The sequence below is a fragment of the Juglans regia genome, chromosome 1, assembly GCF_001411555.2.
Source record: "Juglans regia cultivar Chandler chromosome 1, Walnut 2.0, whole genome shotgun sequence".
NCBI lineage: Eukaryota > Viridiplantae > Streptophyta > Magnoliopsida > Fagales > Juglandaceae > Juglans > Juglans regia.
In genome coordinates, this window is record NC_049901.1 from 44,416,837 (window position 1) to 44,488,087 (window position 71,251).

Sequence of the window (71,251 nt, forward strand, 5' to 3'; positions counted from 1 at the left end):
TGATTAATCTCCAATGTCTTCAAAACAATGGCCAGATGATTTAAATGAGATGCCATATCTTTGCTGTAGACAAGAATGTCATCAAAAAATACTATGACAAACTGCCTAAGAAAAGGTTTAAAAACCTCATTCATCAATGCTTGAAATGTTGAAGGGGCATTTGTAAGGCCAAATGGCATGACAAGGAACTCATAGTGACCCTCATGAGTCCTAAATGCAGTCTTATGTACATCCTCATCTTTCATTCGAATCTGGTGATAACCAGATCTCAAGTCCAATTTAGAGAATACTGTTGAACCAAATAGCTCATCCAATAACTCATCAACAACAGGTATTGGATACTTATCCTTAACAGTAGCTTCATTTAGCACCTTATAATCGATGCACATCCTCCAAGACCCATCAGATTTCCTCACTAGCAATACAGGAGATGAAAATGGAGACTGACTTGGCCTAATCACACCAGACATGAGTAGTTCAGATACAATCTTCTCTATTTCTGTTTTTTGAAAGTAAGGATATCTGTATGGCCTCACACTAACAGGTATAGTGTCTTTCTTGAGGTTGATTTGGTGATCTCGAGCTCGATGAGGAGGTAAAGAAGTAGGTTCATCAAAAACCTTTCCAAACTTTTGTAATAACTGCAGTATTTCTGGACAAGGATCATTCTGAGGTTTCATGTTTTCCACAGACATAAGTTGTAACCATACTCCTTTAGAGCCTACTTTAGAGATCATAGAGATTTCCTTATCATCAACTAAAGTGCTAGCAGATGATGTAAGTCCTTTAAAACAAACATCTCTTCCATGATAAACAAACTGCATTTTTAAGTCTGTGAAATCCCACAATATTGGTCCCAGTGATGAAAGCCAACTTACTCCCAACACTACATCACACCCTCCGAGAGATAAGGAGAAAAAATCAACAATAAATCTGGTGCCTTGGATTTGAATACCAACACCAACAGCTTTGCCAATACTAGACAAAACATCACCATTAGCCACTTTGACTTGCAAAGCTTGCCCTTTCTGCAATAACAAGCCACACCTGCCTACCAGAGCAGTATCCACGAAATTGTGGGTGCTGCCAGAATCAATCAATATGACTACCTTTTTGTTATGAATATGACCAACGATTCTCATGGTTGTAGTACTGGGAGAACCTACCATAGCTTGCAATGAAATGGAAGCTATGTCAGCAGATTCAGGCTCCTCATGGATTTCTTCCACAAGCAATTCCTTCTCAGTCGTATGCACACTAGTTTCTCCCATTTCCATTCCATCTAACACATAAACTTTTGGCCTACTGCACTTATGGCCTGGTTGCCATTTCTCATCACAAAAATAGCATAAGCCTTTCTTTCTTCTCTCTTGCATCTGAGACTCACTTATTTTTTGATAAGGCAACTTAACAACAGGTGGCTTAGGGTTTCCCAAAACAGAAGGTCCCATATTAGACTGAGGAGAATCACTAGAACTAGGTCTCCACGACCTCTTTGTACTCCAAACATACTGTTCTTGAATTTTTGCTAAACCAAAGGCATCATTTAATGAAGAAGGATTCAACATACGTATTGGCAGCCTAATCTCATCTTTCAAACCACTCAAAAAACAACTTAATTTGTTTCTTTCAGAAATGCCTTTAATACGATTGGAAAGCAGTTCAAATTCAGTTTTATAAGCAGTAACTGAATTAACCTGTTTCAATCGTGTTAATGCCTCCATAAGATCATCATAAGCAGATGAACCAAAGCGTACCTGCACTGCTTGAATGAATTCCTCCCAAGAATGAAAAACTTCCGACTCACTTGCATCCTGGAACCATACCAAGGCATCATTGTCCATGTGGAATGAAGCTATAAAGATCCTCTGGCCAGGAGGAACTTGATGATACAGAAAATATTGATTAGCGCGATAAATCCAAGCAGCAGGATCCTTTCCACCAAATCTTGGAAAATCCAGCTTAATTTGTCTCATATTAGATCTGTCAGGTACATTTGTGCAATAGACTCCCCCCGAACCATCATCAGTTTCACCTTCTCGCGAGTGATGAAAACCTTGTCCATTCCTTGTATTATGAGCATTACTTTCTAGCTGAGGATTAAAAGGAAGCTTCGAAAGATGCTGCAATAATTCAGTAAATTTCCTATCCTGTGCCTCCCTTTCCAATCTTGCTGTTTCTTGCTGCTGAGCCAGGATCGTAATTGCATCCTCGATCTGTTTTTGTTGTCTTTCTTGCCGCTCCCTTAACTGATTGACAGAATCAAGGATCTGTGCATATGATCTCGTGCCTTCCGCCATTACTGACAACTGATACCAATTGTAATGAGCCTTGAAGATTCTAAGAGAAAATGTCGTGAACTGAGGTTACTAGCCTCAAAAGGTTCAATGGAGTTACGCTAGGAAAGAGGAGATATAGGGAGAAAGAGATAGAGTGATAGAAACAGAGAGAGAGGTCGAGTTCCCTTGAATGCCGAAGTTGGCCTCTTTCCCAACTTACGGCTACTATTTATAGAGAAAAGGGTTTCGGTTACATGAGCAGTTAGGAAAACTGCACCATTTAATCCAAACGACAGTACAAGAACGACATCGTTCTAATTATTCCACCTTAACACTAAACGACATGCTTACAGACAGTTAAACAAACCAACTGACAATTAAACAAAACTCTGCGTTTTGATCATTTCTTCACTGCGAATCGGGACTTCAATCTCAGCAAGACTTCAACCCTTGTTCATGCAAAGCTTAAACATCACTTTTCATATTAACTGACCCATCTAGAAATTCAATTTTATAAACATGACCCATCTCACTTTTCATGTATTTGCTTAAGGTATCCTAACAATCTCCATATTAACTGTAGTTGCCCTACGCAAAAACCTTCTTTTTTTTTTCAAATCTACCCAAGCTCCACTTTATCCCTTAATTTACAACCTGAGTCAGGCCCAAAAAGCAATAATCACCATTAATGGATTAGTAGTCTAACCAAACGGTTATGACTACGTACGTTCAGTGTCATAGACTAGCAATTTCGACTCAATATCCAAAACTGCAGTCTCCTATCATATTACATTTGCATTATCAACTTTGTTATAAAATTAAGTTCCATTGTGGTGCGTATGCAATGCAGAGGTTATAGCACTGATTACTTTAACTATCACTATAACTTGGCATGCCCTTCATATCTACAATTTAAGGGAAAAAATGCTGTAGGGAGATAGTGGTAACAGTAAACAGTAATTGAGTAAAATGAAAGAGAAAAGCACCTCTGTTTCGTTAACAGGAATTTGTTAACTGCTTTAGCCAACACAAAATGAGTAAAATGTTAAGCATACACCCTCGTTCTACTTGACCTAAAAGGTTTTATATAATTGGAAAAAAAAGAGGTTCTTACCACAGAACAATCATCGCAACCGAGTGGAGAAAAGGACGGGGAAGAGGTGATACCCAAAACCCTTTGCCACCAGGAAAAGGGTCGTGCTGCAACAATAAAATAGCGGATTAGGAAAATGAAAAAGGAGAGATTTTTGTCGAATAAATCGCAGAAGAACAGGAAAATCATTCTGACTGGTATTTACTATGCTAAGAGGAAATGTAGCAAATTCCTTGCACGGGCGCCAAATGGGTGGAGGTAGCGAGTTAGTGGTCGTTTTCGGTGGAGGAACACAACCGTGAAGCAACAGGGGTGCGTGGGAGCATTCGATGGTTTGCAGGTTGAAGAGACCATTGTCGAAGCTGTTGAAGAGTCGCTGGGGGGAAGAAGGCGTGGGAGCATTCGATGGTTTGCAGGTTGTGCGTGGTGGCGTGGGTTGAGGGAGAAGAGGGATTGGGAAGGCAGAGCGGGAGAGGGAAAGAAATGAGGGGAAATGGTAACGCGGGTCGTTTAAATTTAATTTCAAAGTTTCGGCGATTTGGATTTGCCACTAATAGTATATAATTTACTAGATATGCTCTTGCGGTGAAAATACGGCGAATATTTTCACCGCAAATATTATTTGTTGTTCAATTTGCGACGATATTAAAATCGTTGCAAAAAGTAAAAGTAATTTCTTTTTCATTAGCTCAAAAATTCGAGAAGGAAAGCAAGTGGCGACTTAGAAATCGTTAGAAATAATGTTTATTAGTGGTATTTTTGTTGCAACGATATTAAATTCGTTGGGAAATGCCTAAATTTTCTAGAAGACTATTTCCAGCATTTTTTATTCGCTGCTAAACTAGCTATTATGGCGATTTTCCCATTTGCCACAATTAAAATATGGCTACAATTTCTAATATTATTTGCTGCGATAAAAAGTCACCGCAAAAGGTCAAATAGTCGCCGCAAATGAGTGAACAGTAATTGCAACACCAGATTTTCGTATACATTGTTTTAGATTTCAGCGACGATAAGAAAATCGCCTCAAATAAGAGTTAATTGCAGCAATTTTTTTGGCGGCAATAGTAAAATCGCTGGAAAAGACGTTATTTCTTGTAGTGGTGGATCGGTTGGGGTTAATGGCAAATTTGCCCTGATCGCTACTGCATGAAGCTTGTTGTGCATGCATGTGGACGTGGGTTGTGAGGAAGAATTCGAATGAGGGAGAAGGAGAAGGAGTGAAGGAGATCCGTGTGGCTGCGGTTTCACATTGGTGGTGCATTGTCCTCAACAGTCTAAAAAAATGATGATGCATTGAAAGAGAAATGAAAATAAAATAATTAGGAGGTGGAAAGTGGAAATGGAGGAAATGAACAGCATGCGTATGAAAAAATAATAGTGCATGTGGGGTGTTGGTGCTTGTCATGATGAAAAATCTTAGTGGGTGGAACAGGGTATTACAATTAGGTCGAAGGCTATTCCACCCCTCCTACGATGGAGACCGGGCCATGCCCCCCCTCCACTGGCGACCCAAATAACTTACCTCGACTCCTATCAAAGTGAAGAGCAGCCAGCTATATCGCTGTCCAAAATTACCTCCCCGTGGGATACCATTGAGAAATGTAGGCCTTAAGGTTGCTTTCTCCCTCCTGCGATGGAGTGCGGGTTAGTCCTTAGCTATTGGAAAATCAGAAACTTTACCTTCCTCATAAGCGTCAACCTACGAGAGCGGGTTCAGTAACAGACTGCTCGAATGACTTATCTCCCCATGGGATACTATGGAGAAGGTAGGCCTAAAGGTTACCTTATCCATACCGTAGAAGAGAGTGGGTTTAGCCCTTGCAGTGACCTGAATACTTACTCCGACCTCTGCTGCGAACGAATAGTAGGTTTAGCGTCAGCCTAGCTCAAAATGTTACATTTTCCTGTGATGTCAAGGAGCGGGAGCGGATTCAGTAATAGACGTTGCCTTATTCTTCCCGCGGAGGAGAGCAAGTTTAGCCCTTGGGGCAGCCCAGATATTGACCCCGACTCTAATCATAGCGAAAGAGCAAACTAGCCCTGCAGTCGTCCGAAGAAGTTAACTCCTTGGAGAACCAAATGGGACAGGCTGACTTAAGGCATCCCAACCTCTCCCCAATGTAGTGCAGGCTTAGTCTTTCGGCTACCCGAAGTAAAATGAATCTCCAGAAAGGAAATGGAGTCACACAGAAAGCTACACAGTGACAACAAGCAGAAGTAGACTGACTTTATGAACCTTCTGAATACTGGATAAAAGGCTCTAGCATTAACAAGCAGGGACAACAGAACAACGAGCATGACGCAATACAGGCCAAAAAACTGGGGTTTGCAATATTAACTACTGTCCCCAAAAGAGTAATGATAACGCCCCTATTTGATAAGTAGGAGGAATACGAAAAGCCAAACAAAGAAGGGCGGATATGGCTCAAATTGACCTAGCGACTCCCCATTAATGCAGACGAAGGAGGCGGATCTAGCCCAAGGTCGTCTTGCCTCACCGGAAGATTGTACAACTAAGGAAGGATGAAGCGGGATAATAAAGCTACAAGGCGGGATAAAACGTGACTGAAAGACGAAGGAAGGAAACCAGAACAAAGAGAATCTTGAGAACTCGACTTCACAAGACAAAGTCATTAGGGCCCCAAGAGACCGGCCATGCAACAAAGGCCGGTGAAAATAGCACGAATAAGAAAACTATCGACTAGCAGGGCCGACAGGTTTAAGCCGGGTGCTAGCAGGGTGGGTCACAAAATCCTCAAACCCAGCCCCAATTTGTGGTCACACTAGAAGAAAGAATGAAATAACGGAAAATACATGGTTGGGTAGGGTCATCAAAACAACAAAGTGCAGCCGACTAAGTAACGAGTAACGTGGAGCACGACTAAAGCTAGCGAATACATCTAAATTGGGAAGGCATCAAAATCAAGAGCCGTGTCGCCAGGATAACTATCCAATAAAAACAAACAAGCGTAGTACGGGCAGAACAATGGCTAGTTGGCGGGGTGGGTAGGAGCCCTACGGACTCCTACGCAAAAATTCCCCCGAGCCAGTTGCAAAATTCCCCTGGGCTGATCACAAAAAGGAAGAAAGGAAAATATTCGAAGAATTAAAGACATAAAAAACAAGGTATTTTTACTAATTAATATATACAAGTCGTTGGGCGAAAAATTGCAAGTACATGCATACAACCAAAAGAAAAAGAAAAATGAAGAACAAAACAATGAAGCCGTCAAGTCTCAGCACTGGGAGCACCAGTCTCGGCAGCATCAGGACCAGGATCATCCAGCTCTGCAGCGGCCGGTGCAGGAAGAACTGGATTTAGGAAAGCATCGGGCATCTCTTTCTTTCATAGGCCGCGGCTGACTTTGAAGGGTGTTGTGCAAGTGGGAATCTTGGCAAGCGCAAGGCCCTGCATGTATTTGGTGAAAAATCTTGAGTGTAGCAATGGACACCCAAAGAGGAATTCCTGCATCGACCTACAGCCCTTGACAACCTCGCGTCCCCATGCTTCATCACGAACTCCCAGGAACAACTTTAGCTACCTGTCCAAGGTGAGGGCAACATCCCGCACTTGGGTTAAGTTGTCCCAAAGACTTTGGTTAAGTCGCTCCAATTGTTAATTCTCCTCCTTCACCTTCCTCTTGTGCTTTGTGGCGCCCCCGACTCCCATGTAAGGAAACACGGGAATCGAGACACCGGGATGATGACAACACGGTCACACATCCCAATGAAAGTGTCAAGTGTGTGTACATGCGACAGTGTACAATAACAAAGCAGCGGATAATTAAGTCTACTAAGTACCAGAATTTAAATACAATTTAAATATCAATAAAAAGGGTTTAAAAAGTAGTTATATAGCCATCCAAAATAAAGTTTAACACATGCTCCAAAATACAAATGAGTAAAATAAAATAACAAAGCCAGTGATCCCAGATCACTCCTCGGGCGGAGCCGTCTCCTCAAGCTCGCCCTCCTCCTCCTCATCTGCATCAAAATCTGCGTTACCACAGAATGGTACCGCAGGTAAGTATAACCCAAATAATCCTCAGGAATAAAATGCATTTAATGTAGCCAACATGTATGCATATGAAGAAATATGCATTTTCCTCAAAACATCATTTTCCCCGAAAATGATTATTTTCCAACACACGCCAAAATCCCATTTGGCCTAAATATAATCCGTAAAACATTTTCTCAAAAAATGGTTTACACAAAATCCAACACACGCTATTTTCCCAGAAAATAGTCCATTTATCCATTATTATCATATGCACCATGGCCTCCCCTAGGGACCATCCGCACGTCCTGGCTTCGTAGCGGTGCTCAGTTCCGCGCCCAGCGCGTTCGTAGCCAAGCACCCACTACGCAACGAACGATGCCCGGTTCAGCGCCCAGCGCGTACGTGGCCAGACATCCTCTAAGTCTCCGCCAACAGAAGGACCACGGAGTCGGCACGAATCTCTCGTCCGATCCCATTGTCGCCCGGCTACAATCCAGGGGACGTTACTCAGTATATTCCGCTCCCGAGTAACCAGAGGAGCTCCATCGAGATAATGCCCCATCTCGGATTGGGGTCGTGATACGCACGCACCCAAATTCCATTCTCACATGAAAACCAAGTTTTCATAAACACATGAACATGAATGCAATACACGAAAACCCAGTTTCCTTTACAAACATGATCATGCATGATATCATGAAATGTACATGTACCGACACTAATCAACAACCATCAATAACCAATCCAATCAAATCCAACCAAACAACTCCAATCACCAATCCATCCGACCCCCGTACTCCTCGGACTCAGTCCGGCAAAACCAATCAACAATTCAAATACAGTGAAATGTGTTAGTGGAAAAATACATTAAATTCACAAGAATTATTTGAAAAATACTTACAGTGCTATATAATAATTTCCAGAGGATCACAAAGCTGCAAGAGGTGGAAAAACAGCTACAGAACAGTGTAAAATACACTATGGCCGTGGGTCACAGATACCCACTTTTCAACGGAGACAAACGAAGATCCAAAATTGATAGAGTAGGGTCTAGGGAAGTTGGTGAAGCTAGTGGTGGTGAAGGTTGGCCGTGGGTGGTTTAAGGCCAAAAATACCCAAAACAGAAATGTGGTTGGTTGTGCTTCACCGGTGACGGATCGGAGGTGGGGTTGGGTCCAATGGGTTGCCAAGAGGTCGAGGATGATGTGGTGAGAAGATGATGGCCAATGGTGGTGCGACGGCGGCGCAGCGGCTGAAAGAGTGCCTCGGCTTCAAGCCGTGCGTGGAGGCTCACGGCGGCTCAAGGGAGGCTGGAATTGATGGGGGGTGGTCGCCGACCAATGGGGGAGCTACTGGGCTGGGCGGTGTAGGCCACGGCGGCGCGACGGCGGTGGGTTGAGGGTGGACGACGGAACGCACGGGAGAGAGGGAAAAGCAGTTCGCGCGGAGAGAAGGAGAAATAAGGAGGAGAAAGAAAAGAAAATGAGGAAAAGAAAAATAGAGAGAAAAGAAATGAGGTTCAATCCTCATAACTTGGGTCACAAAAATGATCCAACGGAAACGATTTCAAAACCATAAGTTAAATAAAATAATTTAAACGTAATGGTAAAGTGAAATTGAAATAATTAAATTTCACAGTAATTAATTAAATATAAAAAGTAATTTAAATGCTCAACAATAAATAAATATTAAGAAAGCACATAAAAAATTAATTTTCACCAAATTAAAAATCCTAAAAATAATCCAATTAAAAATACAATAATTTTAAAATAAGAGAATAAATTTTTAAATCCATAAAAATAATTCCTTCAGTAAAAATACACTAAAATACGGGGTGTTACATGCTTCTTCCAGCGGCGCTCCAGCTTCCTCACCCTCTTGTGCTCATCCGCTAGGTCAAGCCGCGTCCTCTCCAGCTCGTGCTCCAACAACTCCCTCTCTTCCCTTTCGCCGCGAGCACAATTAAGGGAAGTTTTAGTCATCGAGCGAACGCCTAGCTTCTATTGCACAACGGCCTTTTGACAATCCACGATAAAATATGCTAGCTGAGAAGTACCCTGGTGACAAAAAAGATCAACATACAACAATCAGTAAGGAAAGAATCAAAAGCAAGAAGGAAAAAAAAAAGATCGAACCTCGTGGAAGAAGCCAGACAAGCACTTGACGACCTGACTAATGGCCTCCTCATGACTCCCTTCCATAGCCAACTGGGACAAAGGAGGGAGGACTTCTACAGAGCCCTCAGCTTCAGGCAATCCCACGACCACATCTGGAGGAGCCATTTGACTTTCGCGCGACCCTTCGAACTAGGACCGATTACAACATTCAGAAGGGATCATCCTTCACTGGGTGCTTAGCCTGGGGGGCCAGTTTGTCATACAGACCCTCACGGCTATAACATCTAGAGGGGAATATCACCCCTCTCTAGATGCTCGGTCTGGACGAGCGAGTCGACGTCCGGACTCCTCGAACCCTTGCAAACTATAACACCCAAAAGGGATTTGCCTCCTACGCAATCCCCTATCTCTACACGATTACTGGAAGTAGTAGCTGTCGCCCCCTCATCAGCGGCCTCATCCCCTAGGGAGTGACTACCAACGGCAAAGCAAGACGAATGAGGGAGATCCATCAGGAAGAATGCTGCTACTCATTGAGTTGCTCAGGAATAGCAGTCGTAAAGAGATTCTGGAGTACGGCGTCCATCTCAACCTTGTCCACGAACACCTCAGTGGTGACAGCCGGTAATGACGTCACAGAAGGATCACCAACCAATCCACTCGCAGGCACCTTCGTCAGAGTCGCCACTACAGTAGGACGGTTAGCCTCCGGGATAGCTGACTCTCACGAAGGAGGATTCAAAGCTCCAGAAAAGGGCCTACTCAAGCACCCTCCAGGCGAGGTTTCTTCCCCTTATCCGATGGGGAGAGGTCTGAGGAGCGCTTCCGAGGAAGAATAACCTAAGGCCGGGCCGCAGTCGCCTTATCATCAGAAGGAAGGTGACTAAGGGGAGGCAGAGAAGCTCTTAAGCTCTCCTCGGAAAGGACTTCAAGAAGATGCTTTCGGGGTTATTCTGCACCCATTCTTGCACAACTGCAATACGCCTTGTTTCATAAGAAGTAGCTGACGAACGCACAACCTTGTCCTTCGAGACCGTCCCCCAGTTCATCCGTATTGGGAACTCGCGACGATTCACTTGGCCTACCTGGAATTCCCATCCTCGGTTGGACACAAAGAACTTCGGAGACCATTATTTCACCTTGCGGTATCTCGACTCCAAGGTGACTAGGGCATGTGTTGCCCTGAAACTGCAGACATTCCTCTTTTGTCGTAACACCTTGTGGGTAAGAAGGAAATCATGGCCGGTAAGATCCGCATCATCCGGGTACGATTCCAATAGAGCATGCCGCCAGATGATGATGTAGCATATCAAAAGTCTCCAAGCATTCAGATGCAATTGGGAGGGAGCCAAACCCAGGCAGTCTAGAAGGTTGAGAACAGGGCGAGGGAAAGGCAGCCTTAGGCCACATGAAAACACAGAAGGAAATAGGGTCACAAGTGTGGAATGACCCTTTGCATCGATGGCACCCTCGTTGGGACCAGGAACCTCGAGAAACACTGACTCCGATACCTGGTAAGTAAGGGCCAGGGAAGCCAGCATTGACGTCATGGCACTTGAACTCCAACCACTGACCCCGAACAATGGCCTAGCATCACTAGAACTCTCACCGGAAACATTAGGTTGAGTAGATTTTTCGGAGGACAACACCACCAGTGTATGAGATAGTGAAGATGGTAAAGGAGAGAGAGCAAAGGAAAGAAAAAAAAATGAGAAACTGAAATAACAAGAAGGTTGCATTGTAATAAGAGGAAACCACACCTCACTCCAACTTTATATAGGAAGAGGGAGACGGTTAATCTCCCACACCCCATGGCAGAAGGGAGAATTATGTGCCCCTTCGAGTTTTTGGAGTGTAATCTATGAAGCAACGTGAACACAAAGTGTTGCCTGACACCCTCACATTAATGAACTTAAAAAGACGTCATCAAAATCATCAAAAGACAAGCCAATCAAGAATGATGGGGAAACGTTGCCAATACAATCAAACGATTGGAGCCTCCCCGAAAACTGAAGCTATGCACACATCAATAAAGGGATCCCGGCTTCAATGGCAAGGCGGGTTAGAATAGTGATAAAATTCTCATCATACTCATCCGGTGAGAATTAGCAGGGTAACTGTAAGGGGATTCTCCCCCCCCCCGGCCCCCTCCCCAACTAAGTCCAAGAAGCCTGTGAATGAAAGGGGGTTGAGACCAAAGGCCCAGCCCAGGGCAAATAGTCTCCAACCCAGCCCATAGAAAAAGTCCTCTGGACACAACCTGCAAGAGAGATGGTGTTGCAGAGGATGAGACTCATCGATTTGAAGGCTTCTCGAGTAGTGTCCAGCTCTCAAGTGCCAGCCCGCATAGCAGATGTAATATGTGGGGAACCCTTGATCTACTGAAATGAAAGACATCAACGAACCATTAAGAAGACAGTCTGGGAGAAAGAGGTTGGAGAACCACGTTACATTAATGGCTTCATTACCTAGGCTACACTCCACATTAATGACACCATTGCAAAGCCATAGGGGCAGAAACGATCTGTCCCTCAGACTTATAGTATAAATAGCGGATCCTAGATACGAGAATATGTCTCTCTTATCCCTAGACTCCTTTACTTCTTAATAAACTTCTAAGAATATTTACTAACTTTGGTATCGAAGGTTCCCGGGCCCTAAGGCTGCACTTTTCTAGTTTCACTATTCTCCATCTTTTGCAGGCCCATTTCCGAAGACCTAAGTTGTCGAAACTTGACCCAAAAGTATGCAAAACATGACGTTAACACCGGCCATTCAAGGCGGCCCTCCAACTTGTTTTGTCCAATTTTAGAAAGGATGAGTAGTGGAGATAGATCACCAATTTATTAGTCTTAAGTCTATTTTATATATATATATATATATATATATATATATATATATATATATAAAGAACAATATTTCGCCTAGTAGTCTTTCAAAGTGTAGCAAATTCGGGTCTTGTGGATTGATCCTTTGATTCCTCAAAAAATTTCAGATTTTGGCTGGAAGCTAGCTAGCTGCTACATATATATATATATATATATATATATATATTAATTTTGATTATTAACCTCCCAATTGACTGCTTCATTCTCAATTGAAAGAAAGCTAGGCTAACAAACTGGCTGAGGTTGGCTACTATTGTCTGCTGTCAATTATATTATATCTAATAATTGGCTTATTGAATTGAATGGTTTCATTTATATAGCTTATTGCCAGGGCAATATAATTATTATTATAACATTTCATTCCAACGTACAAGTGTACTAGCTAGAGATATTGGCCGGGCACTTAATTAATTTGTAGCTTATAATTGTTTAGTAGCTAAGTTAGACTAATTGATTTGGAATTTTGATCGAGGTTTTGAATTTTGTATCGTACCTGCAACATCCGGACTCAATGAAGATCAATTTGTCTTTTTATTTATTTATTTATTTATTTATTTATTTTAGTTTAGTTTATTCTATTTTATTTTATTTTTTTCACACGTTTACTTCCGCACATTTCATTCTTTCCGTCTATTTTATTTTTCCCCTTAAGTTTCCCTCTTGTCCACGTCATGCGTATCTTGCACATCTCTTGCCTATTTTTTTCTCTAGGGCTTTGTCAATCAAAGATTTCTAAAAACTTTTGGCATGACTCTCTGATTTTGAATTTGATTATGTTTCTGCTCTATTCAGTTACGGCCCTGCCACATGTGATAATAGTGGCATACGACCCAACCACGGGTTACAATAGTGGATACGGCCCAACCACAGGTTATAATAGTGGATACGGCCCAACCACGGGTAATAATAGTGGATACGGCCCAACCACGAGTAATAATAGTGGATACGGCCCTGTCACGAGTTATAGTAGTGGTCTCTATTTTGAGTGCACACCTTGGTGATAGAGTGATTTATGTTCTGCTTGGCTATCCGCAAATGCACAACCCTACCACAGGGGTTATATATGGCCTCTGTTCTAATATGATGTTCTGATGATGATGATGATCATTTATACTATGCAAAGAATATTTTTGAATGAAATTATTTCTAAATCTTCGCTCTGATATTTTGATAACATGTTTTACTTCCGCACTCTGAAAATGAAAATGTTTTGTTCTGCATTCTGATTTCTGTAAATGCTCATGTTTACACACTAGTATATGTCCTCTGCTTACTAAGTTGTTAATAACTCACCCCTTATCTCCATATATTTTTCAGATAATTTTGATGGTTCAGCTGGAGAAAAAGAATAGAAAGTTTAGCAAGGTGTGATGATCGTAATAGAATAAGTGTCTGATGGTACAAATGCTTATTTGAGGGTCGTAGTTACTAAACTGATTTATTTTTTGGGTATTTGATTTGATGAGTTGAGGATGTTTTCGAGTTTTAGAGAATTTCTAATTTATGTTATTGGGGATTTCTTTATTGTCACCATGGAGGAACTTAGATTTTTAGATTGATAGGGTGAGTTTGGTTACCAAACTCATCTCAACTCATCTCAACTCATCATTACAATTTTTTCAAATCCCAATACAAAATATAATAAACAATTCAACTTTTTCAAATCTTAAAATAATAATAATATTAAAAAATAATATTATAACAATATTTTATCATCTCAACTCAACTCAACTCAACTCACTTCAACATCCAAACTCATCATTATGGTTTTGTTATTGAAGTTGATATTAGGTATTAAGGGTTAACTCTCCAGACCTCTAGGAACGGGGCGTTACAGTACCGGCTGATACGGTCGAAATATTTCGTTTATGTGGCATAGCTAGTATAGATAAAGTTATAGTTTCGTACAGATCAGAATTTCGGTCGTTTCAGCCCCTACCGGCCTATATTCGGCCTTTATTTTTTTCTTCTTTTTTTTTCTTTTCTTCAAACAACAAGCTCATTTTCTAACCCTCCAATTCAGACTAAACAATTTATAATTTATATATATAATTTATTCATACATAGATTATTTTGAAATATAGTTTATATATATTTTATATATAATCGATTTATATATGGACTATTCTAAAACGGTATTTGAAACGGTACTGGTATCAAAATATCTCGTTTCAATGCCTCAAATTAAACGGTTCCTTGTACGATATTCAAAACATTAATTTTGATACCTCAAAGCCCATTTTTGTAACCACGGTATTACTTCCTACACCACTTTTTAATAAATAGTCATTTATTGATACTTCAAAGCCCTTCTTTGTAACCATGGCCATATTACTTTCTCCACTATTTTTAGAAGATAGGTTCACAAATAAAATATAATAAATAATATCACATTATTTAATATCATATCAAGAGATGATGAGTAGTATTACTCTTCAGAATATTCACAATGATAGACTGCATGAAACATTAATTAACAATTAATACTATTAAACAAAATTCTCAAAATTAAGAAATATTTATTATTATTATTATTATTATTGAAAAAGGCGAATGGGATACAACCAGTGGCAAAGTATTGTGGAATAGATTACATGAAGGGTAGTGATAGAGGTACTATACATTTACTACTTATATTATAATTGAAATTTTTTATGTTTTTATCATTTTTTTTTAAGTATTTTTTTAATATTCTTAAGCATTAAAAAAATTAAAATTTTTATTAATAATCACTTTCTTAATCATTAAATAAAATTAAAAATTAAAAAAATAAAAATACAAGAAAAATAATAAATAGATAGTAAAGAGTAGTAACCTTATCATTATGGATGGGGACTCTACTAAATCTTATTTCTGCTAGTTGCCGACTGCATGCATTACTTTAAAGGGATGCATGGACATGATCATGAGGATCGGGGTATAAGTTGTTTTAACCACCACAGGACAGAAGTTTACTACGTAGATAATTTGACTGCTACGTTAATTTTATTTAAGCTCGATCAAGGATTAATATTGCGCATTTAGTTTTGAGAAGCATTCTGTTTAAGCTGGTTGATCTGTTGCCCCCGCTCATGCTGGCACCTTTGCAGCAGGTGCCCCCGTGCAACCCGGAGGGTTGTGAGTGCCAGAAATTGTGGGATTGACATTCTCACATATTGTTTTAGCCTCTCCAGACCCTGTGAATTTAAGGTCGATGTCCTGAAGCTTCACTTTCTCGCACGGTATGCTCTTGCTACAAGCTAGCTTGACAGCCTCTATATTACTAGTACTGCCTCGAATGTTCTTGAAGCTAACGTCGCTGATCTTGATCGTAGAGGGAGCCTAGAACCAGGAAGATCGACCCAAGAAAAAAAAAAGATCTTTAGTTTTTACTTCACATTGAAGTTGATTGAAGCTGATAACATAAAATTCCACGTGATATTCTTACCTGAGCTTTGCACTGACCGTGTGGGCAGTATCCTTGATCTATGAGGATAGGATTATCCACATTAGTCATGGTAATATCCTCGAAATGCATACCGCTTGCAGAACCAGCACTAGGGCTACCAGGCCATGTCTTGATCCTCACGCCATTTTGGGCATTGGTAATGGTGCAACCGGTGACTGTGATTCCACTTACAGGTTCCTCGTTCTTGTATCTTCCAAGGCTTCCAATGCTGATACCATGGCCAGGTCCGCATGCTACTTTTGTGATAGTAATGTCTTGGCTTCCATCACCAAGGGAGATACAATCATCACCAGTTCCAATCTTAATATCGGTAATTGTAATCCCAGATGAACGTCCAATGTGGATTCCATCTGTGTTGGCGCTGTCTGCAGGTGCAGTGATGGTTAGTTTTTCCATCTGCATGCCTTTGCAGCCCAACAAGATTATGTGGAAATATTTGCTGTTTAGTGATGTTATGTCCGTGACTACTGCATTTGTGACGAAGCTGAACTTCAAATTCTGCGTACGTTCATTTTGAAACATTAAGAACCACATATTAATAAATAATAATAAGTGATTAGTGTCATATATATATATATAGAGAGTGATGGAAAATCTATTGCATGCCGATCAATTCTTACAGCGGCAAGTACTCCGCATGAGTTGAGGTTATTGGGACAGACATTTGATTTCCAAGCAGTTTGTCCTTGCCCATCGAAAGTTCCACCCCCAGACAGAGTGAACCCATCAACATGAAGGAATTGGATCCAGAAATCCTGGAATTTACTGGGGTCTGCTGGAGCCTGGATGGTGCCCTGATTGTGGAATTCAATAGGGCCCTTGCAAGGTCCTGCTAAAGTCACTGGACCTAATTTGAATATCCCTTTTGGAACCACAACTTGGTTTTTACCTGCTGCTGCGCATGCGTCTTTCCAAGCACTGGTCAAAGCCTGATGATTACAGAAACCGAAAACGGAAAAAAGAGTAAATTAAGCCTTAATTCTTCTTTTTAGATCATAAGTGGTACTACTGATGAAGATCAATATTTTTGATAAGTATAGCATCTAAACATTTATGGTGATCAACAAAATGGAATTGCAGTAGTACTGCATGCATATTGCATCATATATATATATATATATATATATGTATGTGTGTGTATAGGTGTATATACCGCGGTCATATCTGCACCAGGCTTTGCTCCATGTGTCGTCACATCAAAAACTGCGGCTTGAGCATGATTAATGGCATTAAATGCCACCAGAAACGCCAAGGACATCAACGCGAGCTTTAAATTCACAGCCATCTTGATCTTTTACCTATCAGTCTATCGCTCCCCAGCTTTCTTTGTCTGATCTAGATGTGTTTGCAACAATGATCGATGAAAAGATCCTTTGGTTTACCCAGCTATTTATACTGCATGGGTCTTGAATCTAAACCGTGCGTCCAAACTTGTTGAAACTGTCAATCGATCGTTTCCTAATCTTATGCAACACCTTTAATAAGTTTTATGGTATTTAGTTTATTCAACTAATTCAATGACTTCCTATTCTTAGCTTGGCTTCGTACCCTGGAGCTCTCACTCAACTGCAGTAACACCCGGACCATTTATTTGTTTATTTTTATTTTATTTTCTTTTCTTTTCTTTACACGTTATTTTTTTTTTCATTCTACACGTTTTATTCTTTCCGTCTATATTTCTTTTTCACCCGTAAGTTCTTTCGTCCACTCCATGCACACACACGGCACATCCGCGCACACGTCTCTCTCGACTCTCTAGGGTTTTTTTTTTTTTTTTTTTGTCATCATTTCAGCTATATATTTGCACGTTCTTCATCCTCAACGAAAACCTAGAGTTGCCTCTCTGCGTTCTCGATTTATCGTTCATCAACCTTGCCAGATCCACCGCTAACCCACCAACATCGAAAGACAGCCACTGCCTCCACGTTCAGAAACGCCCAACAATAGCAGTGCACCGCAACAACGCCTCACGCAAGACTCTGTTCTGCACCACCATACCCCACACTAAGCCGCCCAACGTAGAAGTTTTGTCGCACACAGACCCGTAGCCATCCTCCACCTAAAGCTAGAGCTGCCGCTTCAGTTTTCTTCCTTTTCTCCCAGTTTCCCCACCACCAATTGACGAGAACAACCACCTACTTAGTAGACCGAAACTCCCCTGTTTTAGCCACCGAAAACAGAGCAACCCAACCCGGTGCACTTGTCGTTCAAAGCCACCACACACGGTGCCAGCACTTCCACGTCGTTACCACCGGCACAAAGAACTCCAACGGTCACTCCACGCCACTCCTTTTCGGTAAGCCACTGACAGCACCTGTGTCACTCTCTCGGCTTACTCTATGTCTTTCATTTTTTTTTCTTTTCCTCATTCGTTGGTCTCTCTCTCTCTCTCTCTCTCTCTCTCTCTTGTTTAGTGCTCCGCCGAGATCACCATCGTCTGCCTCGCCCCTTGCCTACGTCGCACGCTGCCGCTTGATTTCCTCCATAAGTAAGCCCTGTCGTACATGTTATGTTGATTTAAGTAGGTTTTTTTTTTTGTTAGTTTTCAAAGAATTAAATGAAATTACCGTAATACCCTTTACCACATGTTATATTAATGGGCTTTTAGACTTTTATTATGTACTAGTACACTCTTATATAATTAGGATTACAGAAAATCACTTAAGTATTTTAACATATTATTTAAGTAAAGATTTATTTTTAAGAGCAAATAATATTAGTGTAATGTTGTTTTTTTTTTTACACTTTAGATATGATTTAGTCTATTTAAAAATAGTTACGGTTTAATTCTAAAATATTCTGGGATAATTATATTATCTAGTATTAAACCTTCTAAATTGTTTTCAATAATAAATAGGATGTTTATTTTGTACTATTGGTAGCAAATTATTTTTATAGTAAGTGTGTAATTTTATTTTTGAACATTTAAATTATGATTAAAGCTATTTTTTTATGAAATTTTTACTAGTACTTATCTTAAATGTTGATTGATATCAACGAAATTTAGAGAATGAGGTTATTTTGGGAATTATGAGAATTTTAAGTTTTGTGGAATTAAATAGGTTATTTTAAAAGTTTAGGATTAAATATCAAAATATGAGATTAATTTAAAATTTACGAGAATTATGTGATTATTTTATAGGTGACGATTAATTATTATTCGACATTTTGAATGAATTTTTGAAAAAGCTAAGAAGTCCAAGTAAGTGGGGTTCCTATACTAGACTTTGCATTAAAATAAAATGAGGTGAGGTTATTTTTTGGAAAATATACATATTTGATTTTGAAAAGAAACTTGAACTACCTCAGTTATTTGTTCTACATTACTCACGAGATTCTGTTTAAGAAGAAATTATTTTCTGTCATGACTGGTGTAGACATGAGTTTATTTTAGACATTCTATTTCTGAACTTTGAAAAAGAGAGAGAATATGAAATTTTGTGCATAAATTATGTTGTGATATGATTTTGTTCTATTCTAAACACATTAATTTTATATCATGTAATTGATTTTTTTGTATTTACTTTTACTTTGATTGTCATCATTTTTCACAATAGATAAATCTCTCATGCATGCATGTGTCGACCCAATTAAACCCAAAAGATTTTCAAATTGGGTAGAAAAGAAAGACTATATATAGAATTAGGAAGTGTTCTATATGAACCACTTCATAGCTCGTAAAGCATAGCCCCTAATGAGGGAGATAACGTGATCTAGCTGTCACCAATTGTACGTACGTCATCGGTATTTAAATAAGTTGATAGGAAAGAGAAATTTAATCCACCTTTTTAATTATGTACATTCTCAAACACATCTGCGTCACGCTCCACTTGACCCCACATAATAAGCGGGTCAAAATGTAAAATATTTATTTAAAATAATAGATGAATTTGAGGACTGTTCATCTAGATTTCGAACTGAATACTTGAGTGTATACTTGACCCAAAGCTCGAGTATCAAATTTGAGCCGAGTTTTGATCCAAATATACTTGAGCTATGACCAGAACCGAAATCTGGATGAATCTAGATTTTTAAAATCCAGAAACTTGGATTTTTTTTTTTTTTTTAACAAAAGCCTATATTATTCAATTTTTTCAAGAAAAAGATAATGTTGAAAAGCATAATTTTTTCTTTTTAATCTAAAAGCCTATATTCTATCACAAACTTTTAAAGAAAAAATGTTGAAAAGTATATTTTTTTATATATAAAACAACTAATTACCTTTTTAACTAAATGCATCTAGAAAAAAAAGAAATTCAATATTTATCATGTAAAATGCATGCAACACATAATATAATTCACTACATAATACATTATTTAGTATTTATACATTATATTACAAAGCACAAAATTACAATATATGAAAATTACATATCAAAAATGGATTACAGAGAGCCAATACATGATACTGTGTCTGCCTCATGCAATCAATGCATTCCTCCACAGCTGATACATGTGTATTGAGAACCTTCATCTGCGTCTCCTTTCTCAAATTTCGCACCAGGCAAAGCTACATCCCCTGTTTGTCACATGAAAACATACATCTCAATTCATGCACTCCTTTAATTATTTCATGTCTAGTCGTGCAATCACAAATTCATAAATCTCAAATTCAAGGTCATCATGTCTAGTCCTGCAATCTGAATATAAGAAGCATATATCTCTGCACGTACGTATGTTGTTAAGTGTTGAACCCAAAGTCATCCATTAATATTACAGGCCATTTTCTATTTATTATCAAGTATAATCTATGATGGATGTAAGGCCCAGTCTCTTCATCAAAGTGGCCCGGATCAGTGCGTGAAAATGGCCCAGCCATTTTAGTGTCTAGTGAGAGTCCCGAACGACGTCGTTTTTGAGGTGAGTGTTTTCTTCTTCAACTTCCGTTTATTTCTCCCTTCTCTTTCCGCATTTTCTGTTTCAGTTTCAATTTCTTCCGCAACTCTCCCTCTCCCACGTCTCTCTATTCTCTTTTCGGTTTCATTTGTATTCCTTGTTGTTGGCGTTACTTTGTGGTTTCCGAATCTCATACCCATAGCTCCCCATTTCCGTTTTCACTTAAAATCAATTCCTCCATTGCAGCAGTTCACACAGTGCTCCCTCGCGTTCCTCCAGTCGGCGGCTGTTTCTCTTCCTCTTGTTCAGGTTTTCATCTTCAAGTATAACCTCTTCTCCTTCCATTTTTTTTGTTTTGCAACAAGACTCTGTTTTAATGCATCCTCTCAGCCGATCCTCTCTTCATTTCTTTTCTGCAGTTTTTGGTCCTTGCCGTTAGGTTGAGTGGCATTTTGTGAATTTCTGGTTGTTGTGCGTCGTGAGTATTTCGAGTTGGTGTGTTTCGGGTAGGTATTGAAGCCTTTGTTGGAATTTCTTATTGCTGTAGCATACTCATATAGTTTCTTCTTCGAATTTATTTTGATTTACCCTCATTTCTGCAATTTTGTCTTTGCCGTGAGGTTTGAGTTTTCGTTTTGTGGGTTTCTGAGTTTGTCTTTCGTGTAATCGTTGAAGCCTTTGCTGGAGTTCTAGTTGCCATAGGTAAGTTTTCTTGCCTCTGTTTCCCGCGCACACACACACAGTTACACTTCCTCTCATTGAATTTTTGTGGGTAATGTTTTCAGTTTTAGATTAGTTTAGTGGGCGGCTCTTTGGGCTTTTCTTGGTATAATAAATTTCTTGTGGTGAATTGTCCTAGGTTTGGATTATTTGAAGTTACATTGTAGTGGAATTGTTGGATTGGTGGTTGAGAAAATATTTAGAAGTATTGGTTTATACTTTCTGTTATGGAGTTGTGAATGGAAAGAAGTGTGCTTTGTGAAGTGTTGTTTGGTTAAGTTGGTGGTAATTGTTTGAAATTGTGAATTGCTGGAAAAAGTGTGAGTTATTGGGATTTGAGTTGACATTAGTTTTGACGCTTGTATAGGACAATACTGAGTTTGGTATAGAATATTTTGGGTCGAAGTGTGGGCTGTCCAGATTGTTATTTGGCTGTTTGAGTTTGATTAAACTCGCTGAGTTATGGTCTAGAATTTGGGTCTTGAGTTGTTTAAGCCTAATTTTTGTATTGTTGGACTTTAATATTTAGTTTATATTATTTTATGAATAGGTGACGAGACGGATAGAGACCGTATTCAAGTCATAGATAATACGCTGCAAGAGTCAGGTAAGCGGGGTTCTTATGCTATGCTTTACACGAATTATCGAGACTGAGGTTGATTTTCTGAAAACTTTGCATATTTTTGTGATGAAATGAGAACTTGGGAAAAACAAAACCAACATCGGTCGTTTATTTGCATACTCATGAAATCTGTGTGGAAAATGAAAAATATGTTCTGACATGCATTGTGTAGACATGAGCTAATTTCTGTCATATGATTTCTGCTTACTGAATTGTTGATAACTCACCCCCTATCATTATAATATTTTTCAGATGATGTGGTGAGTTCAAATGAGGACCTGAATTAGAATGCTGTTTGTGTTTAAGCTGAGGAGATGTTGGTAGAAGAAGGACTTCTGGTGTTTTTAGTTTTAATGCCTTTGAGTTTTATTTATGTCTTGAGTTTAGTAAGATTTATAAAATATTTAGTTGGTTTGTTATGACTACCGGGAGGTTATGGACCCCTTTGATTTATTATTTTTGCATTAAAGATTGTGTGGAGTTTGTAATGAGATTATTGAGAAGATATGAGATTGATTTCATTTATGAAGTTTTTGGAGATTATTCTTTGGATGTGTTGGGAGACATGTTTATGAGTTACAGGTAGTAATTCTCCAAGCCACCCGGATTTGGGGTGTTACAATGTACGTTAGACAACTTGAAAAACACAAGCAAAGGCTTAGGACCTTAGGTGCAGCACAAACGAGCATAAATTAATTGTAGACAACTTGAAAAACACAAGCATCAGTAGAGCATAAATTACCTAGTACTCTTATTACTCAACAGATTGGGATAGGTACAGGAGAACTATAGTTGGGGAAGCTCATGTCAAATCCAAGCCATTGCCATCACAACCTCACAACCCTTGTCCATATTCACCTGAGAGGTACTCCAAAAACCATGAAAAGGACACTTTCAGACTCACAAACAACAAAGGGTAAAAAGGGCACTATATATGAAGCAGCAAGAGCAACTGACATGTTTATAAGCACTGTATCTAAAACAGGAAGAGCAAGATATCTAAAACTTGATTAAATTAGAACAAAAACTAACTAAAAATAATTTATTATGTCATTCATTGCCATTTTCTCTTTAAAAGATTCTGCAATAGTTTAACTTATCGTAAACAAATAAAAACATTCTGCAATAGTTAAGAAAGCACAATCTGACTTTATGTCCAAACCAAGTACTCCTTAGCTCTATTTTATAGTAAAATGCAGGATCCTTTTTTTGATAAGCAATAAATCTTCATCAATATGTGCAACCCAAACACACAAGAAGTATACAAGAGACACACCTATCTAGAAGGTGAAAAGGATACTAAAAATTCATGTAGTTTAAATCCATTTAGTCTAGAGACACAGTCCAAAGGAAACGAGTGTGGATAAATAAATTCTTAAGCTCCTCCAACCTTGTACGATGTATTATTTCTCACATTCTAAATATGTCAAATGTGGCAAATAGGGACCATCACAGTAAGATGAAATAATATAAATGAGATCCATGTTAGAAAGCATTTAATTTGTCTCACACAATCAGTCATACCATTGTAGCTTACACAGTATTATGGAAGGGTTTTCTCTCTTGTAAAGCTTTCAGGATTACATGTAATAACATCTTTACAATTCTACAACATAATCTATCTACCCTAATAAAGGTTGAGACATTGTTTTTTCCACCAAAAAGAGCTCCTACTGTTTCCCCACAGTCAATCCCTGCACTAACCCTCTCCCGCCAAAACCCATCACTTTCACTCCCTCTTCAAACCTTACCCACCGAATCCAAAATTAATCCCAAGATTCGACTTTCACCTCAAAGTCTAAAACCCATCACAATCGAATACATAGTAGCACTGGGTATAAAAGATAAAATAATAAGATAGCAGAAAATAAAACCTCTAATCATTGAACCCACAATCCATATAACTAAAAGATACAATATACCTCAACCACGCCCCATAATACAAACCCAAATAAAAGACAACCCACAAATCTATGCATCAAGAGGGAACAAGTGTAAGAATTGCAAGAAGAACATGAAAACAGGATTGAGAATAGAGAATAAAAGGAATGCACGAAAATCTTCTGATTCATTGTATCATTTCACTTACGCAGTGCCATTGCTTTATGCTAAAATGGACAGACACTACTAACAAACAAGGAATATTCGTACTGCCTCTATTCTGTACAGCCACAAATAACTACCTCTAAATTTACATAAAAATACATTACAACTCATCTATAAGAGGGACCATTTAGTAAATTCACTGAAGGATTATTACAAGGGGCAGATTCACTCGATGGAGAGTGTGGCTGCATATCAGGATCTTTGATGCTGTCATGAGCAGCTGCATCCACATGATCTGGACTAATGGAAGGACTGATGCCATGCTGCCCTAATACCCCCCACAAGATGGAGAATAGATGTTTTCTATTCCCATCTTGGAGAGATGTGAGTAAAGAACATAAGAAGGTAGGGACTTAGTGAAAATGTTTGCAAGCAGTGAAGTTGTGTGAACATGATCAGTCTTGATGCTTCCTTCTTGAATTTTGTCTCGAACAAGATGACAATCTACTTCAATGTGTTTTGTCCTCTCATGAAAAACTGGATTGGCTGCTATATGTAAAGTAGCTTGGTTGTCACAAAAAAGTGCAGTTTGTGGGTGAGAGATGGAAAGATCCTTGAACAGCCACTATGTCATCGACATAAACAAGTAATGCAGTAAAATTGGTAGTAGTAATGAGAGTAAAGAGGTTGTAATGAGCCTTGGATTGAGTGAAACCAAATTGAACCAAGGAAGTAGAGAATTTATCATACCATTGTCGTGAGGCCTGTTTAAGCCCATAGAAACTTTGTGTAGCTGGCAGACCTGGCCAGGTTGTCCTTTGGTGTATCCAAGTGGCATTTTCATGTATATTTCTTCATTTAGCTCTCCATTAAAGAAAGCATTGTTAACATCGAATAGGTGGAGATTTTTTTTTTTTTTTTTAAATTGAGGTCACAACCTCTTATTATAAAAACCCTCACTACAGCGGAGAAACAACCATAGAAAAAATTACATCAAGAACGAGTATAAGGAATCCCCAATTTGTCTAAGCAAACTAAATCTCGAAGTTTACTGTTCACATAGTTTTCCCCATAAAATCTTCTATCCTTCCTTTTGCCCCTTCCTTAGCCAGAAAATCCGCAACCATATTCTCTTCTCTGAAATTGTGTCAAATCCGAGGTTGGAGCAACCTGACCAACATCTTTACTTCCTCCAAAAAATTCCATAAATACCAATATTTACAATTCCCCGTAACCAACCATCCAACCACTATCGTAGAGTCAGACTCTACAAAGAAGTCCCTCAACCCAAGAGCATGACACAGTCGTAATCCATCCAGTAACGCATGATACCCTGCAATTATGTTCGTCACTTGGCCATAAAAATGAGCAAATCCAGCCAAAACTCTCCCATGTGAATCCCGAATAACACCTCCACCACTTGACATCCCTGGATTACCACAAGATCCACCATCCACATTTAGTTTTAACTTACCTATATCTGGCGCTGTCCATGTTATCCATTTCGGCACTTTCAAATGCACTAGCACAATGGGGCAATTTAAATCCTACAGCACATATAAACCTTAGGCTTCCATTTTCTGAACTGACGTAATCTGCTAATAACCTCCATTAACGTGAGTTTCACCATCCGGATCATACTCCTCAAGTCATAACTTGTAACTTCCATCCTCGCTTTGCATCTAAATTTCCAAAGAGTCCAAGAAATAATAATTGGAAGTACCCCTTTAATCCATCCAACCTGAAAGGAGCCCCTCACACGACCCCACCAGAAATTCATCACGCATTCCCAGTTTCGAAATTGTGGCCTCCTCACTCCACATCTAGTTGCAAAAAACCTCCAATTTTCAGTCGGCCCCTCCCCTTCCCAAAGTACATGATTTAATGTCTCCACTTTGGGTTCAATACATCAACAACATTTGGAACACATAGGAATCCCAAGTTGTTTGATCACTGCATCAACAGGCAATGCTTTACTTCTCGCCCTCCAGTACATAAAAGACATCTTTGCCGGCACATAATCCTTCCACAACCACCTCCTCCATGGGCAAACAATCCCCTGCTTTCGAGTGCATGATTTTCTCTACCATCGGTGCTGCAACAAGAGTTCTCAACAAATCCAAAGTACACCCGTTTGTATCCATCACCTCACACACCTTCAAGTTTCTATTCCCAACCACCGGATGCTCCTCCGCCAAAGGCCCATCTCCCACCCAATTTTCATACCAGAAATTCACCTCCCCATTCCCGATCTGCCATCTTGAATTACATAAAACGGTTGGTATTAATTGCATAACCCCTTTCCAAAATCGATTTCCTCTTCCCAAGGACATGATCGAAGAAATGTGTAAATTACCCACATATTTGGCAGAGAAAAAATCCAACCACAGTGAACCTCCCATAATTAATTTCCAATCGAACTTCATAAGTAAAGAATTTTGAACCTCATCCAAATCACTTATCCCAAGACCACCTTCCTCGACCAGCAAACAAATATTCTTCCAATATATCTACTTCCTCTTTTTGTTTTCCATAGAAGAATCCCATAGAAAATTTGAGAAAGATTTTTTAATCACCGACATTACCCCCTTTGGAAAATTCAATACTGAAAGCATATGAATTGGCATACTGTTCAGAACATGTTTTATCAAAATAATTTTACCTCCAAAAGAAAGCAATTTGCTTTTCCAACCCGCTAATTTCTTTTGAATTTTTCCCAACAGCGGATCAAACATATTTATTCGCATTTGCCCCACATGTAATAGGATTCCCGAATATGTACACAGCCAAGCTCCTTCTTCAAATCCAAATATTTGTTTTAAAGCCTGTTTCCGATCAACCGAGATATGCTTGGAGAAAAACAAAGAAGACTTATGAGGGCTAACCAACTAACCAGACATATTCTCATATTTGTGCAGCACTTCCATTACCTTCCAATCACAAAAATCAAGAGATCATCCACATACAACAAGTGACTTATCAAAGTTCCTCCATTGGGATTAAAATCCTTTATCCTTCCTAACTGAAACTCCTTACGTAGTATTCGCGACAACACTTCCTCTGATAAGATAAACAAATAAGGTGATAAAATGTCACATTGCCGAAGACCACGAGAAGACTTAAAAAAGCCCTAGTACATCCATTCAACATAACCGAATAAAATGGAGAAGAAATACAATTAAAAATCAAGTCTCTCCATTTATCTGAAAAACCCAATAGTCTCAAAACCTCTAGTAAAAAATGTCAATTCACCCGGTCATACACCTTGGCCATATCAATTTTCAACATAACATTGCCGCCATATCAATTTTCAACATAACATTGCCACTCCTGACCTTCCTATTAATCATGAACAATCTCTTGTGCAATAGCCATGTTATCAAAGATACTTCTTCCTAGAATGAATGCGGATTGTTCGGAAGAAATAAGCCGGTGAAGAATAGGTGCCATACGAATTACCATAATTTTCGCTATGATTTTGTAAGCCACTAAACATAGGCTAATTGGTCGAAATTGTCCAAACCCCATAGGTTCGTCAACCTTAGGAATGAGTAATAAATTTGTCAACCCAAAAAAAGTCTTGAACGACTTCCCCTCAAAAAATTCTCGAGCCATATCCAGAAAATCCTGCTTAACCTATCCCATGCAAGGGTAAAGAAATTTGCAGAGAACCCATATGGCCCCGAGCTACTATCCGATGGGATGGACCAAAGCGCCATCTTAACCTCCTCCATAGAAGGTACGACACACAGTTTCATTCTCCTATACTGAAATTGCCAGCAAAAGTAAAGAGAGCGATTCCTCATCAAAATGTGCATCTTCCGTCGTTAGTAGCTCCTGAAAAACTCCACCGCACCATTATGTACTTCCTCCACAAATTGTAATACATGTCTAGTCTCCATCCTCATTTGATCAACCTTATTATTTTTCTTCTTTACTCTCATCATCGCATGGACAAAAACTATATTAAAGTCACCCTCCGCAATCCATTTCACGCGAGATTTTTGGCATCTTAACATTTCCTCACAGTGCACCCATTGTAAATGCAATTGTTTACACTGCAATAATTCATTTTCTTCCTGTTGACTATAGCTTCCAATAACAACTTGCTCCAGCCCAGAAATGTGGTCTTCAAGCTTCAGTAAATCCACTTTAGATCTCCCCCAAAGACATCTAAATTCCACTTCCTCAAAGCTCCTTTCAACAACTTCAGTTTTTTGCTCATGTGCACCATTGGACTTCCATCAATTCTCCCATCCCATACCGCCTTTACTAATGGCAAGAATTTCTCATGAGTACCCCACATGCGCTGAAAGCAAAAAGGCCTCACCACAATGCTCATTTCACAAACTAAAGAAACCATCATTGGAGAATGATCCAAAGATGTTCTTGGCATATATTCTACACGAGCATCACCAAATAAATTTAAAAATTCCATATTCTCCAGCACACGATCCAACCTTGCCCAAATTTGTCTCCCCCCTAACCTTCCATTGCACCATGACAAGCGCTGCCCCTCATAAGCAAGATCTAACAACCCATAATTGTGAATACAAAGATTAGGAGACGTTTGGATTTGAAGTTCACTCAGCTCATCTCAACTCATCTCACTACTATTCATTACTATTCAGCAACTTTAACTCACAAATCTTACTACTATGCACAACTCATCTCACTACTATTCATAATTCATCTCAACTCATCTCAAGTCATCTTCGAATCCAAACGTCTCCTAAATTCGGTCCTCGTACAATGCGCCTGCAAAATACCACCCCTTTTTTTGTCATCGTTTCGAATAACATTAAAATCCCCTCCAATTAACCATGGTCTGCTACCTGGGTCTTGTCCCTTTAAAAAATCCCAATGCTCCATATGCTTCCATCAGAAACAACTCGCATAAACAAAAGTCGAGAGCAGTCGCTTATTTCCTTGCACAAACCACCCACTCAACGCCTGATCCAACTTTGACACCAATTCAAATTCAAATTCAAAATTCTCATTCCAAAAAATCTAAATGTTTCCCCCAACCTTGGCATTCTCACAAAAATTAGGCAATTTCATCCACCTTGCCCACCTACCACATTTATTCACCCTAAGAAAAGGTTCTAAAAGAGCCACCACAAATGGACAGCTGTTATTTAAAATGCGTCAAAGTTTACTTTTCAACAAAAGAATTTCCCTAATATTCCACGTAAGTATGTTCCATGGTTTAAAGAAATTTTTTGGAACAAGTTCGTCGCTCCAGAACAACTATTGATTTTTCTTTCCTTACCCCTCATAATTTCCTCAATGGCACATTCATATCCAAGTCCGAATCAAAACATTTTGCTGTCAATTCGTTCAATTCCTCATCAAGCTCCACATCTGAGATAGATTGACAATGAGAAAATAGAGCATCATTACCAAACATGTCCACCCCCAGAGGTCCCCTATCAACCATACATCCCACTTCGAATTCCAGAGCCTCATCTATCAACCTCAATGCACTTCTAGGCAAGCTTCGACCAGTAACCCTCAATCCTAGATTCTTTTCCGGGTCTTCTTCAGTTAATTCAAACCAATTCTCACACCTTCCGAACATATCTTTTATCTATGTAGACTCCCCTTTATAAGCCTCATCTTGCCCTATACTACTATCCTAACCAAGATAACCTTCCAACTGACTATTAACGCCATCAGCACTCACAAGATCAAATTGGTTTTTATCATAGACCAGGCCATTCAATGAGACAAACAACACCCTTGTCTGCCTTCTTTCTAACACTTCCTTTCGTTCACGAATGGCATCCAGAATTGCCACTCTTCTCAGATTAGAAGAGGACCCTGCCATAAGCCCCTGCTCTGTTTCTGACTTTTCCTTCTCCCGAACTCCCACTACCTTCCAAATCAATTTCATCCGCTCTATTTTATCCTCTACCTTCTTTTCCAATCCCTGTTTTTTCTAGACTTGATCTCGACACAAGCACTTGTTTTCCAAATGATCTTGTTTCCTACAAAGCAAACAAAACGCTAGAAGCGTTTCAAAAATCGCCTCTTGGTAATGACTAGTTTCCAGCCTTGTATTTCCCAACCAGAATGAATGTCGCATGGCTTAGAAACATCCATTTCCACACAAATACGCGCTACCTCCGGACGAGTCACACAAGCAGTCACATTATCCCTATTCAAGAAACATCCAAACCCCCTCCAATATTTCGTAAAATCGATTGATGAAAATAATTTGGAGGCAAACCTGTTAAGGTTAACCAAACCGGAACCCAAGGGGAGTCTTCTTCCTCAATGAAATCTGGCGTCCAATGAAACACCCTATACAGTACCCCTTCCACCTCAAAATTCTCTCAAGCCATCACACTAATGAAGTCCTCCTCATTCGAAATTCTTATGAGAACATTCCGAGGATTTTTCAATTGACCCACCACTAGCACCGAACGTAGCCCCATCTATTCTTAATAAATCCACGGACATGGTCAAGAGACGGCCGACGACGTAAAAATTTTAAAACCACAGAGAGTTTGGACAATTCCGCCAACTGTTTGATCTCTGCCTTTGAGAATAGAAAGAACATATCCCCATCATTGAATCTTGGATCCCAAAAGGGAATATCCACCTCTGGAAGCATTTTGGGCTTAGAAATGACAACATCAACAAACGCCAACCCCTCCGACGTCCCAACACTCCCTTTTGACATTACTATCTGCTTACGCGCACCAATCTAATCAGGATCCTCCCTAGCAATGCCATGACCTACCATCAAAGATGTAGGCCCAGCGGCCAGTGCCATGCAAAAAGAGAAAAACCTACTTCACCAAAAAATTGCCTTGCATAAATTACAAAATAGTTTTTTCAAAATTCAAACTACCCTTGCTACCGTTATATCTTTGGTACTGATCGAATTGGTGGAGATGCCACCCTTTGATTGCAGCCAAAGAAAATATAGTTCTAACAGTTACAATCTTTACTACTGGGGAAAAGGTTTCATGGTAATCCACCCCTTCTTGTTGAGTAAAACCCTTAGCAACTAACCTTGCTTTCTTCCTTTCAATGGTACCATTAGAATGGCACTTAGTTTTGTATACATATTTGCAGTCAATGGCAATTTTGCTAGGGGGTAAGTCTGTGAGGGTCCATGTATGGTTAAGCTCTAAAGCTTCAATTTTTTATCCATTGCCTTACACCAGTCAAGGTCCTTGGAAGCATGTGTGTAAGTGTGTGGATCATGATTAGAGGAGATAGTAGCAAAGAACATAGAGAAGGCAAGAGATAAGTTGTGATAAGAAATGGAAGAAGCTAGAGGAAAAGGTATACTTGTTGGAACTGATTCCATGCTCACTGATTGAGGGGATGAGATTGAAGTTGCATGCTGGCAATGGAAATCCTGGAGGTATTGAGTGGCTTTTCTGGTTCGAGTGGATCTTCTAAGAGGGGGAGGGGATTGGGAATTTGATATTAATGGAATGGGGGAAGTGGGAGGGGAAATGATAAGCAGGGCTGGTGATATGGGTGATGGTGGTTGTGGTTCTGAAATGATTGGCAAGGTAAAGCTAAATAATTTGAAGAAGTTGAACTAGAAGAATAGGGAGACTGAGTTGAAGCAGGAGGAGTTGGCAATGAAGAAAGTGGAATGAAGTTGGGTTGATGGAAGGAAAACACATGTTCATGGAAGGTAAAATCTCAAGAAATAAAAACTGATTGGGTGTTTAGATCAAGGAGCATATATCCTTTTACTCCAAAGGGGTAACCAAGAAAGACACAATATCTACCTCGAGGGTCAAATTTATGTCTATGTTGAGATATGGTAGATGCAAAACAAAGACATCCTAAGATTCTCATGTGAGAATATATACCCAGGTTATACTTGGGTTTGTGACGCGGTCACCAGCTCGGATAAAATCCGGGCCGAAACCAGCAACCGGAATCCAGTTAAAAAAAATCCGCGTTTTCAACTAGGCCGGAAAAAAATCCGACCTAGATAAACAGTCCTAAGATGAAGTGTGAAATTGAGATTCATGCCCAAAACTTCTACTTTAATACTATATTAAATTAATAATTGTTCCAAAAGATTAAGTATTTGAATTATACTCTCTAGATAATGAAGAAACGCGCGGACCGAGAGAAATGGGATTGATTTAACTTCAACATAAGGAGAAAAAGATCTATGTTTGATCTTTCGAGAAATGGGAAAGACCTATGTTTCTAGCTATTAAAAAAAATGGGATTTATAGCTAGAAAGACAAATTTTTCAAAAAAATTTAAAAATGTGATTAGAATTGAAAGTACAAGGAGTTTTTTCTAATAATATTGTACATTTATAAAGCGAGTCTCAATCGGGAAAGTTATTGACCAAATTTTCCTAAAACTAAACATGGTTCGAATGTAACACGCCATGCATGCGAATGTAAAATTGCAAGTTACTTGGCGTCCGAATGTAAATTAAGACAAATATTAACGTCAGAATGTACTAATGATCACTTCGTGTTCAATTGGATTTCATTTTTAAAAAAAATGACTACCCATGCATGTAATGATATTTAATGTCCAAATGTTATGTGTATATTAATTAATTCGAGCATAAATTAACTACTTTATAATAACGTCCGAACATAATTACTTTGTGTTCGAACGTTATAATTTCATTAAAAACAAGGGACGCCATACAAATAAATTAGATTATTGCCCTACCATATACCGTCTGAACAGCTTTATGAGACAGTATTTAATCAGACGTTATAAATTATATACGTACGTTCACATGAAAACTAAACGCTCGGACATATAGAGTGGTTTAAATTTAGAGATGAGTTGAGATGGATTGTGAATAATATAATAAAAGTTGAATTATTTATTATATTTTGTACAGGAATTTAGGAAAATTATTTTTGAATTTGAAAAAGTTGAATTGTTTATTATATTTTGTGTGGAAATTTGATAAAGTTGTAATGATGAGATGAGATGAGTTGAAGTGGATTTTGAATGCAAACAAGGTTAAAAAACGTTATTTCATTTACAAAATGATTACATGCATACAAATTATAACAACCATTGTAACATTTAATTACTTTCGAATATATGTTATATAACATTAATTTACATACATTTGAATGTTTATCTATGCATGTTCAACCGTAACGTTTAGATCATGTCCGAATAATGTAAATATCATATTTCAACCCAATCCGGCCGTTTAATTTGTGACTGTTTTTTTTAATTTACATATATTTGTTTTTAGCAAATCCAAAATATATATAAAAAAAAAAAAAAAAGAAAAAAAAAAGAAGAAGAAGAAAGGAAAGACAGAATACCTTATTATATATATATATATGGCTAGTATAGCTTACAATTATATTGGTTCACCACTCAGGTCATCACGCATGCAAGCATGACGACGGGGGTGCAACGTCTAACTGTTTTCTAAACCTATGAATGAACTTATTCCATGCTGCATGCATATTTGAGATTTTGCATTTAATTAAGCATATTCAAAAGGAAGCTGGTTAATTAATTATAATTAGCACAAGCAGGAGGGTTCAATTTGCCAGAAGCTGAAGGCTTCAACACGTTCTTGCACTCGGATGTAATAGGGCCATCCTTTCCATTGTATTGCAAGCTAATGTCGCTCATCTGCACATTCTTGCAGGGAATGCGTCTGCTACATGTAAGCTTCACAGCCAGCTTAGTTGCGGATGTTCCCCGAATGTTCTTGAAGCTGACATTGCTAATCTTGACACGTGATGGAACCTATTTATGCATGCATGCAAATTAACGAAGTCATTAATCACAAATACCAAAATTAGTACTAATCTTAACTATTAGTTTCAGAAAATATTGTTTTTTTAAGTAATTAATTAATTATGTACCTCTGCTTTGCAGTGATCATAAGGGCAATACTCTTGGTCTATAAGAAGAGGAGTGCTGACATTGTTCATCACAATATCCTCAAAAAGCAAATGTGAAGCAACACCGCTAGGAGAATCTGGCCATGTTTTTACCCTAACACCGAACATTGTGCTGGTGAGGGTACAGTTCCTCACTGTAACTCCCCTAACAGGTTGTTCGTTATGGTACTTTCCTAAGCTTCCAACGCTAATGCCATGTCCAGGTCCACATGTCACCTTTTCAATGTTAATTTGTTGGCTTCCATCACCAAGAGAGACACAGTCATCCCCTGTTTTGATGTCTGCGCCAGTAACATTGATCCCGGATGACAAGCCAATATGAATTCCGTCTGTGTTTAGGCTTTCTTGAGGCGCTCTGATTATAATATGTTGGAGGGTCACGTTCTTGCACTGCAATATGTTCATGTGAAACAACTTGCTGTTCAGCGAACTTATGTCCTGAATCTTCGAGTTGGTGATCGAAGTGAATGCCAAATTCTGCGCATAAAACCAAAGAATTATAATATTTAGGCTTATTATACGCATTATGTGCCATATTGAAAAAAAAAAAAACAACATTAACATATATATATATATATGTATGTATGTATGCATGTGAGATGGTACGTACAATGGGCATTGAATTGCATGTCCCAGTTTTTGAACAGTTATTTTGGGACCAAGCAAGTGATCCTTGGCCATCGAAAGTTCCTGCTCCTGAGACCATCAATCTGTCGATGTTTTGGAAACTGATCCAGCCGTTAGGGGAGTTGAAAATGTTGAGGTCTATTGGAGAAAGAAGGTTTCCTTGAACCTGAAGACTGACTGGTGCCTTGCACGGTCCTTGGAACGTTAATGAACCAACCATGTATTTCCCGTTTGGTATCAAAACAGTGCTAGGATCTGTCGACACGCATGCCGCCTTCCAAGCAGTACTGATTGCCTAATCAAAGACCACCATTAATCCCAGAAATTAATTAAAAGAAGAGAAATAAGAGAGATATTTATATATATATATATATATATATATATATATGTCACGTTAATATCTTCGAAATCCAAATGACATGAAGAACAATCGAGTTACATGCATGCAATTGCTTTTACCTGGCTATCATCTGACTTGCCATCCGCCTTTGCTCCAAAGTTTTTTATGTTGAAATCTGCACCATGGGCTATTCTGATAACTGAAAGCAAGATTAATATTAGGAGACATGTTGCTCCGGCCATGAGATGATCAGTATTTTTTGAAACCATGTTTGGATTTCTTTTTTTTCTTTTTTTTCTATGGTAAAAGTCTTTGCTTCTTTTTAGCTTGAATTGTTAGGACGGAGATGCGAGTTTCCCAACGATCGATAGGGGGTTTCATTTATATATAATATGTAGCAGAGTAATAGATCATGATATTGCTCAACGCCACAAGAACTTCAAAAACCTAATATTAGGTTGGCTTATCTACAACCATTCAAACGTACGGTCAAATTATACCTTCCATTTTATCAGAAACCACTTGTGTGGTTGAAGACGATGATTATGGATCTCCAGCCAACGTAAAGACCTTATAAACTATGACTTTCGCATATAGTTGAACTGCAGGCCTAGGCCAGGAACCAACATAACTTGGTCTTTATTTAAGTTTGACTAAATTAGTTGACAATATTATAATTATTACACAATCTCTTCAGTCTATATATACCTGAGCTGTCTATATATGGTAGGTTTTTCTTCGTTGTTCAGGGACCAACAAAAGAAAATAATGGCCCTAACCATATATTTAGAGAAAGAATAATTATTCTCCTCAGTCACTATTTACTACCCCACACCCTATAAGAAAAAAAAAAAACTGTCAGATGTAAAGTGTGAAGGTGAATAGTGATTGATGTATAGTAAAACCAGCATGGCGCAATTGCTGTGGCAATGTTGGCAATGCTGTCTTTTATAAACCTTATAAGTAGTTAGTCAGGTGCTGGTCTTGTTGCCATATATGTAATGTGCTACGTTAAGCTTGATGTAGTAACAGCATGGGTGTCAGTACACGTTCAAAATTGAATGAAAGAAATGGTATGTACATTGTATTGTTTACAGTGCCCTTCAGAAACATTGTATCCTCGGGAACTCTCCTACACATTTTCCCCAGCAAACGATTACTAAAGAACGCATGGACACGTACAATGTTTTGGCAGTCAACTACATCCATGTAGTTTCTATGTATCCATGTATTAGTTCCAGGTGTGTGTTTTATCTATTGGCACAGACGAACACAAAAATAGGTAGATGGCATCATTTCCCAGCTACAGGTACTTCAAAATGAGGTTCTGTTCTCGGTGGCAGACTTGATCCGGCCTATGAAATCATCAATCGTCAATGTCCCAAGCTCTCCACCAAACCTAGATCTAATAGTTACAGTTTGCATCTCAACTTCCTTGGGGCCCACAACAGCCATTAATGGGATTCTCTGCTTCTCTGCATTTCTAATGAGTTTTGGCAAACGCTCTCCATGGCAAACTTCAGCTCGAATACCGTTTGTTTTCAATTTCTTCGTCACCTCATTGCAGAATTCAAGCTGTGTAAAGACATGGAACTATTTATTTAGTACTATCTTCAAACCTTCTTGGTTGCGCATGAAATTAAGATGGCCTTTTTGTAAAAATGTATACTATCTATCGGGAGCAGAATTGTTTCTTAGAATTTCGTGAAATATTCCCATTTCGAAATTTATGGTGATGGCTGCCGTACTTGAGCGGCCCCATTTACTATGAGGAAATTACGCCTCAGATTATGCAATATACAAAAAGGGCAATTCAAATTGCATAGGCAACCAAAAATGATCAAGAAATCTACCCAATAGATTCTGAAATTCAGAAGCATGTGTAATATATACCTGGATGTCTGTAACTGGTAAAACTCGAGCTTGGACAGGAGAAAGCCATAATGGAAAATCCCCTGCATAATGTTCTATGAGAACTCCAAAGAATCGCTCCAAGGATCCAAGAACTGCTCTGTGGATCATGATAGGCCGCTTCTTTTCTGAGTTCGAATCAACATATGTGATGTCAAACCGCTGCGGTAAATTAAAATCAACCTGTAAAGTTTGTCAAAAAAAGATATATTAATAACCATAAGAGGTCATTTATAAAATTCAAAACAGTTTTTTAACCTAAACCAATCAATCCATACACATTAAATTCTGCAAATTTTGAGTTCAGAAATTGCCTGTATGGTTGAGCACTGCCACTTCCTTCCTAGAGCATCTTCAATCTTAAGATCTATCTTTGGACCATAAAAAGCACCACCACCTTCATCAAGTTCATAGCTCCACCCTTTATCATCCAAAGCATCTCTAAGGGCAGATGTTGCTTTCTCCCATATATCATCACCTCCAACAGCTTTCTCTGGCCTCGTAGAGAGATTTACTTCATACTTGCTAAAACCAAATTGCAGTAATATTTCTTCTGTAAGATCTAGGACACCCCTGATTTCATCTTTGATTTGATCCTCTAAGCAAAAGATGTGTGCATCATCCTGCAAAAGAGATCCCAAGGTTGAACCAAAAACTATATAGATTGTGCGATTTTGAGACAACAGAGTGCAAAAGTCTATCCAACTGTTGTGCTATATTACAGTCACTATAAACCATAGAACAAGCAGACTTTGAATAATACTGCACCTGGGTGAAACCTCTTACACGGAAGAGGCCATGTAAACTCCCAGATAATTCATATCTATATACCGTTCCCAACTCAGCAACCCTAATAGGAAAATCCCGATAAGAGTTGAGCTTTCTTTTGTAAACCAGAATATGGTAAGGGCAATTCATTGGTCGAAGTTGATAAAGTTCGTCCTCGATGTTCATCTGATCATACATATTCTCCCTGTAGAAGTCCAAATGACCACTAATCTTCCAAAGATCTGCTTTGGCTACATGTGGAGTATACAACAGATCATAGCCACGTTCAATGTGTATTTTTTTCCATGAATCTTCTATCATGTGCCTCACAGTAGCACCCTTTGGATGCCAGAACACTAAACCACCACCAGCTTCATCCTGCGCAGTTGTAGCAAATAAGATGATGTATTGAATACAAGATTTAAATTTTGAATCAACAGCAATCTAACAACAAAATCCAATCAGGTAGAATAGTACATAATCAATCTGTACAAGCAGCATAGAACAATTTTGATATAATTCAAAATTAGTACCTGTATAGAGAACAGATCAAGATCTTGACCAAGACGTCTGTGATCCCGGCGCTTAGCCTCCTCTTTGAAGTGAAGGTATGCTTTCAACTGTTTTTCATCCTCCCATGCAGTGCCATAGATCCTCTGCAACATCGGTTTCTTTTCATCTCCTCTCCAGTAAGCACCAGCAACAGATTCAAGTTCAACAGCCTTCCTGTCAATATTTCCAGTAGATTCAACATGAGGCCCAGCACAAAGATCCCACCATTCATTGCCTGAAAAGAACATTATATAACACAATGAGGTAAGAAATTAGAAATGTTCAAATCTTCAAGAAAACTTCGCACAAGGAAAGAAGGTTACTTTCCCTCATCCTTTTACAAAACTAAGCAACGTTATACTTTGACAAGACTATCCCTAAAGCTAAAAATGAGAGAAAATGATTAATATATTAATATTCTAAAAGTCTCTCTCACGTGTTGCGTGTGGACCGAGACTTAAGGTCTAACACGTGAAATTTTTTACTTTAAATGGGAAATTGAGCAGAATCGGGATTTGAACACTGGACTATCTCATTCAATACCATGATAAATTATCACTAATCCCAAAAGCTCACGTTATTACAAAAAAAAAAAATTCAATCATTTAATCAATAAATAAAAACGATGGAAGGGAAGTTGTAGAATCATGAAAACATGAAGACATCGTTTACTTGTATATGATGTCAACGGAAGAAAACAAAAAGATTGAATTATAAAACTAAAAACATAGTCAAGGATTCAATCTCCAGTTCCCTTAGGCAAGAAGATTGAGATCTGGAGTCCATCCAACTATCTGCACACAACTATGTTAAATCAAGAAGATAATAACTTGAACAGCAATGCCAGACTAATAACTCAAGTTTTCAGTGTGAACAACAGCAACTAACAAAATCATTTTCCATGGCACACCCCTGCTCCCTCCCATTTACATTCCCCATATTCATCTTCCCATATCTATCTCCACTATAATTTAACCCTTGAACACTGAAAAGCCGATGCTACACAAGTCCATCAGCCAAATAAAAAAATTCTGCCTAGTTTAGCTCTCTAATACTGTAGTGGATGCAGCGTACAGATGATCTGCATCAATAGCTGACTTTATCAGACCCTTCAAAATCTCTCCACCAACAAATGAAAAGAGCAAAAGTGCCATGGCCTCACAAATTTTACATCCAGTGGCACAAATCACTACCAGATCAAGAAATTCTTCCGACATGTAAAACAGGGAACAGGCATAATTCATTAAAATCTATTGCACCAAGCATAAATCATATTTTGAAGACAGTTCACTTGAACTTGAAGGAACAAAAAAATGGACTGATGAGGCATCTGCAATAATTCAAGGGCAGAGAGACAGTGACTTGAAAATGCACAGCACAATGCAGCACCCATTCAAGTTGCACTTGATTGTTTAGCCTTTCACAACTTGATATTTTGAAAGAACCCCACAAAATTTAGAAGATCCTTAGCATGCCATTACTTGTCAATGACAATAGAATAGCATATGAAGGTAGAAAATTACTATCAAGGGAAAATGATTTGAAAACAGTGAGAAGTCATACCAATATGATAGATGGTAATGGGATCCTCCTTGATACTGTCCAAAATCTCTATTTTGTAAGGTTCATTGATAGCTGCTATTCTTCTCTGGGCTTCATCTCTTGAGACTTCCTCTCTTATAAGAGGTAAATTTCTAGCAATGATCCGGTCCTACAGATGATGTAAGAAATAAATTCTGTACCCTGAAACCATGGACTAATGAATGAAGAGTTTCCAAAGCTCATAAGCTTCCATTCTAAAAGTTCAAAAAAAACAAAAAAACTAAACAAGAAAACGGAACACGTGGATTGAGTATCTAATATGCTTACCATCTCCTTCTTGATTCTCTTCAAGTCTTTATCAGTCAATGGCTCAACATCAAAATCATAATAAAAACCACTGTCTATCCATGGCCCAATTGTCACTTTCGCATCTGGGTAGAGCTTTTGAACAGCCATGGCCATCACATGTGCACACTGTATTGATGAATATCAGTTTATTAGTCCAAAGAAAGAAATAAAAAGCATACGATAAAAACAGAAAACTTGAGTGGTAGTCCAATTTGATGATACTGCATAAATCATTACTAAAGGATGCAAAATAGTATTGAAACGTACACTCACGGGTAAGTAATACTAGAGTCTTCAAATCCGGCTTACAAATGTTTAGCTCAAATTTAGATAAAAGATTGCATTTATCAATTTAACCATCCACTTTTTCAAATAACCTACATCTGACTCTCTCTTTTAGTTATCTACTCATTGTTCCATTTAAAAATTCTCTTTTATTATTCTTGACAATTGATTTTCTTTAGACCTATAAAAAAAAAATACTCTCTTTGATTCGTTCTTAATACTTTATTTACTTTTTTATCCTATGATCATATTTTTTAAAATTCATCTTTTCTCAATGGTTATATTTTCAAAAAATTTGTAGTTTCCCAACAGTCATGCATTTTCCCAACCAGTGCAAAGACATGGTAGAAAGGACAAAGGGAGTGCCCACGGATGTATGAGATAAAAAGAGCTGAATGCCTGACTGGAATGCACTAATTTTTGTATTAAAAATTTATGGATTGTTAGGTGAACAGCTATAACAAAAGTTGGCTAGCACTGTAGCGGCTAGACATCTCTTTAGCCATTATAGCTATCAGTTGCATGACCTTTTTAGCACTATCTTGGCATCTAGCATGATGACAGTGCTCTACCGTTGAACTAAAACTAGATACAAATTGAAAATTTTGATGCGTTACAAGTGTAAAAAACAAAAAAAACAAAAAAACCATTTGTTTCAGGTAGCATTTGGTCATATAAGACTAAGAATGAAAGACCCATACTTCAAATCAATATCGAATTGAACAAAAACAACACTAATACAAATAAAAAAAATCCCACCAAAAAATTTGAAGAAATCACACACAAAAGTAATAAAACAAGACCGTTTAGTTATATCAAGGTATTATACATTACCGTGTGGCGGATTCTGAGCAGCTTTTCAGAGGACTCGTTGGTTGGCAGGACTATTTTCTCGGTTTCCTCATTCCGGGCATTCTTCGTCTTCTTCACCAAGTTGTCGTTTTGTGACAAAGTAGCAGTTTCAGACGTATCTGTGGATATAGCTGAAGCCGTTGTGTGCTTCTTCTTCAACTTCATGTTCGAGGAGAGACAACAGGTGGGAGTGGAAAAGAGGCGTTTTGGCAAGTGGGAAAGGGAGGGTTTGAGGAGAGGAGGGGATAGGAAGGAGATGGAAGTTGCCATGGCCATTCTCTGAAGAATTAACATTGGCTCTGAGTCCTCTCGCCTGTCTGTCTCCGGGCTTTTAGAGTGGTCAGTCTTCTAACTTCCTGAGAGAGGATTTTTGGGTGAAGCTGTGTATGTGGTGGAGGATTTCTGCGAAGACTTTAAGGAGGGGCAATTTACAATTTACGATTTTTACGAGATATATGTATAATTTTCAAAATATGAGCTTAGATGTTGAAAATTTCTCTTTAAAGTAGCGGATAATATACCTGGTAAATTGCTTCTAGAGTATGATTTGATTTGAAATAAAAATTATAAAATTTAATTTTATAAATCAAATATTATCATTCATGTTCTACATATCAACTTGCAAATAGAAGAATTCTAAGATGATATTGAATCACATCATCACATTCATTTAAAAAATGTTTAAATATCTTACTTTAAAATAACATTATAATCTAAAGATTTATAACAATTCATTATTTATTGATTATATTTTATTCACTCAAAAAATATCCTTTAATTTAAGAAAAAAAATCTATATACATTTAACTAATGCTAAATGCAATTTTAGAATATTCAAATCTCGTGCACTTTTTTTTAAAAAATGGAGCTCATTATTAAAAAATGAATTATTTTCACACGCGTCCACATATTTTCACTTTTCTCAAAAGAAATATAGGAGACATGCACACCCTAATATAAGTAATTTTCCTATAGAGTGGGGTTATTCTGCCGCCCCACTCTTACCGCTAGGCATACCGTCCTAGTGTTTTTTTTTTTTTCTTTTCACATTTTTTAATACATTTAAATATTTTTAAAAAATAAAAAAAAAATACACCAATACACTTAAAATCATTTTCTTAATCACTAAATAAATAAATAAAAAATTGATCAGCGGTCATATAGAGTGGTCAAAGTGGAGATGCAAAGTAGCGTTTTCCTTTTCCTATATATTATAGTGCATATTTGATATTGTGATAGGAAATAGAGTTTTTTGTAATAATGCTCAAGTATAAAGCTCTACATTAAAGAAATGTTTGTTGTGGGGTAAACATGTAATCTAAAATGTCTTTACAGTTACTTACAGTACTCTTTTTTTTTTTTAAAAAAAATGTACAGTTATATGCAGGAACTTTTCAATTTGGTACTTTTTCAAAAGTAGAGTTTCATGTTAATTTAGGTGCTTAAAACATTTTTTTTATAAATAAATTTATCAAACATTTTACTTTTTATTAAGAGCTTTTAAGCTATTAAAAACTTAAAAACACTTTTTAAACTCACAAACTCAAATCCAAATGGGTAAAGCCTTTTGTTAAATAATAAAGGATTTAATTGTTAGTAAAATAAAATTAAAATAAGAACACATTTTAAAATCTAAAACCAATTACGTGATCTTTTGAACTACTCTAAGTAAAATTAGACGCTGCTTTGTGGCAGAGGATGAACAGTTTGAAGCATACAAAAAGGTCAAGTGATTAAAGAAATCTCTGTTCTTGAAACTCCATCTTAATTGCATGCCAAAGTTGTCAGTCTATGTGCAACACTGGTTATGTCTGAGAACTGTATAGCATTTTGTTTCATTTTCTTCGTTCTTTGTTTATACCTTTTAAAAAAGTACTAAGGGAATATTTAAAAGAGTATTGTTATGCATCAGCCACTATTCACCCTTAAAATTAATAACTTTTTTGTTTTTTTTTTCATAGAGTGGCGTATTTTTCATAAGATTGTAGGGTGTAGGTTAATAAATAGTAGCTGATGAGAAGATTTATTCATTCTAAAATGATGCTTTCAAGTAAGTAGAAATCATAGCTCACATTTGGTTTACAGCTTGAAAATTGATGACAATCTCCATTCAATTGTTTTTAAAACTGGTTTTTCCTTAAGAGTAAATTATAAACAAGTTCTTCTCCTCTTTTTTTTTTTTTTTTTTGCACATCAGAAGAACCTCATTCACAATGTCCAAGCCCCACAACACAAAAAAAAAAAAGATGAATTGAAGAAGTAAAAGATTTAATAAAACATGAAGTGCATATATATATATATATGGAATAAAATTACACCCTATGACTGTCCAGACAACACTCTACTCATAAATGAAATGATAAATCCCTACAAGGTGAAAGACAAAATCGAGAAAATGAAAGTAATAAGCTCTCTCTTAAACATATGGTGAAAACCCCCCCACAAAAGTAATCAAGAGATGCATCAATCGATCTAAGAAAGACACAAAGCCTAGTCATTCTTATCCTTAAACTACACCCCATTCTCTGTTCTGGCACCATAGCCATTTGCCCCATTCAGTCCATTCCCATGGGAGGGGTACTTTTCTGAGCTCCTATTTTTTCTTTTGATAACAATGAACCAAGTAAAAGCTTCCAAAATAGCTGCACAGACGCCAAGGAAAATCAGGATTCCGATATATATCTTCTTCCACTTACCATCGGGACTCAAGATGTCAAGACCTTCAAAGACGTTAACAATGCTCAGGATGATGACAGTGTATCCAATAGAGTGGTGGTAGATGTTCCAATACAACCTGTACTTGTGATCCTTCTTTGGCCTCAAAAGCAGAGCAAACACCTACAAACATGTACAAAATGACTGTAAGAAAACTATAGCAGACACCTTATATAATAATTGACACTTTTAATATAGATAAGCGGAATGTTATACAAGAACAAAGGGTGAAAAGAACATCGAAATTTTTTGGGGAGACAAATACATAATGCATGGTGTAAGGGAGTACCTGAAGTGTTCCCATGCAGAAAAGGACTATGCCGATGTTCCTATGGGTATCATAGGTAATGGCAGTGGAATCGCTGCCAAGTTTTATACCCGTGGCAAATCCAGCAACTCCAACAATATAGGCAGAAGTTTGGCAAGCGACATGTAGATAAAACCACGCAGGATCTGCAGACTTGAACACCTTTAGGTACCTAGCAATCACGGCTCCCATAGGCATCAAAACTCCCCAACTAACCGCGTTTAGTACTCCATGAGTCTGTAAAATGATCAATCCAAGTTATAAAAATCATTAGACCAATGAATATTTGAAGAGTCAAAGAAAGAACAATGGTTCATGTTGTTGAGCAGGCGAAAAATGAATAGATAGATCTGTGTTGTTAGTATTGTTAAATATTTATGCAAGAAAAGATTGTCATGTATGTAAAGTTGAGGGAAGGACTTAAAAATATGGTTGTCAACGGTTGAAATTGATCGAACCCCAAATATTGCCTCTCTGAGAACGATCGCAAAGATTGTAATCCATACTACAGAATTAATTCATTAACAAGAGGAGATGATCTATGTGGAAGGACATGCACTCACTATGTGTCAGGGAATGGGAAGTTGGGGAGTTTCAGCTAGATCAGTATTTCCGACCGCTAACTCTCGAGGGATATTCAACTTGCCATGGAATATTTTCCCAGAAATCTATGCAAGTATATATGTTCTAATATAGGTGTCGATCACACAAAAACCCATCAAAAGGACCCCAGAAGATTGGTAGTTGAGATGGCAAGTAAACCCCTTAAAACTAATTTAACAATAGCAATAGGTAATTAAGCCAAATGAGAAGAATTTATGCTAGTTTATGACCTTACTCCTGAATAAACTCGTATCACTTACATTCTTCTTTCGAAGCCTTGGAATGACCACTCCTGAAGGTGTTGTGGCCGTGGCATCGAGAAAATTCACAGTGCCTGTTGATCTCATATTATTTGAACCTGATGCAACATCATGCGAAATAGGATCGTTCCCATTCAAAGGACCTTGTTGCCAGACTTGGTTCATCGTTGTCTTGCCACTTTCAAGGGTTAATGTCGCAAATATAAACATCTCATTGTTATTCACAAATGTTGCAGAGAGATTCGACACATTAAAGCTCAAAGGACCCTCTGTCAATGTTGATATTGAATATGTAGACACTGGGGATGTGTATGCACGCATGCCTCCACTGGTGTTCTGAAAGGCCACAAGGGCTTGTGCCCCTACCATTCCTTGTCCAGTGGGGTTGAGGGCCCAAGAAATCCATCTCGAGTTTGAGGTTCCAGTCACTCTAAACGCGATATCAACTTTGCTGTTTGATTGATCATAGGTCCAGTGAAGGTATGAATTCAAAACAGGAAGGTCTTGGCATGAGCTGTATAACTTGTTGTTAGAGAAACTAGTATAGCTCCGGCAGGTTTGAGCAAACGATGAGGCACACAGAGAGAACAGAACACAAGAAAACAACAACAAAGTTGTAAAAGGTTTTCCCATGGTGAGAGATACCAATCAGAGGACTTTGAGGCTATGCCTAGATCGAAATCAATAGCACAAGGAAAACAAGTTCTCGGTATCTGGGTATGCACCAGATGATACTGAAATCCTTCGAAAAGGTTTTTCTTTTCTCTATCTAGGTTTCAAGGATTTGGATCAAAAACCAAAGCTTGTAGATAGATGTGTTGCAGAGGAGGTGCGGTGGGAATGAGACGAAAGGGAGAGAAAGTGGGTGTTATATATATATACTGTTGGAAGAGTTGGGCTTGTTGGACTAGTTGGTTGGAGAACGTGTCGTCCTGAGGCTACTACGAATGTGTGATCTATTCGTGTGTTGCCGAGTCCAATATAAAGAATTAAACATGGAAACTTAAAAAAAAAAAAAAATTAGGATTTGTTTTGTAATATTGTAATAACCATGGAAGAAGAGGTCATGTTTCCATCACACTTTCACTTCCCAAAGTTTTGAACTTTGTATTCAAATTGCCTTGCTAGGTCTTCAAGTCCAACCACTCTCCTTCTTCATACCTGCTTTTGTCCAGACCCTACAAGTTTCCAAGAAGCTTAGTTCATATTCTGAGAACGTGGAAGAGCCACCAAGGAAATTAATTCCTTTTAAAAAGTAAAGGCAGTCAAGGTCCCACACGTTGAATTAGCAATAAGCCAACAAATAGAAATCTCCATTGCTGTTTGTAAAAACAAAGTCATCGGCTGAAGTTCAACCCCGGCACCTACCGCAGAAGAAGAAAATCGAATCCAGTTGGTGTTTTAGGAAGAAATATCTATCAGAAATTAAAATCAAATCTGCAAAAGAGAAGTCGTACCAATTTTCGTCAAAGAAAATGACAGAATTAAATACCATAAACTTCGCTATTGCGTACCGAGAAAACCAAACCTTTGTAATTAATTTTCTTTTCTCAATGGCGAAGTACGGTGGATAGACCATCACCAATTCCAAACGGCAGTACAAAATAATAAACGAAAAACAATATAAGTGTACTTTCACTTTTAAGACCGAAACTAACGTGTTGACTCGGCCCCATTTCCCATTTCATGTTTTGAATTTTCACACATGGGGGAAACTTGCAGTCTGGACGGAGATTCATTCTGCAACCTTGACGGCCGGCTTCCACACGCCCGGCCGGTCGGTCAAACCATAATATAAACGCGTTATCACCGTATGTTCCCTTGATCCAACGACCGGGGCTTAAGTCAACAGGTGGATGAAAGTTTGGAGTGGGGGTATTTGGTAAACTAACATCTTATGGTTTGGTTGTTTGATTTCCCCAAGTATGATGCGGTTTTGAGGAAGTGATTACCTCGCGCTGTGTAATATTTTAAGAGCCGGTGTAAATTATTAAGAATAACGTTACGTACGGTCGTAAAGTATGTAAATGCTATGCAATCGTTTTGAAAAGAAATATAAAATTTTTTATTAAAAAAATCTCAGATTTTTTTTAAATGATTACATAATGCTTGCTCATTCATGATTATAATTATTATTTTTTAAATAATTAATTTCATATAATAATACACGAAGATCATTATAATAATATTTAATTAACGCATTCGTTTAGAAAAATAAATCAAATTTACCGATAATTTATAATATTGAATGATCTTTATAACGGCTAAAATCAAAGAAAGAGATATGTTCTTCTTGCTAATGCTTGACGTACTGGTAAATCTCTAAATCAATAAATATCTCACCGGCCCATTAAGTTTGAAATTAGTAAAAGATTATCACATGAAGATTGCATTTGTTTATAATTGATTATAAATATATATTGCATGCCAGCAAATGGGGACACGAAACCATGTGATTTCGTGTCATGTCACGTGGGATCTGGATGGGAATGATAAACGGGAATCATGTATGTTAGTTTGAACAGAAATGCTTGGGTCCAGAATTTGGATCTCGAATGATTTTTTTTTTTAATTTAATGATTAAAGAAGTGTTTTTTTTTAATAATATTGTAAATTTTTTATTTTTTTAAAAAATATTTATGATGATTAAAAAAGAAAATAAAAATAAAAATAAATAAATTACACTATTCATAGCACAAATTCGATGACTGTAGCATTGATCTACTTTGAATCTGAACTCTAAAAGTAGTTCAAAATAAATAGCCTCCCCAAATGTTGATTATATATCAAATAACGTAAGCATTGAAGGTGCATGTGACAAAATAGGACCATGTATAATTCCTAGTAACATCATGGGATTTACATAACGTTCAACCAAAGGAGAGAGAGTATATTTAATTTTGAATTTTTTTTTTCTTGATGTATATTTTGTATTGTACCTTACGAAAGTCGATTGTAGAATTGAAAGTTGTTTAAATATAATTTTTTGAAGAGTAGTTTTGATTTTGATTTTTGTGCTTAATTAGGCAATGTTTGAACTTGAGAAATATGGATTATTGTTGAGGAATAATCTCATACTGCCTAGAGATAAGGTCTTGGACATGTTTATAAGGGATGGTAAATTCTCTCTTGTAGAATCAATTTTATAAGATGAGTTAAACCTATAAATTTCTCTACAGTATCAGAGCAGAGATTTTGAATTCGAATCCTGACTCTACACTCTACATTTTATCCTATTTAATTAAATATTTCACTTACTCATTGAAAAGAGATTTGACCCACAAGTGAGAGAGAGAGTGTAAAAATATAAAATAAATAATAAAATTTACTTCTTCCCATCAACTTAAATTTTTGAAAAAAGTGGTAATTTCACAATAATAATATTGAAATCTTGTCATATTACAAAATGAATTAGAGATGTTATAGATTTTTTAATCAAACTTTAGGATATAGATTGAGAAATGAAAATAAGAATATCATGTATTTAATTTTGAGATTAAGTGATAATTAATATATTATTGTGTAGAAACAATAATTTGAAATACGGTTGGAATCAATAATTATGAATTGAGTGGTTGGGTTGGGTTGGGTTGGCGGTGTGAATGTTCTTCAGCCCTAAACAATAATATTAAACTACTCCCAACTGCCCCTTTTAATTACGTTTCCGTCAGTCCAAGACTCCAAATCCACAGCAACAAAATCAAAAATATTTTGTCCTTTTCTTCTTCTTTACAAAACCAAAAGCTGAAATTATTCATTTTCACGTACGCCTTGAATTAATATCTTCATATGAACTAATTAAGGTCTCTTTTATTTTTGGAGATAAAATAAGATGAGATGAGATTAAAATTAAAAAATTGAATAAAATATTATTATAGTATATTTTTTAATATTATTTTTATTTTAGAATTTAAAAAAATTAAATTGTTTATTTTATTTTATATTAAAAATTAAAAAAATTATAATGATTAGATAAGATGAGATGAGATGTTTTTCCAAAACAAACGAGGCCTAAGTCGCCGTTATCCCAATGAATTATCCAAAACCTCAAGAACGAACTCTCTCGACTTAAGTGAAAAAAGTGGGCTTTTTGACGTTCCCAATTTTGTAATAAGAAAATGTTAGTTTATAGCTTGATTTTATCTCTTCTTATGTATTTATTTATTTTATTTAATAATTAAGAAAGTAATTTCTAATATATTGATATATTTTTTTTTTTTTAAACAATATATTAAAAAAATATAAAAAAAAAAGATTAAAAAAAAAAAAAAAAACTTTGTGATATCAAACTAGACGGCACGCTAGCATGACTCTTTGTAATATTTGCTAATCATCCATTACATAAACTTCTACCACTACTTTTTATCCAACATTTTTATTTACAATTTAAAGAGGTATTATAACTAAACTCTACAAATTCTAGCATGAGTAAAGGACTTTCTTGCATTTACCCATATATCATCTTGGATTTTATTTCCTTTTCTTTCTTTTGGCTTTGTTGTGATCTAAACTAGAATTAAACTTACTACTGCAAATATAAAAAAAAAAAATGTCATCCTCTTGTTTGAAAAAGAAATAATCACATATATCTGTCTTTCAAATTAATCATTATTATAAGCGCTTCATCTCTCTGGCCTCTTTCATTCTCATTTGAGAAATGCTATAACTATAAAAATATTCTATAAAAATAAATCTACAAATTAACATGACTTCATATGATATGTTAAATTTTATTTTTTAATAAAAATAATTTTACAATCTAATATAACATATTAAATTACGTTATTTATAGATTTATTTTTACATTTTTCATCTCGAAATAATTAGATTTTTAAAATTGTTTAGTCACGTCATGCAATCTTCATTAAAATAATTATGATTTATTCATTTAAGTTTAAAATATTTTGAAATTAATTTCTCGGAGACTAAAGAAAGACTCCATCATCACTAACAGATATTCAATATTGGCAGCCAAAACTTTTAAAATTCAAACACTTTTTAGTTCAATTCCGGAGTTTTCTCACTTTGTAGCTTTCTGGCATGCGGTAGTCATTCTAGAACCTTAAATTTTCTTGCAGACCAAACGTCACAACAATCCAACACCAATTTCTGAGAAAGATTCAACTTATGATCCGTGCCTCCAAAGTCACCTATTTTGCATTGCATCGCCATCCATCATCAATTATTTGAAAGTAATAGCAGCCCTTTTCCATTACATGCATACAGATCATGATTCATGATCATATATAATTTAGAATGCTTTATTATTATACCAAGAAAATTCCAGATTTCATTTTAAGTTAAGATCAGGTCCTTGTTGGTTCATCGAACCGTGCCCATTTTGTGGCCTAGGCTTTGTCGTTGAATTGGTCTAATGCTGGGGAAAGAAGAGTTGCGTGCATGATAAGAGAAAGTAGGACCAAGAAAAGATTATCATGGCAAAATGATTAGAACTCTCTCTCATGGAATTGCAGCAATTCACAGAAAACTAGCAAATTGAAGTTGCAGTACTCATGAGTCAGCTTTTCTTGACTAACATATGATTACAAGCATCGTCTCCTGTAATGAATGAACCATTCTACTCAAACCTTAATTAGATTGATCGGTAAAAGGCATTCTCATCATTAACACTACCAAAAACCATGCACCAATGGGATTAGCAGAGGCCCTCCGAACAAGAAGATAAGCTTAATGCTCCTTTTTGAGTCCTTTTGCTTGCCTACTTCTCATTTTAAGGGTAAATAAATCATGTTTCTTTGGTGGAACTAATGGTTTATGATGCAGTCCAACCACATGGCGCATGCAATATAAATTTGGTTGGGTTATTAATAGGAGATTCAAAATTAGGATCCTAGACAAGGAATATTACCATATTCTTACTACAAATAAACACTCCCAGTCCGTAGCATTGGACCAGTGAAGGGAAGAATCCAGAACAGGAAGGTCTTGGCATGAGCTGTATGTCCTGTTGCATGAGAAAGTATAGTTCTTGCAGGTTTGACCAAACGATTGACGCACACAGAGAACATAACACATGAAAACAACAGAGTTTTCGAATATTTTACCATGGTTTCGCTAGCGATTTGAGGACTTAGAAGTTAAGCCTTTAAAATATGTAAAGATACCATCTTGGCCAATAGAAAGGAGTATTGAATGAATGACAAAAAAAACCAGGAAATAAGAACCTGGCGAAAACGATCTATTAATATGGGTTTCTTAGGCAATTCATAATCTCTATTTTCAAGTGAACCATCATTTAACAAGATCTTTGGCGTATTTAAAGTCCAAACAACTTCAAACACTGGCAGAAGACCTCATTCTACTACAGATAAATCAGATTATTGGTCACGTTCTTTAGAGCTACGCATGTGTAAGGACAGAACCCAGCAAATGTAGCAGCTCTTCTTGCTTGGGCTTGGTTACTTGTAACTCCAAAGTCACCTGTCATGTAAGGAAAAATATATGCTAAAAATGGCAGGAGTATCCCAAGAAAAATTGATGCTAAATCAAACATTTGAATATGTTCTCTCAATATCAAAGTTTATTCTTTTGGATGGTTAGGAAGCATATGGTTCAGCCAGTTTTTAACAATAAAGAATTATTCCCAACTGGGGCAAAGAATAAATAGAACATAACTAACAGCATTCTAGATCCAGTTAAACTTATAAAATGACCTGCCTGGTGACCGTCAACAAACTAGTTTCAACAATTTCTTTTCTTGTGTATAATTTGATATGGTATGACAGAAACCAAATGTCAAAATCATCAATAAACTGATGATTTCACATGATTAAATCGATCAACAAACTAGACAATGGCTGCCAATACTTTTTCTCAAACTAAAATTACATTTTCTCAAACTAACATTACATAAATTATTGAAAACTATATGATCGGTAAAGGCCAAAGCCACCAGAGAATATGTAAGTAAATGCCATCTTTACAAGGTCTAGAATATTACAAGATTGATATTGGGTGAAGCATATTTCAATTCATCAATGTAAGTAAATGGCATCTTTACAGGGTCTATTCTGGTGTTCCTAGAGATAGAATACTCTTACCTCTTTAAATATTTCACTATAAGAAGTCTCTTTAAATCCCTACACCAATCACAAGTGAATTTAATCAGCCTTATTGAAGGATAAAGTTTAGATGCAAGGGTCCTCTGTTGGATGCACAAACAAGAAAAAGTGGGTGTAAAGTAGGGAGGGAATAAATGCAAATCATTTATATGTAACAACATGCATGCTCTTCACCTGCACAAATGGGTATGGAAAAGTTTTATGTAATGAATGGCCAAGATTGCATGAACGTGCAGAAATGAGAGAGAGAGAGAGAGAGAGACCAATTTCTTGAACAAGGCAAGAGACGTTCCATTTGATTCTCCAATTTTTGCGCGGAAGATACAGATCTCTAAGTTCTCAACTGCAAATGCCATCATTATCAAGACACATTCCTTTCCAAGTCCTTTACCCCGGCTACAGTAGCAAGAGGGAAATGATAAGTAATAAGATTGAGGGGTGCTACATATGACAGCATAGGTAGTTACAACTCTTCTTTCCCTTTCTATAATAAGTAAAGGTATTTATAAACTTCACAGCAAGTCAAAAAGAAAATTGAGAGAGATGCAAGCTAGAATTTTGTTTCAGCCGCAACATTCAATATAGAGTGTCAATAATCAAACTATCCGAACACATTGACCATGGAACGTTTCAGGCGCAACATTCAATATAGAGTGTCAATAATCAAACTGTCCGAACGCAGTGACCACAGATAAGTTGATTACACTATTTTGAGTAGATTCAGTGTTATCTTACTCTCTAATTATCTGCTCTATTTTCGTTTCAGCCGCAACATTCAATATAGTGTCAATAATCAAACTATCCGAACGCATTGAGTCATTGACCATGGATTGTTTCAGCTGCAACGTTCAATATAGAGTGTCAATAATCAAACTGTCCGAGCGCAATGACTGCAGTGACTGCAGATAAGTTGATTACACTATTTTGAAGTAGATTCAGTGTTACCTTACTCTCTAATTATCCACTCTAGGTCAATGAAGAAGGGTTCATCCAAAATCGAAACAGAACTGTGGAGAGATGATATCTGGAGCCTGCCCAAGTGCCCAAAATGGTCCATACATCCATATGTATAAAAACACACAAATCTGCAGGCCCTTACACAATGGCACACTCTACTTTTTGTATTTCATAAGTCATTGCATAACCATATATGTCGTATTCACAGCTTCCCCTTCCTAAAGAATTAAATATGAAGGAATATAATATGGAAGCAAACGAAATCTAAATCCCAGCAAAAGAGTAAGAATGTGTTAAATTGCTAGATTGAAAATGCTTATAAATGAAGGCAAAAAGAAAGAAATAGGATTGGAAATAACTTAGGCAATTCACTTAAATTAATATCTGTTTATCATCAGACTAAGTAAAGGTCAGTTACCTTTTGGGTTCAGCTATCATTATTTCAATCTCTGCCATGTGGGGATCATCCAAATCGTTCATGTATAGGTTCACATCACCAATCATGGCTGGAAAAGGACGTTTTAATCCCTTATAATAGATTAATATAGTGTATCAAGCAAATAAGCTAATTAGGGTGTTCAGATGATTTCCTGTATCTGTATATGCGAAAAAATACGGACTATGCGTAGTCAAGAACTTTTCACCTCCAAGATGGAAGATTTTCGATTAGTTTCCCCCAAGAGGATAATTGGAAAAAGAAAATGATGTCAATTTAACTGACCTTCAACATGGGGGTCCCCATGAATGAAGTCGCCAACAACCATCTCCTTATCCAATACAATGAAAGTCTTCTCTGCAAAACGAATATACGAGTCCTTAATAATTATCACTAATACAAGAAAAAAAAAAAAACCCAATTTAGATGATACCGCAAGAAATCCAAAACAAATACATATTTTTTAAAACACGGGCATATACAATCAAAACAGAGAAAACTGAACCGAGTTTTATGCACAAAAACCAAAATTAATGAGAAAATTCATTTGATGCGCTGAAAGATTGAATGAGAGAGAGAGAGAGAGAGAGAGAGAGAGAGAACTGTGGGGGTCTTGGGTCCAGGAGAGCTGCATTTGGAACTCCTGGTCAAGTGTGAGGGGCTCAGAGCCGGTGGCTTGAAGGAGAGCAGGGTCTTGCATCCACTCATGGTACTTAGGTACATGTGCCTCCATGTACGGTACCATTATGACCTTCTTCCCCTCCAAACTCACGCTCTTTTTCTCCATCTCTCCCTCTCTTGGGTTTCTCTGCTGTGCTACTGCTGACTGCTCAAGGTCCTTGCCCCACGTAGAAAGCGAGACATCTGAGCGCCTTGTCGTTAGAACTGTTTGTTCTTTCGGAAAAAGACCATGCTTGTTCTCAGAGAACGACGTCCCGTTTTTCTCCTATTCAAAAACAATAGTACTTTTGTTTTCTTGGCAATATATCAACTATATTAGAGCATTCACAATAGTTTTTTTATCTTCTCTTTTAAAATACATCATAAAATTTTATATTTTATATTTTACATACTGACTTTTACAATATATCATATATCAATTTATCTATTTTTCATTCATATCATTTAAATAATATTTTTTTAGTCTTTTTAAACATTTCATTTTTATCAATAAATTTGTAATATCCATATATTTGCAATATATTATTATATAAAATTTAATATAATTCAGTCCTATACACACAAAATAAAAATATATAAGCCAAATAAAAATTTAAAATAAAATCAAAATATGAAAAAATTGGATAAATAATATTTCCAAGATATTTTTTAGAAAAAAATAAAATTGATGTGTTTTAAATGATGAACAATAAAAATAATTTGTATTGAAATGTAAAAGTAAAAGTAAATAAGGGAGTAAATGAATTATAAATAATTAAAAACTTGATTGAAGGATGAATATGTAGCGGGTTATTGAAACAATTTGTATTTTACATGTTCTTTTACATAATAGGATGGAACTCTTTTTATGAACAATTCTTTAAAAAATTTATATTTTTTGTATTATATATAAGTCATTGAGAATGCTCTTACAATCAACCTATCCTAACGAATATATCAATAGTACTCACATTTCTTGTCATGACATCAAGAAGATATCACTACTAGGGTTTGAAATTTGATGTTAGTCTATTATTATTATTCTATAATAATTAACACATGTTAGTAGAGTATTGAATATAACTATATAAATTATAGACTTTCAATATGAATATATATGATGACTATATAGATAATACATATTTTTATAACTTATTTATACTAATCTCGGAGTTGGAGGTACAAGTCAGAGGTGAATCTCGATGCAAAGTCGAAGCTTGAGGTCAAAGTTGATCAGGAAACAGTTTCGACTCCGACTCCAATAAAAATGACACTAAAACCTCTGACTTCGGCTATTTTCTTGGAGCTTCAACTTCTATAGTGTAGAATTGGTACAAAGTCGATGAGTCGGATAATTGAATCTTTGCATAGCCCTAAAGGCAATATACTAGGGCAAAGTGCAGCAAAGGGTAGGTGTTAAGCATATCAATGGCAGCACATGTGGAGTCTGACATTGTGCATAATTGTGTTTAGGAAAAACTGGGTCAACTTGTGACCCGATCAAATTTGAATCAACCTGGATCATGAGTTGAACTATTTTTTTTTTTGTTGAACTAATTAGAGAAAAATAAAATGGCCAGATAATAGTCACGGGTCAGTTGTGACCCAATTGAGCCACATATTTTTTACTATAAATTATTTGAAATTGGAAAGTATAGCTCATGTTTTAAATAATTTCTTAAATTTTTATTGTAAAGCCTATTCGTGTCGGGTTGGATTGACTTGAAATTGTAAACCTAAATAACTAGGCACGACTCGACACGATTGACAGGGAGCGTGATGGAAATCATTAATGAAAAGTAATAAGAGTAATTAATAAGTAACAGAAATTATTTAAAACTCGTCACATTTCGAAATTATTCAATATCGAATTCCACATTAAGGGCAAGTTTTTAGGATACGCATCTGATCAAGTTGTATAATTAACGAGTCACGAACTCGTAATGTGTTTGACTTGGATTAAAAAAAAAAAAAGTTAATCTATAGTTTGGTTATGAATGTTAATATCATTACATATTTAAACACAGAGGTTCATTTCCATGTTATTTAATATATTTTAATTCCCTTGCTATTTTTCTCATTCTTATATCTATGTTTATGCAATGAATAATATTACATACAGTCGTAAAGTATACAAATGCCGCACAATCAATTTGTAAAAGAATGAGATCCACTTTAAAAAATTAATTTTTTTTTCTTATAAATCCGTATTTATTCACTTTTTAAAAAATATTGGGCGGCAGACTGTCTTGAGGAGTCAGACTGCAAATATCATTTCTCTAATATCATTTTTGTACATACACGTCCCAAATTCGTATGTACTTGCAAAGAATCCAACCAATAACAAGCAGCCTATTGCGAGAGCAAGGAGGATAGGTAAGGCACTGTACTTCGTCATCCACCAAGATACTCATTATTGCAGAAAGCAACCAAAACGACCCCTAAAGTACTGGGAATTCAAATGAATAGGCACGTTTTACACTATGTTTGAAATAACAAACAAATTGCATATGCTTGTGGTTCTATACAATATTTTTTAGTTAGTGTCAAACAACACACTTGGACTAGAAGTGGAATCCGTACATCGATTTGAGGAACATCACAGAGACAGGTACATTAATAATCAGGAATGGAAGCAAACCGATATCCTTTGGCATTCCTCCATGCATAATATGCAATTCGAGTCTCATAAAAGCCTGCAGTCACAATCGATCAATATAAAGGTGGTCAATTACTGACAAATGGATGGAAATTTTTTAGCAGATCCATACTGAAAACACAACTCAGAAAAAGGCATTAAGAAACAACTCAGCTGCACCATCCACTCTTCTCTGTTGCAGGAAATAGTTACATTAGATGCAAACCTAATTTGCATAAAAGGTTGCAATGTATTACAAAAAATTAACCAAAAACGACACTAAAGACTGATAAAATGGTTGCACTTCCACAAAGGCATCAATGGCCTGGTAACCCGAAGAGGGGAAGCATATGCTCTTGAAGGGAAGATTGCTTTAGTAGTGGACAAATTCAGACTCTACCAACACATATAAAAGGCACTCACCCAAGTTCAACCCGGAAAGACTTCAACTCAAGTCTCAAAAAGAAATAAGGATGCCAGCCATAGGACTGACCGCTACTAAATTGAGTAGCACAAATGAGACAAGCCTACAGCAGACCACACAACATCTCATGCCATGATGGGGAACTCGCTTACATCATTCAGTATGTGATAAATGGCATTTTACACCAATACTAAATCCAAACCACAAAGTATTTGCAAGTACCAGAATATCCATTACCCTCCATTTCCCATATATAATTTTATCTTACAAAGAAAATAAAGCATTGGATAGGTATTAAACAAGATGATTACTTAGTCATGTCTTAGTATTGTGCAAGCTGATAATTGTGTTAGTAATAATAATATGAATACCTGGGAGGAAGGAGATAATTCCTAAGGCCAAAAGGCCGAAGGCCTGGGAGTGCTCCCCTCCCATGTGACCTGTGAAGATGAAATATGAAAGGAAGAGAAGCACTGATCCAAGAAACAGCAGGAAGAGGGCAAGGGCAATGGATTTCCATGGGATTTTATCCAAGGCTTTGGGTGTATAGTCAAACCGAGCGTCGTACTGTCTTCTCGCAATATCATCATAATTATCATCTTCATCGGTAGGGAGAGCATTGTACTGAACATGGCGTCTTGATGCCATAGTAATCAAACTCAACTCTCAATTAATCCTAGGGATACTCAAACAACACAATCAAATAAGTATAGTATAATGAAAATTGTGAAAGCAGATTAGCACAAACTAACATGTTGTGTATCCCGCAACTGCATAAAATTAGATTCACTACCCCCCACCCATTGGCATCCAAAAGCAAATAATCCTAAAACAAAACTTAGAAATGCCATGTTGCAAATTAAATAAAAATCTTCTCAATTAGACATACACGCCAACTATGTTGGCAGAATATAGGAAGTAACGCATCAGAGTAGTGCTTGTTCACAAAATGACTGTATCTCACACCATGACTCAAACCGAGGCTTTAAATGGGGGTGATACTCATCAGCGTGTCCAGAGAAATTTAGTCTATCGCACCGGACCAGAGAAAATATTGAAAAAATAAATCCACCAGTGAAACTTTTCCCAATATCAGACTACATTCATCTCCTTTATTCCACATAATATTGAAGGATCAATGACTCATGTCAGTGGAGAACAAACGGGTCGCTCCATTATATACAAAAGAGCTGGTACTTTAACTTCCTAAGAAACAACTGTGCTTACTTTTCTTGGATAAAAATTCATGTAAATATGGTACAAGCACAAGTAGAGAAATGAAAATTAGCTTGGGATAGAAGAAATATCATAAAACCAACTTTCATACAAGTAGAAAGTTGGTAGTAATACACTAGCAATTAAACATATTAGTATTCGATTGAAGCTAATAAAGGATCAAGGCTAAATTTTTTATATCCGTTGACGCTTCTTTCATAGAAAACAACAGAACCCCATGAATCAGCATACATTCAACTTGACCAAAAAGCAACCCAGATCAATGGTAGCCCCCAGATTTTGCAAAAAGATATATGCCCATTATTTAACAACTAGAAAACGATCAGCCAATAAAAACCACATACATCATAGGATAATTTTCTGCAAACGAGATTGTCACGATTAGACATACCCAGTTACACCCAAAAGGCAAACCAAACAATAAACTTTTAACAAACTCCTTGAAAAACAAAATAATGCCACGAATCCCTTGGGAAGACTTCTATCAGAAAGAAAATTCTTAAAAGTCTGAGAGCCCAAAACTTTAGAAAGAAACGCCATCCGAAGAAAAACGAATAAGCCGATGAAAACCTGGAAAATAGCAGCACATGAAAGTTCCTCCCGACGGATTGAGGGACGCCAAAATTGGTGGAAATTTGAACCTGTGGTCTTAATTTGATGAAGGAAAAAGCCCCAAACAAGTCAAAGAAAGCAGATGAGAGAGGCCGAGAAGTGAGAAAGATTTCACAAGGAAGAGTCCCGAAGTGGTTTGGATTTCATATTAATCGATTTGGGTAAAAATAGATTAATATGATAAGACACGATGAATAAATAAATTAATTACGAGTCAATATGTGAAACTTACAGTGGACCTCTACGATACGAATAAATTTTATTTTTAAATTTTAAAAATAGCGTAATGTTAAATATAGATCGAGATTGTGTAAATTTTATACACTCATTTTGAAAAAAATTAGAATCTATTATTAAAAAAATATTTTTATATAGGTCTAATAAGACCGTAAATACCATTTTTCTTAAAAATATTTAGTCTTATATGTTTTTTTTGTTGTTTAGAATATGTGATATTAATATTATTATTTGACTATATTATATCTAAAACTATTAAATTTTTTTTGTTAATATATAATTTTATTTTATGAAAATATTAGTTTTATTAATTATTGATTTGATTCATTTGAATATTGATAATAAAATATTTTATCATGAGTTCAGTTGTAATTGTAAATTATTTATGTAATTATATTTATATTATATTAATTGAATTAAAAAATAAATATATGGGTAAGCTCAACTCATTTATATGAAATAAATTAATCGGATTGAAATAGATTAAATGAGTTGTGTCCAAATTAACAGAATAATAATTAATCATTAAACATGTTAAGTGGGTCGGGTTTAGATTTTAGAGTCTGGACACATAATTTAATACACATGACTTGATACGAGATGAACATGAATTGACACCCTGAATTATCTACAAACAACATAAATGTTTCCTTTTGGTATTGATATCATACTAATACTGTAATATCCCTAGTGCTATTTTCTTCGTTTTCTAATATGAGCATATAATAATTATAATATCAAATAAGGAGTGAGAGGGAGAGATAAAGATAAGTGTTTATAATTTTATTGTGGGGGTTCTCTTGGATGGAGCCTGGAGCGTCTTTTAGAGGGAGAGCTAAATATAAGTGTTGCAATTTAAATTGAGTTTGCTTTTAGGCAAGTCTTTTTATTGATACATCAAACATATGTTGTAGTAATGTGAAAACCATATTAGTTTACATAAAAAGAAGTATTAGTATTATATATTTTGACCGTTTCTATCAATATAATTATGAGCCCCACAATAAGATCACATGTGTTACACATTAAGCTTATAAATAAATAAAATAATTCTTGTTGTTATAGTTTTTGTTCTCACAAGAATATCTAATTTTTCTTTATTGATTGTTTTCTTTAAAAAATCATTTTCTCCTGTATAAATAACTTGAGAAATGATAGTTGCAGTTGTGAGTGCGTAAGCGCTGTTCAGTCACTTTGAAAAAAATAAATAAATACGAGACCTACATGAAAGAAATTAATTTTTTAATAGTAGACTTACTTTTTTTTCAATGTGACTGTACGACACTAAAAAGATAAATGCAAGACAAGGTTTAGGATGAATAAATCAAATCTCCGTAATAATGTATGGAGACGTACTGCACTATATATAACTGCTTTAGTGTACATAGTTGAACACAATACAAATACTCAAACTTATCAGTTAGTTACATTGTTCTTATCTATATCTTTATCAACATTTGAATTATTAACAAATCGTGTATCATTAGAAGTCTCATCTGTTGGAGACGTTATCTGATCTTTGACATCATCTAGGACTATGTTTCTTATACGCCCCCTCAAGCAAAGCGGGGCAGCAGCCACGTGAAGCTTGTCCTTGAGGAGACTGAACCTTGGAGCAGGAAGTGGTTTAGTCAATACATCGGCTAACTGATCTTTCCCAGATATAAACCGAACATCCAAAGTCTTCTTAGCTACTTGTTCACGCACAAAGTGGAAATCCAACTCAACATGCTTTGTTCTAGCATGGAAGACGGGGTTGGCTGTTAAGTATGTAGCTCCGATATTATCGCACCAGAGAATTGGAGCATGTGTTTGGAAAATACCAAGCTCACGACAGAGAGACTGCAACCAGATGAGTTCTACCGTAGTGTTGGCGACAGCCCGATACTCTGCTTCCGTACTCGATCGTGCCACAGTCGTTTGTTTCTTTGAGCTCCAAGACACAATATTATTTCCAAAGAAAATGCAGTATCCACTTGTGGACCTTTGATCATCAGGCGACCCTGCCCAGTCGGCATCAGAGTACGCTATAAGTTGTGAGTTAGAGCTTGGTCGAATAAGGATACCATGATCTAAAGTGTGTTTTAGGTATCGAAGTATTCGTTTCACTGCTGCCCAATGATCTGTTGTGGGTCGATGCATGAATTGGCACACTTTGTTTACAGCAAAGGAGATATCGGCTCTTGTTAATGACAGATATTGCAAAGCCCCAACTGTGCTTCTATAGAGTGTCTCATCTTCAAAAGCATCACCAGTAAACATGGACAGAGCATGAGAGGTAGACATCGGGGAAGCCACTGGTTTGGCGTTTAGCATATTAGTGCGCTGTAGTAAGTTCAAAACATATCTTTGTTGAGAGAGGAACAACCCGTCTGCTACAAAGTGAGCCTCAATGCCGAGAAAGTAGTGAATGTCCCCAAGATCTTTAAGAGCAAATTCCATACCAAGAGACTGAATGACAGAGGAGACAGCAGACGAGGATGAACTTGTGATTAATATATCGTCCACGTAAACTAGAATATAGATGATTAGCTGATCACGTTGGAAAGTGAAGAGTGATGCATCTGACTTAGCATTAATAAAACCCAACGATATAAACTTGTCACTGAGGCGTGAATACCAAGCTCTAGGCGCCTGTTTTAAACCATAAAGTGCCTTATGAAGTCGGCATACATGATCTTTGTATTGAGGATGAGAAAATCCGGGAGGTTGTTGCATGTATACTTCCTCATTAAGAATTCCATGGAGGAAAGCATTATTAACATCTAGTTGTTTGATGCACCACCGATGACTAACAGCGTGAGACAGCACAAGCCGAATGGTAGTGGGTTTAACCACTGGGCTGAACGTGTCTTGAAAGTCTAGACCCTCTTGTTGATGGTACCCCTTGGCCACAAGACGGGCCTTATACCGATCAAGTGTGCCATCTGGCTTCCGTTTAACTTTGTAAACCCAGCGACACCCCACAATGTTCATATTAGTTCGTGGCTTAACAAGTGACCAAGTACCATTTTTGAGCAGGGCATTGAATTCGGCATTCATGGCCTGTCTCCACTCAGGGTGTTTAGAAGCATGAGTATATGAAGATGGTTCAGGTAGGGAGAAATCTGAGATGGCCACAAGGGCTTTAGGAATAGGATATCGGATACAACCATCAGTGTATTGTTTGGTTTTGACAATATTGTGTTGAAGTCGAGTTTGCATCGGATGAGATCGAGGAGGTGCAACATCTGCTGCAGCTGGCTGGGCTGATACGGTCAGGGAAGGGCTGGACTGATGCAGACTGGGTGAAGGAGACATATTTTGTGGAGACTCAACAGGAAGAAATGAGACGGAATTAATAGGTTCTGAAGTGGGTAGAAAGGATGACACTGGTAGTTGCGACATAGGAGGTGACGGACTTGGCACTCATAATGTGGACGGTAAGGGAGTAAACTCAGCTTGAATTGGGAGAGGCTTGTCTTTGATATTACTGAACGGAAAATGGGACTCATTAAATATAACATGCCGTGACAGAAATATGCGACCGGATATGGGTTCAAGGCATTTATACCCACGATGATGAGAGCTATACCCAAGAAAGACACTTTTGAGAATGAAAATGCATTTTGTGACGATTATAGGGTCGAAGATAGGGCCAGCATTCACACCCAAAGATACGTAAAGTGGAATAATCAAGGGGCCGTTCAAATAATTTTTCAAAAGGGGAGATATGAGACAAGATAGGAGTTGGTAGACGATTGATGAGATAACAAGCCATTTGAAAAGCAGAATCCCAATATTTATATGGGATAGATGTGTGGGAGAGGAGAGCAAGACCGGTCTCTACAATGTGCCGGTGACGTCTTTCGACGGAGCCATTTTGTTGATGAGTGTGAGGACAAGTAATACGATGATGAATCCCAAGAGAGTTAAAAAATTTATGGAGACTTCGGAATTCACCACCCCAATCGGTTTGAACCATTCGTATTTTGCGGTTAAAAAAACGTTCTACATGTAGATAAAAAGAGCGAAACAAAGGTAGAACATCGGATTTTTGAGAAATGGGAAATAACCAAGAGTATTTACTGAAATGATCAACAAAAAGAACATAATATTTATTCCCTTCAGTAGATAAACAAGGAGATGGTCCCCATATATCACTGAAAATAAGATCTAACGGACCCTTAGAGACAGTCTCAGATGGGACAAATAGTAGTTGATGGCTTTTGCCTTGTTGACAAGCAGCACATACACTATCAATTTTATTAGACGTTATAGGTAGGGAAAATCTAGAAATAATGTGCCGAACAATTTTCATGGAAGGATGACCGAGGCGAGAATGCCAAGTAGTCAATGGAGCACGATTGGAGAGAAGAGCTTGAGGTAGACGAGAGATGGTGGAGGGAAAAGGGTATAGCCCAGCTTCAGCTTTGCCTTGCAGCAGGATGTTCCTCGTGGCCTCGTCCTTGATGCAAAAATGATCCCCATGAAATTCAATAAAAACACCATTGTCAGTAGTAAATTGACTCACAGAAATCAGGTTCTTTGTAACTGAGGGCACATGTAGCAGTTTATTCAACAAGAAGGAATTATTGGATAAAGGTAATTTAGAGGAACCAATGTGATCAACATTCAAACCTGTACCATCACCAACGTGAATCTGATCAGGACCATGATATGGCTTAGCATGAAGATTGAGATTCTGAAAATCATTTGTGAGATGGTGAGTAGCACCCGAATCAACGTACCATGCAGTGTCATTAGTGGCAGGAGCAGTTGCCATAAAGGCAGTAGGCAACGATTGAGAATTCTGAAAGGAATGATCAAATCGACGCCAATAAGATATTGCCCAATGTCCAGGCTTTCCACATACTTGACACTGGATGCGGGATGGATGTTGATTGTTGGTGGGAGTTCCACGGCTTCGACCACGACCATGACTACGTTGGAAATTATTATTGGAGAATCTACCACGGTGACCGTTATGACGATTATTGCTGTGAGGGACATCTTTGTTTGTGGCTAGATTGGCAGAAGCTACTGCTACGTCGACAGCTGAGGTCTGCTGCTCAAGGTGCGCCTCATAAGTTTGTAAGTGGCCAAAGACATCATCAAGTGTCATAGGATCAACCCTCGTGATTGAAGTAATAAGGGGATCATAGGTAGTGTCGAGTCCAGCTAGGAGGTAGGAAACAATCTCACAGTCCTCCAAAGGTTTGCCAATTGCGGCAAGTGTATCAAATAGGATTTTAGCCTTCTGAAAATAATCTGTGATTGTGGAGTCACCCTTTTTAAGGGTGGAAAGTTGGAACCTGATTCTTGTGATTCGAGCTTGAGAGTGGGCAGAAAACATACGCTGCAGTGCCAACCAAACTTCACGAGATGTTGAGAGGCCAACGACTTGAGTCAGTACTCCTTCAGATAATGAGGACACCAGCAAACTGAGGATCACTTGATCCTGCTGGAACCACCTTGTAAAGGCTGGATTAGGTAGTGAGACGCCCCCAACATCAGGCAAGTACGACGACGGAGGAAGAACACTTCCATCAACGAAGCCAAAAAGCTGTTGCCCGTGTAGATATGGCATAATTTGAGCCTTCCATAGCAAATAATTGTCCTTGTTAAGTTTTATAGTAATAAAATTTGAGAGATTTGAAGGGGAATATAATTGTGGAGGAGGGCTAGAATGTGAAGCCACAAAGGAAGAATGGGAGGAGGATGAAGACTCAGAAGCCATGGATCACAGACGTTGGTCTTTAATGGCTCTTGATACCATAAAAAGATAAATGCAAGACAAGGTTTAGGATGAATAAATCAAATCTCCGTAACAATGTATGGAGACGTACTGCACTATATATAACTGCTTTAGTGTACATAGTTGAACACAATACAAATACTCAAACTTATCAGTTAGTTACATTGTTCTTATCTATATCTTTATCAACATTTGAATTATTAACAAATCGTGTATCGTTAGAAGTCTCATCTGTTGGAGACGTTATCTGGTCTTTGACATCATCTAGGACTCTATTTCTTATACTTAGACACTACACGACTATATGTAGCATTACTCAAATAACTCACTCAAATCATTTCAAGTGAATTAAATGTCGATATTAGTAATTACCATTAAATTATACATCGTAACAAGAATATAATAATCATCATATATATGTAATGATTATTTCTTTCCAAAAGAATTACAAGTTTACCCGACAAGTTTCTTTAGCAAGATGTACTTTCATGACATATTAACAAGGTGATTAGACTTGATCTAAGGTTAAAGAAAGTGGGCGATACCTAGTGATTTTAATAAAAAGAACTCACAAATAACAGAAGAAAACTGTGACTGTAATGAAATATCTTGGTAGATACAATACAAAGTCCAAACTCAAGGTGCGCCCATAAAACATCCTTACAAACTTTCTTTCCTATACAATCTCAAAATCATTTGCAGCATTATTGGATCTGCAACTTGCAATAGATTAGGAAGAAAGTTATGGTAAAATGAAGAAGAAGACATGAACTACACAATCTCAAAAATATTAATGGTAGCATATCAGAAGCTATATATGTATATATATATATATATATATAAATGCAGATGTATGTGTTAATTGTCAGAGTTTCAAAGTGGACCATTTCCATTGTTATGGCTTGGCTTCAAAGCCAAGCACCATCATCTACTTCCCAAAAAGAAAACAGCCACCAAACTTCAAAAACTTTAAAAAGTTGACATCTTTTTGCCGAGTACTAGACGGTGCGTAATAACAAACTCGTGTATGATCATTTCATGTACCCACTACTGGAAAACATTGCAACCCAAACTTATCATTCCTAATTCTAGCAGACAAGACAAACACTAAGGTACTGCATGCCTTACCTTCGAAGATACGCACACTTATATTTTCCTATAATGCTCAAGAGCCATAATGACCCATCACTCTCCCACCCCCTTTAAAAACATCCTTACCTAACACTTACAAAATGTTAACAAAAGCTATCTTGCCCTCCCACCCCCCATTCAGGCCATTCAACACAACACCATGGCCCTCCTCATCTTCCTGATCTCCCTCCTCCTCTCTTCCTATCTGCATATTGTGTTTTCCGCCCATTGCACCACCGTCACCGCCACCAAAACTTTCCATAAATGCATGACACTCCCTACCCAACAAGCCTCCATAGCATGGACCTTCCATCCCCACAATGCTACTTTAGACCTTGTCTTCTTTGGTACCTTCATTTCACCCTCTGGCTGGGTTGGATGGGGCATCAATCCTACATCTCCTGAAATGACCGGAACCCGTGCCTTAATTGCCTTCCCCGACCCAAATTCTGGCCAAATTGTCCTACTACCGTACATCCTAGACCCAACTGTAAAACTCCAAAAGAATCCTCTAATATCTCGCCCCCTTGATACCCGCCTCCTATCTTCCTCTGCCATCTTGTATGGGGGGAAAATGGCCACAGTTCACAATGGTGCTACAATCCAAATCTACGCCACTTTGAAGCTTGTGCCAAACAAGACCAAAATCCACCACGTGTGGAACCGTGGACTCTATGTCCAAGGCTACTCACCGACCATCCATCCAACTACCTCTAACGATCTTTCCTCCATCGCCACCATAGATGTTCGGTCAGGTTCAGCCACTGCTCAGCACGACAACATCAAAACACTGAAAACCGTGCATGGTGTCGTAAACGCCATCTCATGGGGACTTATACTGCCTATTGGGGCCTTGACGGCACGCTACCTTAGGCACATACAAGCGCTAGGGCCCGCATGGTTTTATGCTCATGCAGGCATGCAACTTTTTGCATTTTTCCTAGGAACAGTGGGGTTTGCCATAGGAATTCGACTTGGGGAGCTGTCACCGGGCGTAGAATACGGGCTTCACAGGAAGCTCGGGTTTGCGGCATTTTGCCTAGGAGGGCTGCAGACACTTGCACTACTGTTTAGGCCCAAAACTACAAACAAGTTTAGGAAGTATTGGAAATCTTACCACCATTTTGTTGGGTATTCTTGTGTGGTGCTAGGGGTTGTGAATGTTTTTCAAGGATTTGAAGTAATGGGAGAGAGCAGGTCTTATGCTAAGCTAGGCTATTGTTTGGGGCTCTCTACCTTGCTTGGCGTCTGCATAGCTCTGGAGGTAAATTCTTGGGTGATCTTTTGTAGGAAAGCCAAGGAAGAGAAGCTGAGAAGAGAAGGACTGATTGGGGGATCTGATAAAGGGAGTGGAACCCATATATAGTTGACTATATATGCATGTCGACCAACAATTTTTCTGTTCGTTCAAAAGATTCTTTAAGCCTCTTCATGCATCGAACTTATTTTTTGTGAAAGTAAAGGTCTTCAGGTCATCAATTTTCGTCTTCAATATGTAAGGATTCCTCTAATTTTTCTTTCTTTTTCTTTTTCTTTTCCTGTTTCTAAAGCTGCTTGTTGTCACAGTCTCATGGATCAAATATAGATAATATTTATATATATATATATATATATAGCCAACTACATGCTAAAAGAATGATTCTTAATTTTAATATTAATCCATTCATGTGCAGTTTATCAAAATTAGTCAAGTGCAACTTTGGATTATTGCTAGTTAAATTTCGAGTTATGATCTATAATAATGCATATCACCTGCATTGACAAGAGCTAAACTTCACTTGTTCATCATGAAGGTAAGGCTAGATAGAACGCAAAAGAAAAAAGAGGAAATTACAACCAATATGAGATGCCAAAGAGTGTGTGACAATTAATTACAAAGCTTTATCCTCATTTGTTTTCACATATATATAAAATGAGTTGAGATAAAAGTTAAAAATTGAATAAAATATTATTAAAATATATATTTTTAATATTATTTTTATTTTAAGATTTAAAAAAATTAAATTGTTTATTTTATTTTGTGTGGAAATTTGAAAAAATTGTAATAATCAAATTAGATGAACAGTTGAGAAGTTTTGAAAAAAAAAAAAAAAAAAAAAAGAGACCTTAGAGGGTCGTGGCCGGCCACCATACATATCTATTTCCATAAAAATAAATAAATTAGGGGCCATTAAAGCTGTGTTTGAATGTTGAACTGAGTTGAATTGAGATGATAAAGACTTATTAGAATATTATTATTATTTTGAGATTTGAAAAAGTTGAATTGTTCATTATATTATGTTAAAATTTAAAAAAGTTATAATAATGAGTCGAGAAACAAAATAACCCTAAAAGATAGTTTGTCAAGAATGGGATTCGAACCCATGCCCTTTCGGACCAGTACCTGAAACTGGCGCCTTAGACCAACTCGGCCATCTTAACATTGTTAATGATTTGGTTTACTTAATTTATATCAAAGTAATGTTCTAGTACTGGATATCGCCATATACACAATATTTGACCATATATATGTAGTGTAATGTGTAGGTTCATTCACATAATTAATTGTAGTACGTTGTGGTGGTCTCATCATAGCATGCCATGCATGGGGTGCTGGGTGCCCGCCGTTTCTGGTGTTTATGATGTCCGGCACTTCTTTTTCTGATCTCAAGATACGATGATTGTTCTTGCTTTTAAGTATTGACATTGACTTCATTAAAAGTCTAATCACATATAAAATATGATGAATTTCATCAAAAGAGAGCTGTATTGGATTAGTTAAAGAAATAAATGTGAAACTTTGAACTACAGTAAATGTATATGTTTCTTCAAATTTAAAGAGCTACTGTTTACTCATCAAATATATTTTTTATTTACTTTTAATCTCCAATGATATTTTTTATTCATGTTTAATCTCCAATTATCTTTTAATAATAATATAAGAATCAAATTAAATTATTAATTAACATATGATTAATGTAATTATAAAATATGAAAAAATATATATATTATTATTAAAAAAATAATATTATATTATTATTTTGATGAATTCAATAGCTAATTCAATATGAAGTTATAAATAAAGAAGTTTTAAATATATAGAAAATATGTACTTTTTATCAAAATTTAAAGATGAATTTCATGAGTCTAATACTAATGCTCTTATTGCACGTTGTCTTTGGAAACTTAAACCCCAAGGCCTCACAAGTATCATTTTCTTTTACAATAGAATTTTGCAATCAAACGTTTCTTCTTGTGGGTCATCTGGTCAACGGACGACATTCATCATGTTGATGAATGATCATGTCGGTTCCCAAAACAAGTAAATATTACTAAGCTTTTAAAATGCTAACTTGTGTGGTGTGCGGTTGAGATCTTGAGGATTTGCAGCCTGTGAGTTTAGGAATTCGATTCATCATATCGATCTCATGGAGAGACTAGCTTGCATGAGTTGACCGGGGGTAGGAAAAGGCCATGTTCCCACACCCTTTTTCTTCACTTTAAAATATCCAGTGCTTCGGCACAAATATCCAAGAGAGGGAGGGAAAATGATCTCTCTTTAATGTGTCCCTATCCTAATATTACGGTTTCTTTAATTTGATTTGATTAGTGGGAGGGACATCCTTGTATCATGCAACTTCAACGCACTATAACCTGTCACTCTCAGACGCGCTGGTAGAGACCTCTGCCATGTTGCGTGAGCGTGTTCTCTGCGACTTTCTAGCTTTCAAACATGGTCATTTCATGATATGGTGTAGCCCTGACTCTGTACGTGATTTGTTTCCCTCTTAATCTTCAAACAACAGATGTAGATATACTAAAGGTCTCAGATTCTGCAATAGTTGGTGCTAACTTGTAAAATTCACTTCCTAGAGGTAAGGAGTAACTGTTGGTAATATTGGCCATTGAGCTAGCTGTTTGTACACCATTATATATATAGATGGTGTAAATATAGCAGCCTGTCCTGCTTGACTGCCTACCAAAATTCACTTCATTCAATGGTTCTTGAGAAGCAGGTTAATACATAGCCTAAGTTTTCAAAACCATAATTATCCTGAAAAATTTTCTTTTTGGAAAACGATAGCAGCAATTGATAAAGCAACTCATTACCATCAGAGTGGTATTGTGTCTTCGCAAGAGATATTGATGTCAAATGTGGCTACAGGCATTCAACAGATTTAATCTCCATCCAAGTCTCCAAATCAGTCTAACATAAGTATTGGCAAATACACATATTGGCTATTGTTTATAGTTTTATGACTTGTCCTAAATGCAGGTGAACTATGTCATTCAGTTCAGCAGGATGCAACTTGCTAGTACGCTGGCATAGTTTTTGACCAACTTCACATGCTTACATTTGACATCAAGTCTCAGCTTTGGAACTACTTGGTTGAAGCCTTAAAATCAAATTGAAACCTGAACACTAACATCACCAGTCATTAACTAACATAGAGATTCATCAGAGTAATTTATCTTAATATACCTAATCTCCTATACAAAAAGTAAAAGCATGTTAAAAATGATATTCCCAATAGACCAAAAAGAGTCTGAAATTGTATCTTAAAAATATTCTCAAGAAAGAAAAAAAGAATCAGCATCTTGAGTAACTTATTCACGGGATCCCAAGATAGGTATCCCCGAAATGTTTCACACTAGTAATCGAACAAGAACCTCAGTACAAACTGCCAAAAAAAACAAACCAAATTGATGGGAACAAAGAGAAAATAATGCATCCCTGACCAGAACCCACAACTTTGCCAGAGAAATTACATATCAAAATATGGAAACAAAAACTATCAAAATCTATCTGTTTATGTATTGCCGCCTCACCAGAGATGCATAATACACTTCCCGACTACATCCCGCAATCTGATTTTACATCTCACTCAAGTACCGAAAAGAAAAAAACCTAAAAATGGTAACTCAAAAACCCAAGCCTTAACACAAAATCCCTGTAACTTCTATATCTAAATTTGATTCTTCAACTCAGGCACTCAGTTAGCCCTACATAACCAAATCTCCTTAAAAGTTTTAACTGAAATATATAAACCATGGGTTGTGTGAAAT

General features: G+C 37.1%; 7 protein-coding genes, 1 long non-coding RNA gene and 1 other non-coding gene across 10 annotated transcripts; 2 read left to right on the top strand and 7 right to left on the bottom strand.

Moving 5' to 3' along the window:
- Positions 1-15,330: 15,330 nt before the first annotated feature.
- LOC109012727 (exopolygalacturonase-like) lies at positions 15,331-17,195 on the bottom strand. The gene is made up of 4 exons (XM_018994520.2): positions 16,982-17,195; positions 16,449-16,757; positions 15,808-16,326; positions 15,331-15,701 (listed from the first exon to the last, which is right to left on the bottom strand). Exons 1-4 carry the CDS (start codon positions 17,111-17,113, stop codon positions 15,450-15,452), a joined length of 1,212 nt encoding a protein of 403 aa, XP_018850065.2. The 5' UTR covers positions 17,114-17,195; the 3' UTR covers positions 15,331-15,449.
- Positions 17,196-20,761: 3,566 nt separating this feature from the next.
- LOC109012752 lies at positions 20,762-22,535 on the top strand. Of its 2 annotated transcripts, none has more exons than XR_001999508.2 (4): positions 20,762-20,987; positions 21,084-21,366; positions 21,935-21,991; positions 22,259-22,535. It is a non-coding gene; the product is annotated as an uncharacterized LOC109012752 (long non-coding RNA). The 2 variants fall into 2 exon arrangements; XR_001999509.2 differs by having other exon boundaries at positions 20,762-20,973; positions 22,259-22,365.
- A 10,798-nt stretch (positions 22,536-33,333) lies between these two features.
- Positions 33,334-35,359, bottom strand: LOC109012634 (exopolygalacturonase clone GBGA483-like). The gene is made up of 4 exons (XM_018994373.2): positions 35,032-35,359; positions 34,556-34,867; positions 33,907-34,422; positions 33,334-33,787 (listed from the first exon to the last, which is right to left on the bottom strand). Exons 1-4 carry the CDS (start codon positions 35,179-35,181, stop codon positions 33,548-33,550), a joined length of 1,218 nt encoding a protein of 405 aa, XP_018849918.1. The 5' UTR covers positions 35,182-35,359; the 3' UTR covers positions 33,334-33,547.
- Positions 35,360-35,950: 591 nt separating this feature from the next.
- Positions 35,951-41,600, bottom strand: LOC109012633 (threonine--tRNA ligase, chloroplastic/mitochondrial 2). Its single transcript, XM_018994372.2, has 8 exons — positions 41,153-41,600; positions 40,013-40,159; positions 39,707-39,854; positions 38,125-38,378; positions 37,592-37,969; positions 37,138-37,446; positions 36,806-37,006; positions 35,951-36,487 (listed from the first exon to the last, which is right to left on the bottom strand). The coding sequence occupies exons 1-8, from the start codon at positions 41,462-41,464 to the stop codon at positions 36,227-36,229; spliced, it is 2,010 nt and encodes a 669-aa protein (XP_018849917.1). The 5' UTR covers positions 41,465-41,600; the 3' UTR covers positions 35,951-36,226.
- A 1,837-nt stretch (positions 41,601-43,437) lies between these two features.
- On the bottom strand, positions 43,438-46,584 carry LOC109012635 (cytochrome b561 and DOMON domain-containing protein At5g47530-like). The gene is made up of 3 exons (XM_018994374.2): positions 45,056-46,584; positions 44,175-44,429; positions 43,438-44,008 (listed from the first exon to the last, which is right to left on the bottom strand). The coding sequence occupies exons 1-3, from the start codon at positions 45,686-45,688 to the stop codon at positions 43,682-43,684; spliced, it is 1,215 nt and encodes a 404-aa protein (XP_018849919.1). The 5' UTR covers positions 45,689-46,584; the 3' UTR covers positions 43,438-43,681.
- A 4,627-nt stretch (positions 46,585-51,211) lies between these two features.
- On the bottom strand, positions 51,212-55,644 carry LOC109012636 (N-acetyltransferase 9-like protein). The gene is made up of 7 exons (XM_018994377.2): positions 55,579-55,644; positions 54,134-54,476; positions 53,816-53,887; positions 53,513-53,600; positions 52,401-52,533; positions 52,117-52,155; positions 51,212-51,496 (listed from the first exon to the last, which is right to left on the bottom strand). Exons 1-7 carry the CDS (start codon positions 55,642-55,644, stop codon positions 51,416-51,418), a joined length of 822 nt encoding a protein of 273 aa, XP_018849922.2. The 3' UTR covers positions 51,212-51,415.
- A 936-nt stretch (positions 55,645-56,580) lies between these two features.
- On the bottom strand, positions 56,581-59,268 carry LOC109012632 (transmembrane protein 230-like). The gene is made up of 3 exons (XM_018994371.2): positions 59,059-59,268; positions 57,624-57,928; positions 56,581-56,886 (listed from the first exon to the last, which is right to left on the bottom strand). Exons 2-3 carry the CDS (start codon positions 57,898-57,900, stop codon positions 56,807-56,809), a joined length of 357 nt encoding a protein of 118 aa, XP_018849916.1. The 5' UTR covers positions 57,901-57,928; positions 59,059-59,268; the 3' UTR covers positions 56,581-56,806.
- A 7,013-nt stretch (positions 59,269-66,281) lies between these two features.
- Positions 66,282-67,802, top strand: LOC109012631 (cytochrome b561 and DOMON domain-containing protein At2g04850). Its single transcript, XM_035683068.1, has one exon. The coding sequence runs from the start codon at positions 66,366-66,368 to the stop codon at positions 67,569-67,571; it is 1,206 nt and encodes a 401-aa protein (XP_035538961.1). The 5' UTR covers positions 66,282-66,365; the 3' UTR covers positions 67,572-67,802.
- Positions 67,803-68,545: 743 nt separating this feature from the next.
- On the bottom strand, positions 68,546-68,626 carry TRNAL-CAG. The gene has a single exon. It is a non-coding gene; the product is annotated as a tRNA-Leu (tRNA).
- Positions 68,627-71,251: the final 2,625 nt, after the last annotated feature.

Coding starts and splice junctions, on each gene's coding strand:
- LOC109012632 (XM_018994371.2), bottom strand. CDS start 57,900: ATGGCATCAAGACGCCATGTTCAGTACAATGCTCTCCCTACCGATGAA. Junction 56,887..57,623: donor AATTATCTCCTTCCTCCCAG/GTATTCATATTA, acceptor TTGTGACTGCAG/GCTTTTATGAGACTCGAATT.
- LOC109012631 (XM_035683068.1), top strand. CDS start 66,366: ATGGCCCTCCTCATCTTCCTGATCTCCCTCCTCCTCTCTTCCTATCTG.
- LOC109012635 (XM_018994374.2), bottom strand. CDS start 45,688: ATGGGAAAACCTTTTACAACTTTGTTGTTGTTTTCTTGTGTTCTGTTC. Junction 44,430..45,055: donor CAAGGCTTCGAAAGAAGAAT/GTAAGTGATACG, acceptor ATCATTTTACAG/ACTCATGGAGTACTAAACGC. Junction 44,009..44,174: donor TCTGCATGGGAACACTTCAG/GTACTCCCTTAC, acceptor ACATGTTTGTAG/GTGTTTGCTCTGCTTTTGAG.
- LOC109012727 (XM_018994520.2), bottom strand. CDS start 17,113: ATGGCTGTGAATTTAAAGCTCGCGTTGATGTCCTTGGCGTTTCTGGTG. Junction 16,758..16,981: donor CTGGTGCAGATATGACCGCG/GTATATACACCT, acceptor TGTAATCATCAG/GCTTTGACCAGTGCTTGGAA. Junction 16,327..16,448: donor CATGCGGAGTACTTGCCGCT/GTAAGAATTGAT, acceptor GAACGTACGCAG/AATTTGAAGTTCAGCTTCGT.
- LOC109012633 (XM_018994372.2), bottom strand. CDS start 41,464: ATGTTAATTCTTCAGAGAATGGCCATGGCAACTTCCATCTCCTTCCTA. Junction 38,379..39,706: donor CATTACCATCTATCATATTG/GTATGACTTCTC, acceptor TGTTCTTTTCAG/GCAATGAATGGTGGGATCTT. Junction 36,488..36,805: donor TACCAGTTACAGACATCCAG/GTATATATTACA, acceptor GTCTTTACACAG/CTTGAATTCTGCAATGAGGT.
- LOC109012636 (XM_018994377.2), bottom strand. CDS start 55,644: ATGTCAGACTCCACATGTGCTGCCATTGATATGCTTAACACCTACCCT. Junction 54,477..55,578: donor CTTTGCTGCACTTTGCCCTA/GTATATTGCCTT, acceptor GTTTTTGAATAG/GAGAAAAACGGGACGTCGTT. Junction 52,534..53,512: donor ATGATAGCTGAACCCAAAAG/GTAACTGACCTT, acceptor TTGCTACTGTAG/CCGGGGTAAAGGACTTGGAA.
- LOC109012634 (XM_018994373.2), bottom strand. CDS start 35,181: ATGGTTTCAAAAAATACTGATCATCTCATGGCCGGAGCAACATGTCTC. Junction 34,868..35,031: donor GCAAGTCAGATGATAGCCAG/GTAAAAGCAATT, acceptor GTCTTTGATTAG/GCAATCAGTACTGCTTGGAA. Junction 34,423..34,555: donor CATGCAATTCAATGCCCATT/GTACGTACCATC, acceptor TTTTATGCGCAG/AATTTGGCATTCACTTCGAT.